This window comes from Polypterus senegalus, chromosome 4 (assembly GCF_016835505.1).
Source record: "Polypterus senegalus isolate Bchr_013 chromosome 4, ASM1683550v1, whole genome shotgun sequence".
Classification (NCBI taxonomy): domain Eukaryota; kingdom Metazoa; phylum Chordata; class Cladistia; order Polypteriformes; family Polypteridae; genus Polypterus; species Polypterus senegalus.
In genome coordinates, this window is record NC_053157.1 from 249,892,858 (window position 1) to 249,964,946 (window position 72,089).

The window sequence follows — 72,089 nt, forward strand, 5'->3', positions numbered from 1 at the left end:
GTGGCCTCCCTCCGCCGCCGGTCGGGGAAGGGTCCTGACTGTTGTTTGTGCGTATGCGCCGAACAGCAGTTTGGAGTATCCACCCTTTTTGGAGTCTCTGGAGGGTGCTAGAGGGCATACCTTCTGGGATTCCCTCGTTTTGCTGGGAGACTTCAATGCTCACGTGGGCAATGACAGTGAGACCTGGAAGGGTGTGATTGGGAGGAATGGCCCCTCTGATCTGAACCCGAGTGGTGTTTTGTTATTGGACTTCTGTGCTCATCATGGATTGTCCATAACGAAAACCATGTTTAAGCATAGGGGTGTTCATATGTGCACTTGGCACCAGGACACCCTAGGCCTAAGGTCGATGATCGACTTTGTGGTCGTGTTGTCAGACTTGCTGCCATATGTCTTGGACACTCGGGTGAAGAGAGGTGTTGTGAGGGTCTGCTGGGAACAGCCTGTGACGATGTGGGTTCTGGCTCCACACTCCCTTTGATGTTTGGAAGCACTTGAACCCAACACCGTCGATAATGAAACGGAGTGAGCTAGTCAATGGAGGCAAATAAACAATTGAGCAAGGGGTGGTGCAAAAAGTGAATAGTGCTTTTATTTAAAATCCAACAAAACAGGTGTTCAAATAAATAGTGCAGTTCTCAAAGTTCTTTAAATAAATAATCCATTAAAAGAACATGGAGGTAAAACCAATAAATAGAAAAAAACACAATCCTTAAAAACCAGAGGTTAAAATCTTCTCATGGAAGCAGTCTTAAAAACAACAAACAAGCTCGGTGCTTCTTTTCTGTTAGCGTCTCACCTGCTTATCCCGTTTGGGCTTAGCAGTAGGCAAGACGCTCTCTGCAGCTGCCCTCCTCTACACACTCAAGACTGGAGACCTCCCGATCCCTGGCTTCGGTTTGGCTCTCATCCCAGTCCCCGAGACTTGATTACCCCAATGGCCAGGATGCACACATTGGGGACTCCACCACCAAGCCTCCCGACTTCCACTGCATTTCCGCGGCCTTCTGCGGCTCCGGCTTCTCCGGGAGTATGGGGTACCGGACCCCCTGATAAGGGCTGTTCGGTCTCTGTTCAAACAGTGTCAGAGCCTGGTCCGCATTGCAGGCAGTAAGTCGAGCCTGTTTCCAGTGAGAGTTGGACTCCACCAGGGCTGCCCTTTGTCACCGATTCTGTTTATAACTTTTATGGACAGAATTTCTAGGTACAGTCAAGGTGTTGAGGGGGTCCGGTTTGGTGGACTCAGGATTGGGTCACTGCTTTTTGAAGATGATGTTGTCCTGTTTGCTTCATCAGGCCGTGATCTTCAGCTCTCTCTAGATCGGTTCGCAGCTGAGTGTGAAGCAGCTAGGATGAGAATCAGCACCTCCAAATCCGAGACCATGGTCCTCAGCCGGAAAAGGGTGGAGTGCACTCTCAGGGTTGGGGGAGAGATCCTGCCCCAAGTGGAGGAGTTCAAGTATCTCGGGGTCTTGTTCACAGTGAGGGAAGAATGGAGCGTGAGATCGACAGGCGGATCGGTTCTGCGTCCGGAGTGTTGCGGGCTCTGCATCGGTCTGTCGTGGTGAAAAAGGAGCTGAGCCGTAAGGAAAAGCTCTCAATTTGCCAGTCGATCTACGCTCCTACCCTCACCTATGGTCATGAGCTATGGGTAGTGACCAAAAGAACGAGATCGCGAATAGAAGCGGCTGAAATTAGTTTCCTCCACAGGGTGTCTGGACTTTCCCTTAAAGATGGGGTGAGAAGCTCAGAGTAGAGCTGCTGCTCCTCCGCATCGAGAGGATGAGGTGGCTCGGGCATCTGATCAGGATGCCTCCTGGACGCCTCCCTGGTGAGGTGTTCCGGGCACGTCCAACCAGGAGGAGGCCCCGGGGAAGACCCAGGACACGCTGGAGGGACTATGTCTCCCGGCTGGACTGGGAACGCCTTGGGATTCTCCCGGAACAGCTGGAAGAAGTGGCCGGGGAGAGGGAAGTCTGGGCCTCTCTGCTCAAGCTGCTGCCCCCGCGACCCGATCTCTGATAAGCGGAAGAGAATGGATGGATGGATGGATGGATGGATGGATGGATGGTATGGGATTTAACTCCAGGGCAAAAGCCGAGGGCAGGAGAAATAATAGCTGCAGGACCAGGAGACACTAGAATGGTTCTTTTAACAGGCTCTCAGTCGCCCCTTTGCTTTCCCTTACACAGCTTATCCTTACGTGTGGAATAATCGGGACAGATGGTTTATGGACCAGCTGGAGTCGATGCACCCCCTATAACAAAGTCTTTTGGGCTGCTGATACGCCAGGAACGGAAAAGTATGTGACCTTGAACTTCACCCTCACCAAGAACTGTACCTGGCAGTTACGAGACAAGACATCTATGGCTCCACTTCCCATGAAACTGGAATATCTTGACTTGTTACCTATACCTGAGATGACTTATGAGGATACTGAAATAACTGTGACTGTGCATAATAACGAATCTGTCTGGTTGGCTATGATGAATTGTAAACCTGATTCTAATGGAGTATCATGTTGGACAATTGAAGGGGGGCAACTATTGACTGCAATATCAACACCCGAGATTGATGTAATATTATATGTGTTTAACACTAGAATTACCAGAGCCTACGAAAAAACTCGTAATTCCGTCCCACCTTAAACTGCTTCTTAAATCCCTTCACACCTCTCCGCCAGCTCCCTTTGTCTTCTAAATGTGCTGATAAAGAGAAGCTTGGAGCAGCCGGCTATTCCATCCCCCCACCAATTTAGAACGTGCACGAACTTCTCTCAGCTCATGCCTTGACTGAGTATCTGGGAGTGAAGTGGAGTTTTAGAGTGGAAATAACAGATCGTTGTTTGGAACACACGCATTTCATGTCTGTTCCGTTTCTACAGTAATCTGTGACATGCGACATTGACAGCAATTTATTGTAACTGCCTCCGTAGTTCAATAGAATCACTTCCCGCCTTGAAATCAAGAGGTCACGAGTTTGATCCTGCGCCCCTCCGTTTTGAGAAGTAAACTGCTCTTAGTCTTACTGTTTTAGAATAAAAGCATACATTTGATTTCAGTCTGTAACAGCCGGTGCAATTTATGATCCTTGTAAAAGTTAGCTTTTTTTTTTCATTCACTTTTCATTCTCTCAGTCGCGTTCAGAATCAATCCATACAACCCCATCTGACAAGGCTGTTTTCACTTAAAGACGCGCTATAGCTCTGCAGTGTACCACGATGCATACTAACACCCACGGGGTTTCTGACACACAAACGCTGGCGAAGCTGCCTTCTTCGTATCTCACCGCCACTTGCTTTTCTTTTTATTCAGTTTTATTAAGTGTTCCTGTCAGTCCCTGCATGTTGCTGTATGCTGTTTCTTTTGTACTCCAGGACATGCAGAGGAGAGAATGGTAAAGAGCAGTAACTTCGGCGCTATATGCAATCATCACACACTCCCCATCTGCCCGTGTCGTTCAAACACAGGAACATATATTGGTGTAAAAGTATAACAAAAGTGCACTTTTATTCAAGTGCACTTTTTCCATCGCCTTTTCCTGTAAGAAGCAATGTACACACTTCTCTCTATGCTGTGGTTTCTATTACACAATAAAAGCGCAATTGTGTTATTCTTGTGAAAATGTTTCTTTGCTATTTGGACTTCAGGCTTCATACATTATATAGTTTATGCCTACATTTTGTCATCTACTACTAGAATATAAAAAACGTTTCTGTTTTAACAATGTGTTGACACAGATTACTGTAGAAACGGAACAGACATGAAATGCGTGTGTTCCAAACAACGATCTATTATTTTCACTCTAAAACTCCACTTCACTCCCAGATACTCAATCAAGGCATGAGCTGAGAGAAGTTCGTGCACGTTCTAAATTGGTGGGGGGATGGAATAGCCGGCTGCTCCAAGCTTCTCTTTATCAGCACATTTAGAGGACAAAGGACGCTGGCGGAGAGGTGTGAAGGGATTTAAGGTGGGACGGAATTACGAGTTTTTTCGTAGGCTCTGGTAATTCTAGTGTTAAAAAGGAAGCAACAACAAATGTAAAGGTACCAGTAATGTTATGGGAAATTCATAAGACTAGGAGAGGGAATGGTTATCCATTTGATGCAACATTACTGAGACAAATGAAGGGTTGTAAAAAGGCTAGGATAGCACATAAAATAATTACTGTAGCACTCAACATTAATGTTAGTGGGTTTGATATAAAACGTCACGAGTTTCCAAGAAGAGAACACATATTACCACGCAGTACAGGTGCGACATATAATTGTAAAAACATACAATCCTTATTGCCTCCTCATAAGGTAGAAATAAAACGAAGGCCAAAGCGAGACATGTGGGGAGCTATAGGAACTGGTTTAGGAGTAGGAGGTTTAGGTTTAGGGTCTCTTAATACTGCTGATATAGTAGCAATATATCACAAAATATCATCTATTGGTGTGAAACAAGCCAATAGTTTGCAAACTTTGGCTCATTGGGGGCCAGAGTTGGCAGACAGGCATATACAGGAGTTGCTATTATGGAAGACTCACCATGGGTGGTTAAATGAGTCCTTATGGACTGGTTTGCAAAGCCAATGGGCCATAGATGAAGAATCAGCTTGCTACTTAAAACAGATTATTGCTATACAGCAGTATTTAAATTTTAACACAGATTGGGGATTTAAAGACCCCCAACATTGGAGAACAGAATTAAAATTACCATTAAATTGGTGGTTGCAGCCAAAGTCCTTCATGTGTGTGGAATCAATATGCCAAGCTGTATTTCAGGTAGCAACCACTGCTGAAGAGGACAATGTTTGGTGTTTGTTTCATGTCTTGCCTGTTTTACTAGGAGGAACATGGTGGGCACCCATTGTAGACAGACAATGGATAGATCTGAATAATAATACTGTTGAACCTGCCTTTTGTTATAAGTGGCAAGAAGGGTTTGTATGTCAAAGGGTGGGTACATTGCCACACCCCTGTTTGCATCCTTTAGCTGGAGACTGTTATTGGCGCCAAATAGCAGTAAATTCCACTGAAGTGTTTCAAACTGATACCACTTCTGCATGTGCAGTGACAATAAATAACATCACTTGGAGTGATGGTACCCACTATAAGGGCCCAGGGGTATCCTGTCGCACCAATGTTAGTAATATAAGAGATGACTATTACGGAAGAACTTACACGTTAACTACATGGGAGAATATACATTGGGAAGCAGAAGCTAACCCATTTCTGCATTTACAATTTGCCTACGAAATAGAATTACCTAAATATAAAGTGATTTTAGAGCATGCAAAGCAATATGAACATCTTTTTAATGTAACGTTACAAAAAGCAAGGGACCTACTAGTAAGATTGAAAACTGATGAAACGAAAGTAATTACCTCTGCAGAAGAAATTTAAGAGATATCTACACATCGCTGGTGGGATTTTTTCGCTAAGTGGTCACCATCTAGTAATACTATTTTAAATGTACTTGTTCATCCAATTGTACTGTTAATTATTATTATTATTATTATCATTTTTACCATTACAAATATTTACTTACATTTGTGTATTAGACGAGTGAAGCAGGAGCTAGATCGGCTACACTACACCCCACGTCTTTACAAGCATTCTTGAGGAGCTGTTTACATTGTAAAGGGGTACTTTGTGAATAAGATCCTCAGGGATTGTTTTGTCACAGATACAGTGACAAAGTATGGTTTGTTATAATACGTTTGTTATAATATTAAGAGTTTTGTCACTGTATCTGTTTTAGATCTTTTTAAATGTCATTTTTCATTCTTTTTCTGTGTAATATGCCATGAAGAGCTGAGCCAGATTTAGCATAGAGTGTCAGCATTGCTGGGCCAAGCAAAGCATAAAGACAAACAGAGACAGCTGTAGGCTGTGTGGTCAGCACTAGAGAGGACTGAGTGTTATTTGAACCTACTGTTTGATGATCAGCATAAAATTGTCTGCCTTGTTTGGAATTGTAATGGGAGCCTGGGCGTGTAGAAACAATATAAAAGAGCTTGGAGCCTTGCCAACTTTGAGAAACTGTGTGGACGGAAGACATTGGTCCAAAATCCACCTCCGTTGTGACGATAATGTAGTTTCTACACGACCGGGTCCCCAAAAGAAATCCCCGGAGAAATGAACTCTGTGAGTTTCTCCCGTCTCTACTGCAACGTAAGCCGCCATTAAACCAAAGCTAAGTATTCTGTCTTTTCTGTGTGTTTGTCTCTGCCTATCGCTGAAAAGAGTCATATCGCCGTTATTATTTATAATTATTTAAATATAGGTTTATTAAAATGCCACAATATAAAAGAACATATTTCCAAGGAGCTAACACTCCCATCGGAAACAAATGCCTAATCTCACAGACTTATCACTGTTTCTAAGGTATTATTTTATATAACTTATCCCCACCTTCTCTTCTATATCTATAACCTCAGGCAATTAGTTTTACAGTAGTAAAAAGACAAGCAGCAGTTAAGTTACACATAAAATAATGTATTATTGATAATATTCATAAATAATAACAATATGCAAAGTACATTTGACTATTGGCAACCATACAACCTGATTAAATGGTGATGTGTAGTTCAGGTGGCACACAGACTTGTTAGTTACTTCAACGTTTCTCAACCTTTAAGTATTCGCCACCCAAGTTTTCATAACAGTTTTAATTGCGCCCCCCCCCCAACATTATTTTGAAAGGAGCCCACTAATACAAATTTGTTCTTTTTAAATGAATGATATATCATAGATGCATATATTATTATACCTACTTAACTTTTATCGACTTTTATCTAACTCTATATTTATTTTTCTAGTATCAGAATGTAGTTTAAGTTAATTTGTTTTGGTTTCAATAGATGTACTTTTTATATTTTTGATTGTTGTTTTCTTTTTTCTTATCTTTGTGCCCTCCTTTTGGTTACTTTGTGCCCCCCTAGGGGGGCCCACCCCACAGGTTGAGAACCACTGAGTTACTTAATGTCTCTAGTTAAGGCATCATTGGTGCTCAGCTTTCAGCCACATGTCTGTTCAATATGGCTACTGAGCTGTGCTCTTCATTGTGCTGTTCTTTGCAGTTCATGGTGTGATGGTCTTCATCAGTTGTTAGTAAGAGAGAGAGAGTGAGATAAAGCAAGCAAATTTATGGGTTTTCTGCCTAACCCCTAGAGCCAATAGGACATCATGGTACTTAAAGGCCTCTGAGACAAGTCAATTCCAAACAGCCATACCTCAGACCAATGGGGGAATAGAACATCTTAACACCTGCCCCCAAACCATATGTTAAACATCCTGGCTTCCTTGAGGGAGTTGAAAGACTTTAGCAGAGAAATACTCATTCTCCCCCAACTCTATCATAAAATTCCAAGAGACCCATTCCTAAATGTGGCGATAAACACTAGATTGCATTGCTTTGCCTAAATAACAAATAAAAACATAAAAAATATTTTTCAAGTTATATGTAAAATCTCACATGACAACATGCATCTTTATGCACTTTTATGTGTTCATCACAATCCTCATCTGGACAGAGTATAATAGACTGGTAATAAGCTGAGTTATATAGTGCCTACGATGTGTGAAGTATAAATCAATAAGAGTATCTCTATAACCTGAAGAACACACTTGTGACTCCATGTCAGGAATATTGTGTGAGGTGTTGGATTCCACACATTAGAGAAATAACCTGACCACTCAAGAGAAATTCGAGAGAAGAGAGATGAGACTGGACTGTGGGATTTGAAGGATTTGAATCTTATGAGTTTTGGAATAGAACATTAAAACATTACAACAATCGAGACAAGAACAGGCAATTCAGTCCAACAAAAGTTGGCAGTCCTGTCCACTTAATTCTGTTAAAAAATCATTAAGTCGAGTTTTGAAAGTACCTAATGTCTTACTGTCCACCACACTACTTGGTAGCTTATTCCAATTGTGTATCGTTCTTTGTGTTAAGAAAAACGTCGTAATGTTTGTGCAAAAATTCCCCTTAATAAGTTTCCAACTGTGTCCACGTGTTCTTGATGAACTAATTTTAAAATCACAGTCTCGATCCACTGGACTAATTCCCTTCATAATTTTAAACACTTCAATCTTGTCACCTCTTAATCTTCTATTTCCTTAAACTGTAAAGGTTCAGCTCTTTTAATCTTTCCTCATAACTCATCCACTGTAGCCCTGAATCAGCCTAGTCGCTCTTCTCTGGACCTTTTCTTGTGCTGCTTTGTCCTTTTTGTAGCCTGGAGACCAAAACTGCACACAGGACTCCAGATGAGGCCTCACCAGTGTGTTATAAAGGTTGAGCAGAATCTCCTGTGACTTGTACTCCACACATCAGGGAGCTATATAACCTAACATTCTGTTAGCCTTCTTAATGGCTTCTGAACACTGTTGGGAAGTTGATAGCTTAGAGTCCACTATGACTCCTAAATCTTTCTCATAAGGTGGACTCTCAATTTTCAGACCTCCATTGTGTATTTAAACCTCACATTTGTACTTCCTATTTGTAATTCTTTATATTTACTGACGTTAAATTTCATCTGCCACAAATCAGCCCAAGCCTTTCTGCTGTCCAAGTCCCTCTGTAATGAATCAACATATTCCAAAATTATCTGCCAGTCCTGGTATCATCTGCAAACTTAATCAGCTTGTTACTTAAATTCCTATCCAAATCATTTATATAAACTGCTCAAAAAATTAAAGGAACTCTTTTTAATCAGAGTATAAAATCAAGTCAATGAAACTTATGGGCTATTGCTCTGGTCAGTGAAGTAGCAGAGAGGCTTGTTCATCAGTTTCAGCTGCTTTGGTGTATTAGAGGGGCAACAATAAGAGATACAACCCCCAAAAAAGGAATAATGAATGGTTTAACAGGTGGAGGGAGGCCGCTGGCATTTGTCTCTCCTCATCTGTTTTGTCACTCATTTTGCATTTGTCTAAGGACAATGTCACTACTGCTAGCATGAGGCCATACCTGGACCTTACAGAGCTGGCACAGGTAGTCCAACTTCTCCAGGATGGCACATCAATACGTGGCATTGCCAGGTTTGCTGTGTCTACCAGCACAGTCTCAAGGGCATGGAGGAGATTCCAGGAGACAGGCAGTTTCTCTAGGAGAGTTGGACAGGGCCATAGAAGTTTCTTAACCCAATAGCAGGACCCACCAGTATCTACTGTTTTGGGAAAGGAGGAACAGGATGACCACTGCCAGAGCCTACAAAATGACCTCCAGCAGGCTGGCCACTGGTGTGAATGTCTCTGACCAAACAATCAGAAACAGACTTTATGAGGGTGGCCTGAGGGCCCAACGTCCTCTAGTGGGCACTGTGGAGCTCAAATGGCATTTGCCAAAGAATACCAGAATTGGCACACCCACCACTGGTGGGTGCCCTGTGCTTGTCACAGATGAGAGCAGGTACACCCTGAGCACATGTGACATGCTTGAAAGGGTCTGGAGAAGCCTGTGGAGAATGTTATGCTGCCTGTAACATCGTTCATCATGACCGGTTTGGTAGTGGATCAGTGATGGTCTGGGGAGGCATATCCATGGAGGGACAGATTTTATTTTTTTCTCCAGCCGTCTGGAGTTTTTTTTTCTTTTGTTTTTTCTGTCCACCCTGGCCATTGGACCTTACTTATTCTATGTCAATTAATGTTGACTTATTTTTATTTTTTATTATGTCCTCTATTTTTCTATTCTTCATTTTGTAAAGCACTTTGAGATACATTTTTTTTTTGTATGAAAATGTGCTATATAAATAAATGTTGTTGTTGTTGTTGTTGTTGTTGTTGCTTTCTGAAAGTCCAGATAAATAATATCATCTGCTCCACTTTGATTGTATGCTTCTGTTGCTTCCTCATAGAATTCCAGCATGTTAGTAAAACACGAGCTCCCTCTTCTGACAGTTCCTAATAACTCCTGTCCTTGCCATGTGTTGCTCAATCTTATCCTTAATAATTCCTTCCATTAATTTTCCTTTGATGCATGTTAAGCTTACTGGCCTATAGTTGCTCTGATCTGCCCTGTCACCCTTTTTATATAATGGGATGATATTTGCCATTTTCCAGTCCTTCAGAATCTCTCCAGTGCTCATTGACTTCCTAAAAATATGTGTCAAGGGTTTATATCTGTACTCACTAGCCTCCTTAAGAACACGAGGATAAATATTACCTGGGCCTGGTGATTTGCTTGATTTCATCTTATTTAATCTGAGCAGCATTTCTCTCTCTACAATTTCCAAATCTCTCAGTAACTCCTTAGTAGTCCCTGTTACTGCTCTGAGGTTATCCACTTGCTCACTTGTAAACACCTCAGAAAAATGTAAGTTTATGGCATCTGCTATTTCACTGTCTGTGTCTTTTAATTCCCCTTTACTATTCCTGATGAACTTCACCTCCTCCGACTGTTCTTTTACTACTAAAATACTGAAAAAGTCTCTTAGGGTCTTCTTTCGCCTTATCTGCTATATTTCTCTCCAACTGTCTTTTAGCCTCCCTGATATCCTTCTTAATGGTTGCTCTCATGTTCTCATACGTGCTACGATTCATTTTGCAGTCATTAGTCTTATACGTCTTATTCAGCTGTTTGTTCCCTTGCTGATTCTTTTTTAAATCTTTATTAATCCACTGTGGAGTTGTTTAAAACTTCCTATGAATTCCAAATTTAGGTATGTACCTGTCCTGCATTACATGTAAAACATTTGTAAACCTGTTCCACTGCTCCTTGACTGTCTCCAGACTTATCTCAGAGTATCCTCATTTGACTTTGCCACATCTGCACAAAATTTGCCCTTCCAAATTTAAACTTAACAGTTTTAGTTTTTGCACTCACTCTTCCAAAGCACTGAGAATTTATTAGATTATGTTCACATGACCCAAGTGGATCAAACACCTCTACACCCTCAATTCTATCCTGGGGCCTCATGTATAAACGGTGCATACACACAGAAATGTTACGTAAGAACGTTTCCACGTTCAAACCATGACGTATAAAATCTAAACTTGGGGTAAAGCCACACACATTTCAACGGTACTTCCTACCCTGTTGTATGCAAATTCTCCACTCGGTTTTGCAGACTTGCGGCAGCCAGCGTCAAAGCAAACTTACTGTTCCTGTGTGCTTTATCTTTCTTTTTCATATCCACATCCCTGACGCGGCTTTATGAATACACTGAAATTAACCAAAATTTGTTTATTAGTTTAACGCATCTGATTGTAATTAACCTGTAACAATATAATGGTCTACAGAATGGTCAAACTATTCCAAATACCATAACTGCTTTAGCGTTGTTACTCTCACTGCACCTTCTTTTTCTTCTTACAGCTGCTCCCGTTAGGGGTTGCCACAGTGGATCATCTTTTTCCATATTACTCTCACTGCACCCCTCAGAGTATTTATATCACTGTATCTGAGTTTGGAATCACAGCTCTACAGCAGCTGATCTGAAAGAGAATCATCTGTGTACAGCATCAAGCACACGCTGCCTCAGCCATGCTGTCTATTAAACTGCTCTCATATGCCAAACACTTCAAAACCTTTACTATACGGACCTCGCGGTTCAGAAAGAGTTTCATCCCAAGAGCTCTAAACGAAATCAATCACTCCATCAACTGCTCCTTGTAGAACTGTTTGGACTTATAAGTACAATTACCTCACTGTAAACTTGCACTACAGTTATAATATTGCACAACCTGAGTAACTTTATAAAGCGCAAATTTAAATATGATGATGATATCATTTTTAAGATGAAATACAGCAAAATATGTTTATTATATTATACAGATAAAACTTTAACTTCATTTAAATAATCTATATTGTTAATGATTAAAGGACATGGTGTCACTACGGTAGCAAGGATCTGCCACTCCGTTCACAGATTGTTCCTGCCTTGCACTGTATGCTTCACTGGGACTGGTGTGAAGGACAGAATAATCAAACATGTACTATGAAGATATTTCAAAGTTTCTTAAAAGTTTTGAAGAATCTGTGTTATAAGCTTACAGATGACTTAACGTATATTACAGAGCTGATTGTGTGGCGATTGGGTATTTGGAGAAAGAAAAGGAAAGACAGGAATTGGAGGTTAGTACGTTTGAAAGAGACAGTACTGCTGCAAGAAATTATTTTATAAATTATTTTATCGAAGCTCGCACACAATCACTGCGCCACTGTGTTCCATGTTTAATAACATGCTTTAACTCCTATCATCATGAAAATTATATCATGTATACATCTCAGTATTTATGTAGTTATTCAGAGAGCTGTAATATCCCAAATGTAATGGATTCTGTGTCCAGTTGGAGGAAGAGAGCCAGTTTAAGAAGCAAGTAGTGATTCACACACATAGATCACATACGAGTAGAAGATCCAATACAAAACAAAGCATTTAACGTGCTACTTTAATTACGATGTGATTTGAGAAACTGGTTAATTAAACAATTTTAAGATGAATTTTATGATGTTCTACTTTAATGATTAAATAAACTACGTGATTAAAGTGGAAATGTCGAGATTGAAGTTGACATTTCGTGCTTTTTCCCCACTGTGTGCCTTTTTTTCTCTGTACCCTAATAATCATTCATATGACACTCAGATGGTGGGCTACGACTCGGCTTTTCACGGTGACTTTGATATGTGACTTCTTTTTTATTTCAGGCACTGTGCAACTTTTTGAACTTGAGCTTTCGAGTTTCTCCAACACGCTATGTCACTCGATCAACTTCCTTTTCTTGTTTATACCAATTGTAAAAGGTGCTATATAGCGCCCGACCCGGCACAGACTTACGCAGAGGCACGTGTCAAACAAATAGGATTTTTTATTTCTCTCTTCAGCCTTGGGGCACGTCTTCCCCCTTTCCCACAGGCCCAACACAGTCCCAAAAGCACAAAACACAAACTATAAACAACCCTTTCTGGCACCACCACTCCTCCCAGGCAACCTCGTCCTCTTCCTTCCGATTCTGGCCACTCAGTGGTGGAGGCTGGCTCGTTTTATACCCCACCCGGAAGTGTTCCAGGTGCTTGACCACCTGGTCCTAATTACACCTCCGGGTGGGGCTGAAGATTTGTCCAACCAGGCTCTTGAGTCGTGGCAGCGCCCCCTAGCGGCCACCCCCTCTCCCAACCAGGCTGTAGAGGACTCCATGTCCCATGGAGCCACGTGGGAAAGTGGGAAATGAACATTGGCCAAGGGGGCTGCCACCTAGTGTCCCGGGGGAGGTAATGAGCTGTCCATGATGGCTCCCCCGGAACATATGCAGCAGGGGCGTCCCGACCGGGCATGGGACCCGGCTGTCCGTCACACAATGTATAAACCAACAAATAGTACGTTTTTCTTTGCCTCCATTTGGAATTCGCTGAAATTGTTCTATTTTCACCCGTAGTTTTGCCATTGCCTTTTCACAGAACGCTGAGCTTAAGGGCTATTTATATTGATTTGCATATTCAAATAGCTATAATTCTGGGAGGAGTTGGGGCGGGACAGCAGGCGTGTGCACGTGCGTTATTTTTCACGCTGACCAGGATTTATATAACGGAAGAACGTGGAAGTTTGCGTACGCACAAATTCCTGCATCTGGATCTTTCTGTACGTATGCTCATTCCCACTTTTGTGCTTACGTCATGTTATAGTGTGATTTCTACGCACGACATTATACATGAGGTCCCTGATTATTACTAAATACTAAATCCAGACAGGCTTCACTCCGTGTTAGTGCTTTAACATACTGAGTTAAAAAACAGTCACTGATTACTTAGTTTGTGATACACTATAATTTCCCCCTGTTAACTTGCCTTTTTAATATCACTAAAAAGATATGTATTGAAATTACTGTCTGCTTAGGCTGGTCTCTAACATAATCCTAATATAAGGCCTCTTTCCCTAATGGTTTCCAGGTGAAGCCACATGTCCTCAGTAATTTCCTCTTTCTGGAGTCTGCTTTGAAGGTCAACATTTAGGGCGTCTCATTCCTTCCTTGTATTTTAGAATTAGCAGAGTCACCATCCAGCTATGTAACAGGTGGATATCTCTAGCTTTGGGGTTGATGACACTGAGCAGTGTGCACATCTTACCTTAAACTTCAGACTGTCAACCCCCTGTCGCTAAATATGTTCTGCGGTAACTTTATTTATTATAATTAGGACATACAAAGAAGCATTGCCATATAAACCTAAATGATAATCTAACATATATCTGCGTGTGCTCATATAAAAGCCTGCAAATGCACCCAGCGGTGCTGTTCATTCTTGGCGCTCGGCTGCTCACTCGTCTGTCAGGGCTAAGCTGCTGCTAACTTCACGGACATCGATGTGCAGTGAAAGGTCCGTAACCTTCAATAATCAGCTCTTAACCCCAATATACAGTAGCTCAGACTAGGTAGATATCAGAATGCATTTTATTTTTAACGTTAATGCCCAGAGAATTACTGAGCCCTAATAAATGTAAATGCCATTAACTGCTTATATGTTTGATGTGCCAGCCTAAGAGCCTGCCCAGTACTCACACTGGCAAAGGCTCTGCTTGCAGTTTGTTTGTCTTCTGTCAGTGAGCGGCTCAGCACCGGCGTTCACAAAACAAGATCTGCCTGTGAAAAGGCTGGCAGGCCAGGGCCCTTCTGCTGAAATAAAGTTACTTTAGGCCTACATTTTTCATAGCTAATAGCACTAAAACTAATAATAAAGCATATTTATCCCTAATTAAAATTCTCAACATTATCCATCTTAATAAAAGGAAAAGTGTCTTTGTGTCTGTGTATCTGTGTGTCAATTTGTTTCCTATGTTTCTCTCATTACAACAGATGGCACAACACAAATATTTGTAGTAATAAAATTAATTGCATGTGTCACTCCAGCAAATGGTACATCACAATTATTAACACTGCTTTTACGAATCCAGCACCAAACGGTGTGTAACAGAGACATCATGTTAAATTTTTCATTCCAACAGATGGCAAACATCAAACATTAACGTGGCTTTTACAAATCTTATACTAAATTGTACATAACAGAGACATATACATTGTGTTTGTCATTCTAACATTCTACACATTCTGTTCCTACAAATGTTTGTAATGTGCCATTTGTTGAAATGGCAAATATGATGCATTGTATTAATACATGAAGTACATTCCAATAGGTGCTGCCAATGATAACGCTGAGGTTCACTTTGATCACTTTTATTTCATCCCAGCTTATTAAATGACACATTCCTTTGACATTTCTATACTTTGTCTTTATACCTTGAGTGACTGAAGTGAATGTTAGGGCAACGGATGTTGGAAGTTGCTGGTTTCTTGCCCAGGGTGTTACCAACGCTGAGAAGTTGCACTTCAATAATAATAATAATAATTCTTTACGTTTTTATTGTGCTTTTCTCACTACTCAAAGCTCTTCTGCACAGTGAGTGGGGAGCCACTTCAACCACCACTAATGTGCAGCATCCACCTGATGATCTGACGGCAGCCATTTTTGTGCCAGTATGCTCACCACACATGAGCTATTAGAAGGTGAAGTGAAGAGAGAAACAGTCAGCTAATGAGAGAGAGGGGACGATTAGGGGGACACAATAACAAGGCATTGGAGCGCAATTTAGCCAAGACATCTTCATGGAGGATACACAGGGATCTTTAATAACCACAGAGAGTCGGGTTTCAGTTTTATGCCTCATCTGATGGACAACACCTCTTCTAGCAGGCACCCAAGCTTTTCCTAGATGGTCTCCAATCCAAGTACTGGCCAGGCCTGAATATGCTTAGGTTGAGGTAGATTACCTGATCTGAAGTGCATGTGGTGTATCCGCTGGCTACAGAAGAGCAAGGGTGGCAGAAATAAGACCCCTTGGTTTAGAACTGGCATAAAACCAAATTACACTTTAGCAGACCCCCTGTGACAGGTCATCTCTTCTGTCACTTTGTGGTCTTCACTCTCTGAGCGCCTGTCTCACATTAACTGTTCACCCTCAGTGTCTCCTCAGATGTTCTCTCTGTGAGCTCTCAGCTTTCTCTTTAAATCTCCTCCTCCTCCTCACTGAGCACAGACAAACTTTCACTTTCATTTCTTCACAAGTCACTTCCTTGTTTTTCTGACTGATTCTCTCTGCCTACCACTCCTCAGACTGACAATGTCTGAAGCCCAGCTGTGTGTATCACAGGATGAGTTCACCTGCTCGGTGTGTCTGGACACCCTGACTGACCCCGTCACCATCCCCTGTGGACATAATTTCTGTCTGAAGTGCCTCACGGACTACTGGGATCACAGCCAAGAGTTCTTTTGTTCTCAGTGCAGAGAGAACTTCAGCACAAGGCCTGCTCTGCGAAGAAATAATCTGCTGAATGAAGTCATCAAGAAATTAAAGAAGACAACAATCAGTTCTCCTCTGTTTCAGAGTTATGCCAGCCCTGGAGACGTGGAGTGTGACTTCTGTACTGGGAAGAGGTTCAGAGCGGTGAAGTCCTGTCTGACCTGCATGGCCTCCTACTGTCAGACTCACCTGCAGCTTCACTATGAAGTAGCAGCCCTGAAGCACCACAAGCTGGTTGATCCTGACAGAAATCTGAAGGAGAAACTCTGTGGGAAACATCAGAAAAGTCTGGAGATGTTTTGCAGAACTGATGAGACGTGTATCTGCACTATGTGTGGAGTGACTGAACATAACAGTCATAAAATGGTCGAGCTGGAGACGGAAAGAGAAGAAAAAGAGGTGAGTGGAATGTAGTGTTTAATGGAAGCTCAATAAAAAAAAGAGTTAAGTGATATGTAAATGTAGTTTGGCAGATAAATCTATTCCTTCATGTTGAGGAGTCTCAATTTGCTTGTGTAGGACAGCAGGGAGCTGGAGGCTATCTTGGTGAGACTGGGTGGAAGACATGAAACAGTCCAGGATGAGATACACAGTGTGATCCATAGACAGTCGAGTGAGCTGAGTGCTCTCATTAAACTGAGCGGAGGTTCTTTGTGTTCTGATCACCTGTGTCTGGAGTACCTCAGGCCTCTCTAAGATGCACATTGCAGTCACATGTCACTAGAATTGACCCCTTTTAGATTTTCTTTACACCTTTCAGTCCACACGATGCAATTTTTCTGATCCCAGTAGATGGACAACCGCTACCCCTGAATTCTGTTGTGATTATTACACAATAAAGTCTCTGAACAGGCTGCTTCTTCTCTCTCTGCGTTAATAAACAGTCAGTAATTACACTGATGACCTATCTGTGTGTCGTGTTTAATAAGGTTTATAAGTTAATATTTCGATAAGTAAACTCCACCATTACTGTCCTGTCCCCTGTAAACTTACATTATTCATATTATTAAAAACTTGTAGATGTTGTATTGTGGGCATTGCTGCAGGCTCAGATCACTGGAGACACGTTGACAGTTAAAATATAGTCACACACTACAAATTACACCAGTTACACACATAAAAACAAAGATTAGTTTAAAAACACAATTAACAAATCAACTTCAACTGAGTAACACTAAAGGATCAAACAAGACACATACATTAATATCATTATTGAGACGTGGCCAGCTAACAAAAGAGGAAAGGAAATCAGAAACTCCAATCATCAGCATCCCTGGAAAAAATAAACCTGTGGGGAGTTGATGGTCATTTATATGACGTAAAGTCCGAGAACGGTGACACGTCTGAAGACCTCAGCCAACCGACCCTCCACCTCCTGGTGGTCTTTCTACTGTACACGTTTGTGCTGGGCAGTGTAACACAAGTGTAAGTTTAATGTTACTGTGCTCTGTGCAAGAAATTATTTTATGGATTCATTCACATGTGCAAGCCGAGTTTGGTACACAGGGGCTAGGCGCTGCATATGTAAACCACTAGTTTAGCAGTTTGGAGAATGAAAGGAACAACTGTGAAGGTAGGCATTGTGCTATTCCTGTATTTTTGGAGGTGGGGTTGAGTCCTTTCCTTTCCTTGTTTGGAGATCAGAGAGGACCTGCACGTGGAACAGACAGTATATAAGGCTTGGACTACTGCCAAAACACTTTGAAGCAGATGGATGGATGATGTCATCCGTCTGGAAAATCCTTTCAGCTCAGCAACAGAAAATGGCAGACTGTATACATCAAGTGCCCACCTTGTGTATTGTCTGCTATGGCTTCAATGCCACGTAAATCATCATTAAAGAAAGCTAAGTTTTTCATTCTTATGTGATTGTTACCGCCGTATCACTATGAGAGAGATATCGCATTTTAATTTTATATCTCTATATTTTTCGGTTACATAAAATGCTGCAATTTAAAAGAATTTATTCCAACAGGAGAGCATTTTGCTTCAAAAGGAAACTGGCAGGCTAATCAGTCCTTTAACTCTTCAATTCCAAGGCTCCTGATCCCTCAGGTGTCTCAGTCATGGGCTACTAAACAGCTTGGCAGTGGAGAAGTGGAACAGCAGAATACTGAAATGAGAAAAGAAAGAGAATAGAGAAGGTTTAGTAAGAGTTCATGATGATTCTATAACCTAACACTTTTATACAAATAAATAACTGAGATGTAATAAGCACAGCTGTGCCAGGCTACAGTGGTGAGTCCACAGCCTGAGAGTGAAGGGGCATCTCTTATATAAGCAGGCCGATTAATCCACAGATTTGAAACCCTGCGATGTAAAGCTCAAACACCCTCTGTTGTTTTACTAGTCCTTGGACTCTTCAGTAGACTGAAATCATGAGATCTTAATGTGCACTCGGTGTGAATGTGCAGATAAGTTCAGATACGTACAGTAAGTCACATCATATTTATATGTTTATCCTTATAACTGACATTCATTTGTTTTCTTTTTAAATACCTCGCACATTTACATTTCCTATTTGAAATGTATTAGCAATTTAATTTTGATTTATCTCCTGTAGATTAGACATTTTAAAGTTACCTTTTACACTTTTATTATTCTCATGGCCTGTTCTACTATGTGGACTTTTAAGCCTGATCCTTTGTAAACTCATGCTCATGTTATTTATGTTCACTTTCACTCTTGTGTAACTTACTATTATGATTCTAATCTTTTCATTTATTAGTCTTATGTTTCTGTTTTCCAGTCCTCTAGTTTGATTCTATTCTCAGGTTTTCCTCCTGTGCTGCTCTAGTGTCAGTTAAAATTACGAGGTGAGCCCTCCTGTCACCGTTCATTTCTCATCACTCATTAAGTTTTTCTCTTTTATTTGCTTTTCTGTTATGTGTTTGTAACACGAATGTAAGTTTAATGTCACTGTGCTCTGTACAAGGAATTATTTTATAAATTCACTCACATGTGCAGGCTAAAGTTAGCACACAGGGGCAGAATTTAGAAACTTCTGTATTTGGAGAATGAAGGGGACAACTGCGAAAATAGGAATTGTACTATTCCTGTATGTTAGAGATGAAATTGAATCCTTTCCTTTCTTTGTTTGTAAACCAAGGAAGGGCCTACACGTGGAGAAGACAGTATAAATACTTGGACAGCAGCCAAGCTCACGGATGAATGAGTCCCGAAAAACCTTCCAGTGCAGCAACGAAAAAATAACAGACTGTATAGACCAAGATCCCACCTTGGTATTTTCTTGTTATTATGTCTTCCCATCTGTAATGCCACGTAATTTGTCAGTAAAGAAATCTAAGTTATTTTCTCTTATGTGATTTTTACCACTGTATCACTGTGGGAGGGATATCACCTTTTAACAACATATCTCTATATCTTTCATTTACTTAAAACGACGCAATTATAAAAGAACTTATTCCAATTAGGGAGCTATATCACCCCCTAAAGGAAACAGTGTTGTTATGTTGGTTGTGATGTTTACTTCTCATTTACAGGAGTTTAGTTCTCATCACCTCTTATTACTTTTATTTATTCTATTGATTTTTTTAGAAAATTGGGCTCATTTCCCTGAAGAAAGATTTCTTATGCCCTTGATACATGTTTGCCATGTTTTTTGAAGTGTTTGATATTTGAGGTCTGTTGACGTAATAAAAATGTTTCTTCCCCACTGATGTAGACATGAAGTGAGTGGACTGCTCAATCTGACTCACCAGACACCTGCAGGTCTCCATTTGTCAAAACTTAATCAATGTTCTTCAGCACAGACTCACATCTTATTATTTCTGATTTATTTTTCTCTTCTGTAGCTTTATTCCAGCTTCTTGTCTAACTGATTATATGCCCAGACACTCACTCCTTGTTAAAAGTCCACAATTGACCTCCTTGTTTGCCTTCCAATAACATCAGTGGATCCCATGCCAGGCGTGTAGTTGCCACCTGCTGTAAAAATCCACCCGATGCCCCTTAGCCCTGTGCCCCTCCATCTTAAACCCAATGTGAGCCTCATGTTAAACTCTCTGATCTCTCCAGTCCTCCCAGTAGTGTCTTGTGTCACAGACAGCACTTTGATAAGACCACCGGGTCTTGTCTAATCTAGCTCCTCCATTTCCACTTTTTTCTTACACAATTGCCAGCCTGCTCTTACTTTTGTCGCTTACTGTGATGTTGACAATGACAACTGGATCTGCAACTCTCTGTAAAATAGCCAAGCCACATGCCCTCCAAGCCATAAAGCAGCCCACTGTGTGCGACTCGTTTGCTCTTCTTCATGTTTGAACTCTGAGTTAGTTAACTTTCACTTGTGTTATTATTTCTTTCTCTGATCTTCAGTTCTAATGTTTTCGTTAAGTATTTCTATTAGTGACTCCTTTGATTTCTTGTCAGATTTCTCTGAGCTCATTAAACTCCTCTTCAGATTTCACTTTTTACTGAACTCCTCAGACTCACTCGTGTCTTCTTGGCCTCAGTTATCTCACTTGACTCCATAAAATGACCAAACACTTGACAAAGTTCTCACAAGTCTCAACTCCACAATGGCCTTGTTGGTCCTACAATTGGAGTCCTTTGCCATCCGAGGTCTCCTGGGTTTGCAGGTTTCTTATGTGTGAAGCTCTGATGTCCTGGTTGTCGATGTGATGTCCTCTCAATCTCAAGGACTGACTTGTATACCAGTGAGCCTTCAGACTGTCTCCTTTATTTGTAGCTCTCTTCAAGCCCAAACTCCATCTTGAATTGAAGTGTTAAATTAAACCTTTATTTGAATGTTTGTGTCATATTCATATTTGTTTAATTAAATCTCTGAGTGTCACCTACTGTGTCAAAATGAAGACAAGTGTGACAGAAACAGTAAGTTGTGTCATGGAATGTGAAACAAATGTGTTGTACAAATTTAATCACTCAAAATGACACCAAAAGCTGAGAAAGTGGAAGAGAATTCTGATGAGACCACCATGTGTCCTCTTGTGTGTCCAAACAGAAACAGCTGGGGGCGACACGGAGTGAAATTAGGAAAAGACTTGAAGAGAAAGAGAAGAAACTGAAGGAGACGACGAGGACAGTGGAGGAGATGAAGGTGAGTGGAATTAAGATGACACTTCATATCAAAGAGAGGAAAAAAACTTAAAGGGGTGTGAGAGTTTGTGGTGATGATGTATGAGGACAGGGAGATGGAGAAGGAGAGAAGATGGTTTATTGTGTCCTTCATGGTGTTTCACTTCTGACAGCATTTCATGTTTTAGTCATTAGGAATTCAGACCACAAGACCCTCATGTCCTCAGGTTTCTCATTCCTCCACTTAAAGGTGACTTCACTCCCCCTAACAATAACTCATAATGAAGGTTGGCACTGATGTTCTGAGTTGGATCAGTCGACACAACATTCCCTAATGGACTTTCTCTGTTCATTCTGATATGTCGCAGCTTTACTGGGTTCCATAAGTGAAGGTGTTAGTCTTCTGGACTGTGTGCTAATAACGCACACCTCCACCTGTTTACATGCTGATCTGCTGAAATGGGCCGATTGCTGCCACTCACCTTCTTAAAGTAATATAAGGACAGGCCAATATCAGACCCTGAGGAGGCCTGCTGTACATTCATCTATTGATATCATCAGCTCTAAACAGTCAAATGAATATATACAGTATGTGTCAAAAAGACAATTATATGGAAATTTCAGAAAAGAAGGAAAAAATAAATTAAAAAAGAAAGACACAAAGATGAAAATGACAATGACATTCAACACACAATAAATGCCATACATGTGAATACAAATATAGAGAGTGAAATACACACCTCAGCCCTTCTGAAGTTCACACGATACTCCAGAGTTCAAGTTGTCTGATTATAATGTGAAAATGAATTGTAGAGGATGGCCAATGATAGAATCTGAAAATTAAAAAGTAAAATGTTTTCCCAGTCAGTCCTGAGACTTTATAATAAAAGGACTGCAGTGAGCTCACCGAGTCTGTTAGTTGGGATTAAATTAAAGATTCACGTCTCTGAACTTCACCTATTTAGACAGGTCTTCAAAGGCAGAGTTCCTTTTTACAGATGCTGTCTGTTTAGCAAGTCTTTCAGTTGTTGTTCTTTTAGTCCTTTCATATAATGGTGTGATTTATGCAAATTCCTATTACAACCAGTTGTCCAGCCTTCAGGTGTTCTGCTGCTGTCAATCACTTGTCTGTTCCTCAAACAGGATGTATGGACTATCTTCATGAGCACACAAGCAGACCAGACAGACAAGCTGCAAACACACAACATTTACTATGCAGCAGAGCTACAATTTAACCATTCATATTTTAGGACACACATCCACACATTTTAAAGAACATTTGACTGGCACACTCTCTAGAGTTAATTACTATTTTATGCCCAGTTCTTCCAGGATCCATTATCAAGAATGTTCTCATCGGCAGAACAATAACTCTTCACACACACTTCTGTGCCTGGACAGACTAAACTTTTACAATCTGATTTATTTATCAAGGCAACTCAGACCACTTCTTCAGGCAAGATGTAAGGGCCTGAGTTGCCTCGAAAGCTTGCATATTGTAATCTTTTTAGTTAGCCAATAAAAGGTGTCATTTTGCTTGGCTTTTCTCTACATTTGCAATGGCTAACACAGAACAACAACCTAGTACTACATTGTTTTATTATAGAATTCCAGCACATTATTGAAACATGAAGTCCTCCATCTAAACCCTCACTGACTGCTCATTGGCACTCCTCACCTAGATCTGTGCTGCTCAATCTTTTCTTTATTATTGGTTTCATTAATTTATTTGTGACACATATTAAGTTTACATTAGTGCCCCTCCAGTTAAAATATAACCCATCCCAACTTCTTCCTACACAAACATTTCAGATGTGTTAAGTCATCTAATCTTCCTAATCTCACATGAACTGGTGTGGTACAGGTAGAAGTCCTGAGATGACCACTTTGTCAGTTCTGCTCCTCAGCTTTACACTCAACTCTTAAATCTGTCCTGCCGAACTGGCAGTCTGTCCCACTTATTTTGATTATTCTGTGACACCTGGACAAGATTGATGATGACACCTGGGTCATCCACTGCTCTGGTAGCCATCCATAGAAGTTTTCTACCTGTGTACTCAAAAGACAACACAGCATATGAGGCTCTCTGTATCTGGAGCACAACTTCATCTCAATTTCCATAATAACTGAATCCCTGACTACTTTTAGAGCTCCTCATCCCTGCCTACTGTCTCAGAGATATCAAAGTCACTGTGCAGCTCTGCAAGGTTCTGAAAACAGCTGAACATCTCCAGCTTTGGGGTTGATGATCCTGGACACTGTACACCTCATACCCTTCACTTACATCCTTATGCCACAAATCTGCCGAAGCCTGTATTCTGTCCAGGTTCCTCTGTAATGATTTAATGGATTCCAGACTATCTGCTAATCCACATCTTTTGATATCATCTGCAAACTTAACCAGCTTGTTACTTATATTCCTATCTAAATCATTTAATATATATATAAAAAAAATAGCAGCAGCCTGTGCACTGCCCCCTGCTGGTCACCACTCTTAACATCGGCCAGTACTGATGAGGTTCCTCACACCATCACCCTCTGCTTCCTGTGTTTGAGCCAATTCTGCACACATCTAAAACCATCACCCTGAACTCCCAATTCTTTCAGTTTGATGCCCAACCTCTCATGTGGCACCTCATCAAATGCTTTCTGAAAGTCCAGATAAATAATCTCATCTGCTCCACTTTGATTGTATCCTTTTGTTGCCTCCTCATAGAATTCCAGCATGTTAGTAAAACACGACCTCCCTCTTCTGACCCCATGCTGACTGTTCAATAAAACTCCTGTCCTTGCCATGTGTTGCTCAATCTTATCCTTAATAATTCTTTCCATTAATTTTCCTGTGTTTCACATTCAGCTTACTGGCCAATTGTTGCTTCGATTTGCCTGCTCACCCTTTTTAAATAATGAGATAATAGTTGCAATTTTCCAGTCCTTCCAGTATGTTCACTATCTGTATTATTTAATTCCTCTTTACTGTTCCTGATGCACCTCCTCCTTGACTGTTCTTTTACAACTAAAATATTGAATGAATTTCTTAGGCTCATCTTTCTCCTTATCTGTTATATTCCTCTATAACTGCCTTTTAGCCTCCCTGACATCCTTCTTACTGGTTGCTTCTCATGTTCTCATTCACCATTCGATTCACAATGGAGTTTTTAGTTTTTAGTTTTATATGACTTATTGTGTTTTTTTTCCAATGCAACTTCTTTTTTATCTCTTTATTAGTCCACTGTGGAGTTTTTTTTAATTTCTTATGAATTCCAAATTTAGGTCTGTATCTGTCCTGCATTACATGTAAAACATTTTTAAACCTGTTCCACTGCTCCTCGACTGTCTCCACACTTAAGAACTTATCCCAGTTTATTCCCTATTCTCTTCTTCTTCTTCAGCCTCCCACCCTATTCCCATCCAGACCCTGCCCCCATACACACACACACACACACCATTCTCATCTCTAGATTAACATTGTCTTACTCCACTCTCAAAGCCAGGATGAACCAGGAGAGGCTCTTTTTAAAGACCACCCTGTGTAACACTACCACAGTCCTCATAGGTCAATAGTGCTGTCCCATATCAGCTTGTGCCAATGGCTCCCATAGATCCTACAGAGCTTATTAAGACTGCATATTCCATACAGACCTACAAGTGCCTTAAGAAGATGTTGCTATCCAGAGTACCAGTGGAATACTAAGCAGGGAATACTCCTACCACCCTTCTCCTATTTCAAACTCTCCTCTCAACATCAAAATACTAACTAAAGTGTCTTGTAACTTTTATTTTTAAATTAGGTGACTCAATTCAATATTTTTCTCCTGTCCAACAGGTTTCTGTAGTAAGAGTGATAGAGGAATATGAGAAGAGCTTCACTGCTCTGATACGGTGCATTGAGGAAGCCCACAAGAAACTGAAACAGAGGATCAGAGAACAAGAAAAGAGAGAAACGAAGAAGGCTGAAGGAGTCATGGAGCAACTGGAGAAAGAGATTGAGGAGCTGAAGAGGAGAGAAGCTGAGCTGAAGGAACTTTCAGAAACCAAGGATCATCTCCACTTTCTGCAGGTGAGAGTGACACTTCACAGGGAGTCTGATCAGACTGGTGTGTGTGGGACCTGAGAAACTTCAAAATCAAGACAGCTAAGGAGATTTTACAAATTACAAAAACAGGCCATTCAGTCCAATTTCATATTTGACTAATATTTTCTCAATTTTTGCAAAAATCTGACAGCTCAGCCTTCATCTACATGCAGTTGTTTATTTGAAGAAACAAATTTATATGACATTTATTCTTAGTAAAGAGTCATTTTAAATGACACTACCTGTGAAAAGAAGACACCAACTTCATTCATATCTTTAAAAACATCTGTCATGTCACCTCCTCATGTCTCTGTCCTTTATCTGATGACATTCAAATCCTTCAGCATTTCCTCACAGCTCAAACCCCACAGTCCAGTCTGGTCTCTCTTCTTCTCGACTTTCTGTTGTACTGTTTTGTCATTTCTCTAACACACAATATTCCTGATGTGGTCCCACAAGTGTGTTCTACAGGACAGACTACAGAACTGTGATGAGCGCACAAAAGGCTCCCAAGTCTTTCTGACAAGTCACACACTTTCTAGTGGCAGACCTTCGATTGTAAAATTATACTGAATACTGTAGTGTGTAAGTCTTTGGATTTGCTTTAATTGCCAATTTTTTTTGTTTTGGACAAATATGCTTCTATCTATCTTTCTATTGTCACACACGTGTGCATGGGAGGCAGCTAAAGGGCTTGAGTGACGGCAGTTCTGAGGCATGCCGGGATGTGGAAGAGTGCACTCTTTTTCTCCCTTTTCTGTAGACCATTCCCGGGAGATTCCACCTGGCTCTCTTGACGTCACTTCTGGGACTGAGCCAATGGAAGTAGACCTTACCAGCTCTGGCCCCTGTGATGTCACTTCCGGGCTCGATCCAATGAGTGAAGAACACGTGCCTGATCCTTATGACCTCACTTACTGTCTTCCCCTTTAAAAGCCTACCCTTTTCCCTTTTCCCTCAGTCTTGTTTTGGACTTCTATCTATCTATCTATCTATCTATCTATCTATCTATCTATCTATCTATCTATCTATCTATCTATCTATCTATCTATCTATCTATCTATCTATCTATCTATCTATCTATCTATCTATCTATCTCTGCCCCTGCCTGTCTGATGTCCCCTCAGGCCACTTATCTACAGTCTGATGACTACTGTGTGAAAATCTTATTGAAAGTCAAGGCCAATGACATCTAATGGTCCATTATAATGAAACATTCTCCTATAAATAAATAATAAATGAATGAAAGGTAATCTCCATTTAAACCCAAGATGACTGTCCACCACACTGATGTTTAGATAAGTGGAGGTCCTTCTCATTAATGTTACTTTTTATTTATCCTTGTTCCCCCTTCTCTCCTGATGCAGACCTTCTCATCTCACTGTGTCCTTCCTGCTGATGGGCACTCGCTCAGCCTCACTGTCACTACTTATTTCTCATCTAAGGACCTGCTAAATGAGATGAAGAAGAATCTGGAGAAGATCAGCCAGCAGGTCATCATGACAAGTACTCCATCAGGTGTGTCATCTAGTCATTTGTTGTTCGTTGTTAGAGTCCATTAGAAGGACAAGAGTGAGAATCACAGGGACAGTGAGATGTCTGAAGAAGGCCTGCTCTTTTACATTTATCTTTAAGTGTTTACTGTTAAGAACTTTTTCTATTGCCTCTTACAGTGACTAGCTGAGTGATATCACAGTCTCATATTAAACAGAGCTCTTGAATGTTTAAATATTCGATTTCTTCTTAGCATAGTGAATCACCAGTTTTTTAAACAGTATTAATGGTACAATGGTACGTCTATCTGTTTTAATCATGTTGTACATTTATGAACCTCTGTTCACTGTACATGTTAGTGCTTAAATTCTTATCTCTCTATTCTTGTTTCTTCTGTTCTGTGGTCATTGCTTCTCTCTGGTGGACACTGGATAGCATTATGCCCTGGCACAGACATCAGACGGTTATTTGCTTTTTATATATAGAGATACTTTTTCTGATTACTCTCTTAAAAGTTGCTTCTTCATTTCACATTAGGATTCTTTGCATTTGCTCTCATAATGACAAACATAAAATAAAGAACAGAAGTTGTGTTAAACTGGCCGGGTCTGCTCGGTCTACAAATAAAGTGAACTTGAAAGCAGTGAAGACATAAATGAAATTGAATTTGGATCAAATTCAGTACTTTGTTATATTGTGAAATCTAAATGAGCTTCTTTTACATTCTGTCAGATGGGCGTCTCATTAAAAGTTCACATTAATCCATTTTCCACCATGTTTCCACAAACTCATGTGTTTTCTAAGTGTGGTGTCGTATACTCAGACTCATCATACCCAATGACACTAAAGAGAGTTTCACACAGCGAGAGTATTTCTTTATATATTTTAGTGATAAAGATATGCAAATTAGAGGAGTACATTAGAACCCTGACCACTTCAGGACCACCTGAACACTCCACTGAGTGCACATAACCAGTTCACAGGTGAAACACATTAACAGACTTTACAAATTATAAACTATATAATGTCTACATATCATGATACTGTGTGTTTAAACAAATCTGTAAGCTAAAGCAGTTCAGCACTGATGAACATAAATGGAACCTAACAATGTCTGTCCATGACCAGAACTGCTGAGCTGTGGCCAACTGACAACACAGGAGAGGAAAACAGAAAGTGAGGTGATGAGGGTTAACAGGTCAGACGTGTGTGCGCCCAACTGCACCGACACTGTTTACTACCTGGAAGAAAGTCTGAGATCCAATGGTGGATTGGACTGGGCAGGCTGAACTCGGTCAGTTTCTTATTCTCAAAGCTCTGAGATGTTGTTATCTAAAGCAGAGGTCAAGTCCACAATCGAGACTCTCACATTTGCCCTGGCTGATCAAGGTGTTTGGTAAGTAAAACTCAGACTCAGAGTCACTGAATCATCAACACACCATGGGCTCTGTGTGCAGACTTGATCCACATGTTATGTTGTTTTATGTTAACTACATTACATTTGTAATTAGTGTTTAAGAATTTAACATTATAAAATTACATCTTAACTAGAGCTGTCAGAATTAATGTGTTAACACTTGAGCTTCATTTAAAAGTCTTGATCTGTTAATATAACACAAAGTTATCATGAGATTCCACAATGTACCATCTCGTTCCTTCTCTGGTCACCCCTTTGTCATCTGAACTGCACTGATCTGCTCTGCTACTCTCATCTCATCTCATCTGACGCAGCCTGCTGCAATCTCCTGAACTGAACTTTACCTTATATGCTATATACAAATGTTTTATTCTATATATATCAAAGTCAGGAGAATTGCACTTCTCAGTTCATGCAGGATTAAATCATTAATGTAACAATGGAAGAGACATCTGTGATTCTCCTCAGCAGAAACTTTTATTTTAAAACTAACATTTCAGACATCTCTCTTTGTAAAAACAAAGTAGTACGCACACACGGCAATGAAGAGCTGGCCATTGTCAGGGTTGCCAGGGGCAACAACCCGGCCGGGACGCCGTGAGGGACCAGAAGAGGGTCAAAGCCCACCCTGGATCATGTAGGGGCCGCCTTCCTGGTCGCTTTGGGGGCCATGGGTTGAGGGCATGGAAGCCCTACCCTGTAGGGGCCCGTGGTCACCACCAGGAGGCGCCCCAATGCCTTGGGGACCTGTTGCCCCAGCACTTCTGCCACACCAGAAAGTGCTGGGGGGAAGACTTTGGGAGACACCCGGGGAGCCGCCGGGAGGAATGCCGGGAACACCTGGTGCTCAACCGGGAACCATATAAAAGGGGCCATCTTCATTCATTCATCGCTAGAGTCGGGTGAAAGTAGGACGAGGCAGAAGAGGAGTGTGGAGGCGGCCTGAAGAAAGGCATTGAGTGGCCAGGACTGTATATTGGGGTTTGTGGTGTGCACAGGACTGTGTCTGAGTGACATAATCATATAGTGTAAATAATAAAAGTGTGGTGGTATTTAACAACATGTCCGCCTGTTTGTGTCCGGGTCAGCTCCACACCATGTTAACATCTGCAGAGTTCAATAAACTGACCTGGCTGGAGAAACTACTGGAACTGTGTGGGTGAGTTATGAGCTTCCAAACATCTGCTTATGGACTGTTGTGATGTTGTTTTATTGAAGTGATGATAAAGTGTCTTGTTATTAAGCTAACTATGAACACTGACAGGGTAGCTCTTTGTATGTGAATTATTTGCAAGGAGATCAGATCCTGAGATTTTTAACCCCTGAATTTTAATTGCTGCTTTAAGGCTTATTTTATGTAAGTGATCACATCTTCAAACCATACATTATAAAGGCTGAGAATTCTGTAGGAGCAACTGGTACAATGTTAAGATTAAATAATGATGACAGTGGCCTTGAGCAACATTACAGACATGTCCAAAATACTGTCTGTTGTTTATCATAAGTTTGAAAATGAATGGAATTTCTGAAATCCTCTAAAAATTATTTCCAGTATATCACAATACTGACATTATTATATTTTTAACTGATCTGATGATGTAGTTAAGAGGATATAATAATAAACCAGAATCACTTTAGATTAATTGTCCATAATTATGTTGTACATACCATTGCATTTACCTGTATAATTACAGAGTAATGGCTGTTATTACTTTGTACTTACCTTGTAATACAGAGTAACACTATAACTAAGTACTGAATTGTTATTGTTATTCCATAGTCTTTCTTAGGAGGTATGCATAAAAATAGTGGAACAACAATTACAGTTAAGTGCTTAACCACAAGATTAAACAGTAAGTACAAGGTAATAACACCCAGTTACTCTGTAATTATACAGGTAATTACATGGTAAAATGCAATGCAATTATGGAAACATAATCTAAAGTAATACCAATAAATCTTATGAAATATGCAATGTAATGTGTGATTAATCATGATTAAACAAAATATAAAATATTAATCTTCAGACAGACCTAATCTTAACATTTTCAATTCTTCTCTTTTCTTTGTATTTTCAGGTCATGAAGCTCCAATCTTCACCCTACTGCCGCCTGAACATCAGAGCAGAGAGGAGTTTTTACAATGTGAGTCTGTCAATTCATGGAGTTTATCATCATTTCACTTTTAATATCTCAGGCCAGGCTTATGATGTGAAAGCATTATGTGAGTGTGGTGTGACTGATGAGCTGAAAGTGACGGGGGTCCTGTGACTGGTGCATTATGGGATATTGAGATTCAGGACAGGAAAGCACCAAAGCAGTCTGTTAGTCTTGAATCTCTAAAGTGTCAAGTGAACTCTTAGAAAATAAAAAGAAATCCTGCTAACTATGCCATATCCACCTCTAATAACAATCTGACCTCCACTGTCCTTTTTCTGTTGTCTTATTTTTTCTTTGCTCTTCTTTCTGTTTTCTCTTTCTTTATTCCAGTGTCTGCTTTCTGATGCTTTTATACTTCAGTCATTGCCTTATAATTTTGATATAATAATCCATTTATATAGAACATGGCATTCAATGATAACAGCTCAGTGTGTTTCACATAAAAATACAATGTTCACCACCAATAACACATACATGTACATTATATGGTGTGGAAAACGTACCCCCAGAAACAGACAGACTGACACCAGGATGTCCAAAACACACTTCTTTATTTTCTAACTGTTTCTACACCACAATGTCCTCACACCAACTCTCTCCACTGTCATCTTCTTCTTCTTTCTCTTTCTTTCACTCTCTCTTGACCTCCTTCCTCCTCCTCACAAGCTTCGTCTCCTTCCTCTCAACTCTGGCTCGTCTACTGGAAGGAGGCGGCCCCTTTTATTATGACCCGGATGAGCCCCAGGTGCTCTCCCTGACAACAACAACAACAACAACATTTATTTCTATAGCACATTTTCATACAAACAGTAGCTCAAAGTGCTTTACATAATAAAGAATAGAAAAATAAGAGGCACATAAAAAAAAAATAAATCAACATTAATTAACATAAAATAAGAGTAAGGTTCAATGGCCAGGGGACAGAAAAAAAAAACTCCAGACGGCTGGAGAAAAATAAAATCTGTAGGGATTCCAGACCATGAGACCGCCCAGTCCCTCTGGGCATTCTACCTAACATAAATGAAACAGTCCTCTTTGGATTTAGGGTTCTCACGGAAGGGCTTGATGATGATGATGGTCACGTAGACTTCTGCCTTTTAATCCGTCCATCATTGTTGGAGCATCATGAAGCTTTGAGTAGGTGGTGGTGGCGCAGGCCACCACCACAAAGAAACCGGAAAAAGAAACAGAAAAGAGAGTAGGGGTCAGTACCGATTTTAGAGCCACCATGAATAGTTATTTTGATGAATTGAACATATAGAGTATCAGGATTAAGTTAAAGTGAAGTTATAAAAGGCCATGTTAAAGTAATGTGTTTTCAGCAGTGTTTTAAAGTGCTCTACTGTATCAGCCTGGTGAATTCCTATTGGCAGGCTATTCCAGATTTTAGGTGCATAGCAGCAGAAGGCCGCCTCACCACTTCTTTTAAGTTTTGTTCTTGGAATTCTAAGGAGACACTCATTTGAGGATCTGAGGTTACGATTTGGAATATAAGGTGTCAGACATTCCGATATATAAGATGGGCGAGATTATTTAAGGCTTTATAAACCATAAGCAGAATTTTAAAGTCAATTCTGAATGACACAGGTAACCAGTGTAGTGACGCTAAAACTGGAGTGATGTGCTCAGATTTTCTTTTCCTAGTTAGGATTCTAGCAGCTGCATTCTGCACTAGTTGCAAACGATTTATATCTTTTTGGGTAGTCCTGAGAGGAGTGCATTACAGTAATCTAGTCGACTGAAAACAAACGCGTGAACTAATTTCTCAGCATCTTTCAGTGATATAAGAGGTCTAACTTTACTTATGTTTCTTAAGTGAAAAATGCTGTCCTAATGATCTGATTAATATGTGATTTAAAATTCAGATTACAGTCAACAATCACCCCTAAGCTTTTTACCTCCGTCTTGACTTTTAATCCTAATGTATCCAGTTTATTTCTAATAGCCTCATTGTATCCATTATTGCTGATCACTAAGATTTCAGTTTTCTCTTTATTTAACTTGAGAAAATTACTATTCATCCATTCTGAGATACAAGTCAGACATTGTGTTAGTGAATCAATAGAATCAGGGTCATCAGGTGCTATTGATAAGTACAGCTGTGTGTCATCAGCATAGCTGTGGTAGCTCACGTTGTGCCCTGAGATAATCTGACCTAACGGAAGCATGTAGATTGAGAATAACAGCGGACCCAGGATAGAGCCTTGTGGAACACCATATCGGATATCATGTGTCTTCGAGTTGTAATTCCCACAACTAACAAAAATTTTCTCCCTGTCAGGTAGGATTCAAACCAATTTAAGACACTGCCAGAGAGGCCCACCCATTGACTAAGGCGATTTCTAAGAATATTGTGATCAATGGTGTCAAATGCAGCACTCAGATCTAAGAGGATGAGAACAGATAAATGGCCTCTGTCTGCATTTACCCGCAAGTCATTTACTACTTTAACGAGTGCAGTTTCTGTGCTGTGATTTGTTCTAAAACCGACTGAAATTTATCAAGAATAGCATGTTTATTTAGGTGGTCATTTAACTGCATAATGACTGCCTTCTCTAGAACTTTACTTAAGAAAGGCAGGTTAGAGATGGGTCTAAAATTTTCAAGAGCCGAGGGTCAAGATTATGTTTCTTAAGTAGGGGTTTAACTACAGCAGTCTTAAGACAGTCTGGGAAGACCCCGTATCTAATGACGACAATTTACTATGTCCAGAACATTATCAATTAGCTGGCACTATAAACGGACTGACGCATTATTTCTGATAGTCTTAGGCTTTGAGTTGTCTCAAATCAAAAGAATCCAGGAACCTTGACATTTGAATTCCTCAAAAAACGTTATATTTAGGAGGTCTATACACGGATAGTACTAGAACTTGAGAATCTCCATGAATAACAACGGCGAGATACTCAAAGGACTTGAATCGGGTAAAACTGCAATAAGCCATGTTTCATTTAGTGCAATAAGATCTATTTTTATCACTAATAAGATCGTTGATAAAAACGTTTTGTTAGTTAAAGACGATTTTTGGGTCTGTTTTATAGTTTTAATACATTGTTCCTCTAAAATAGTGATTTTAATTAGATTATTGGAGGAGATTGCTTATTACAGGACTCTATTAAACATTCATCATGTCCTGGCACAACAGTATTATTTTTTAATATCAGTTGAAGTGCTGACAGAAAGTTTAAGGTCCATTAGACTTGTTGTAGTCAAGGACGCAGGTGGAGGGTTTTAATATCAAGAAGTTTAAGGTCCATTAGACTGTAGTCAGACTCACTGAATGCTGCTGAAGATGGAGCATGGATCACCAATTGAACAGAAGGACAGCTTCAGTGGTGGAGAAAGAACCAAGTAAAACATCAGGACAGATTCAGGCTGACCTCCAAGATCAAAGTACAACAGCTTCAAGTAGCCCCATCAATCACTTACTGAATGAAAGTGGGCTCCGTGGTAAAAGACCCCACTTCTGAAAGACAGACTAAAAAATAAATACATAACTGACTGGAGTTTCCTAAAACACATGTTGACAAGCCACAGTGCTGGAGAAGTTCCTTTGGACTGATGAAACTAAACGAGAGCTTTACAGTAAGTTGCAGCAGCTCTGTGTCCACAGAAAACAAAACGAGTGTTCAAAGAAAAAACACGAAACATAGAGAAGGCTCATTAATGTTAGGGGGCTACTGTGCTGAATCTGTGCAGGGCACAATAAAATGAAAAGATCATTGAGACATTCTGGAGCAAATGTTACAAAGCTCTGTTTGAAGTGCAGATCATGGATCCTCCAAAACATACAAGTTAGACCATCCAAATATGGTGGAAATCACATTGGAATGTTCTGAAGTGGTCCACTCTGTACCCTAAAATGAACCCAAGTCACATCCATGGGAAGAGCTGGAAGTTACAGTTGGGAGAAGAAGTCCATCAAAGCTTAAGAAGAGTTGGCCGAGAGGGCAGTGAGAGGAGCAGAAGTCTCATCCAGAGCTGCAGATTGGAGATTCTGATCATTACAAGTCAAAAGGCGGTGGAATCTGCTTCTACATTAGTAACATTTGGTGTGGTGACATCTCCATATTATTGAAGCACTGATCCAGCAATCTAGAACTGTTTACTATTAACTGTAAATCATTATATTCACCATGACAGTTTTATTCAATAATTCTTATTGGAGTTTACATTCCACCTGATGTGAACATGAAAGATGCGCAGCTGTAGTTGTCAGATTACATCACTGGTTTGGAGAGCAGTCATGGAAACTCCCCGATTACAGTGATGGGTGACTTTAATAACACAAACCTCACCATCGACCTTTCCAGATACAAACAGTTTGTTAAATGGCCCACCAGGGACAGGAAGACTTTGGATGACTGCTACTGCGCCATAAAAGGCACATACCTCTGCTGGGTAATTCTGACCACATTATGCTACAGTTACTGCCCACTTATAAACAATGGTTCAAACCAGTTAAACCAGTAAAGAAATAAATTTGTTCATGGACTGATGAGTCAGGTGAAACAATACAAGACATTCGAGACAGATTGGGACATTTTAAAACATTCATGAGCTGACTGACACTGTGGCATCTTATATCAGATTCTGTGAAAAGGTTTGCATTCCCAGCAAATCTATTGTGATTTATAACAATGGAAAGCTGCGGCTCATCAAAGATCTAAGAAATCTCCGTCAGGTGAAAGAAAAAGCCCCTAAAACTGGTGATAAGGACACCTAGAGACTGGCTAGGAATCGGCTAAACAACGCAGTCAGATACGCTGAATGGAAACACAGAAATAAACTGGAGCTTCAGTATGGAGCAGACAGTCGCTCCTCTGTGTGGAGAAGCCTTCAGTCAGTTACTAATTCCTAAAGGTCATCTCCTAATGCTCACTCAGACTCCTCATACCTCCATGACAAACTTCACAAGTTCTGTGGCAGATTTGACCAACAAGCTGCCGAGTCCTTTCATCCTCTCGTCTCCTTCAGCTCTGAGGTGGTTTTATCAGCAGCCACTTCTTCACAAAGCCTCTCCCCTCTTCTCCCTTTTCTATGAAGGAATACGACGACGTCAGGAAGTTGTTTACAGCACAGAAGTGTCAAAAGTCTTCTGTTGCTGTTCCTAAAAGTGATAAAATAAGCTGCCTCACTGATCACAGGCCTATTGCTCTTACGTCAGTTTCTTCTACGCCATCTGAAGTCTGTCACTGCTACTGATCTCGACCCTCTTCAGTTGACATATCGAGCACAAAGATCTGTGGACGACGACATCAACATGGGCCTTCACTTTGTGCTCGAGCACCAGGACTGTAAAGAAACTTCTGCCAGAATCCTGATTGTAGACGTCAGCTCAGCTTTTAACACCATTAGGGCTGCGCTGTTGATAACTAAACTTCTACACTCTGAACTGAATCCTTCAATCTGTTAACGGATTTACAGTTTTCTGATAAACCTGAAACAATACGTTTGTTTGTACTCCCACCTCTCAGTCTGTCTCTGAATCAGCATAGGTGCCCCTCGAGGCTGTGGACGGCCCCCCTACTTTACTCCTTGTACCCCAATGACTGCAGGCCCACTGATCTTGAATTAAATCATTAAGTTCACTGATGACACCACCATTATTGGTCTAATTACTAACGGCAAAGAGACATCTTCTAGAAAAGAGGAGTCTCGTCTTGTGTCTCAGTGAGCTTCAACACCCTGCTGCTCAATACCCCCAAGACAGTGGAAATGGCCATTGACTTTCACAAACAGCAGTCACAACCTCTAACACTAGAAATGAATGATTCAGCAGTCAATATGGTGGACTCCTTCAAAGTTCAGAGCACAACAATCAGAAACACTCTCAGCTGGGACATGAACACCACCACATCACTAAGTTCAGCGGCGTTTCTGTGTGTGTACAGTGTGAGGACATGTGTGAGACATGGGAATACACACTACACACTCACACTCTCACTAGCACATCACTATCGCCACATCTCCTTTATAATTGGATTATTCAACAACTTGGTTTGAAGTTTGTCTTTTTAACTTCAGCTATTTCTGTTATTTGTCTGTGATGTTGTGTTCCATTATAAGAAATTCCAAATCTACCAAGTCAGAGTCCTGCACATGAAGTACTGGAGAATAAAATGGCTTACAATTTATTGTGATTCCAGAATTTTATTTTAAATCCACACAGATTCTGTCCAGTCAGATGACCTCTTTACTATTAGTGTCTCGTCACCGCAGCTCCTGATTGGCTCTTGTTAATTGTATGTGTTATGCTCCGCCCAGAGTCCCGTTACATACTCCCAGATTTCCTCACTCGTTTTCTTTTCTTTCCTTTCAGACTTCTGCCCTCTCACATTGGACATCAACACGGCACACAGACAACTCCATCTGTCTGATGGCAACAAGAAGGTAACATGTGAGTGGACAAAAGCCGAATATCTTGATCATCCTGACAGATTTGATTGCTGTACCCAAGTTCTGTGCAGAGAGGCTCTGACTGGAACTCGCTGTTACTGGAAAGTGGAGTGCAGTGGATACTTCATGAGGATTGGAGTCGCATATAAAGGACTGGGCAGGAAAGGATGGGGTGTGGAGAGCAGCCTTGGATACAACAACAAGTCCTGGTGTTTGCTGTGTTTTAATTCCCAGTACTCTGTGCGTCACAATAACCAGGAGACTGAAATCAGCGCCCCCTACAGCCCCAGAATAGGTGTGTATCTGGACTGGCCTGCTGGCTCTCTGTCATTTTATAGCGTCTCACACACAATGACCCTCCTGCACAGGTTCAACACCTCCTTCACTGAGCCCCTCTATCCAGGGTTTTGGGTTAATGATTACTGTAGTGTCACAATCAGACATCTGACACCAGGTGACCACTGACCAGTACCCTCCACAGGTCATTGATGTCCCCACAAGTGCAGGTCCTTTTTGTGTTTGTAGACTGGGGTCAAAAGAATTTAACAGGATTCAGCACCTCTGTGACTGAAATTGTGGATGAGAATGCGGGTCGAGTGCAGCTGTCAGGGTCTCCATTATTATTGGGTTTAAGTAGCCAATCAGGTGTGTGTGTCATAATGAGGGGTGGAGACACCTCAGTCTTACAAATACCAGTCTGACCAGCAGGGGTCACTGTTGATTCACAGCCACATGTCCTTCAGGCTGACACCCCAACAACTAGTGAGGCCCCCAAGTGTCACTGAATGTCACCTGTTAAGTAGGACAGGCGTGTGGTCCTGCTGGATCAGCACAACTGAAAGGTGCTATACAGACTCAGTATGGAGAGCTCTTGAATAGTGACTATATGTAGGAGCAGAGAGTGACAGATGGGACTGGAGTGTTGTCCACTCACCAGACATGTTGTGACCCCCCATTGGTCACTCAAATGGTCCTTCACTTCAGAATGAATTCACTGTGAATGTCTGAAGACGAGGACTCACCGGTCAGTCAGATGTCGGCCATACTGACAGAGTTTGGTGTTTTAGTTGATGTCACATTAAACTTTAAACTGCATCTCCTCCTTGTCCCCACATTTGTCAATCTTGGTACCCTGAAAGCTCCAACATCTTCACAAAATGAATTCTTGGTCAGTTGGCACACACTTGACATGGGTGCACATGTGTGGCTTTGCAGTGGACTGGCACCCCGTCCAGGGTTGGCCCACCTTGTCCACAAACCTGAACTTAAAAAGCAGATAAGAAAGACAAGGAATGGAGAGAAGGGGTCACTGATTGGTCAGTCGGCAAACTACTGCCTCTTGTGGCCACTCTAAATATTAAACAGCAATTTATACAAAAAGGAAATCTAAAAGATAAAAGCAGAAAGCATTCAGTGAAATCCTGAGCAGTGAAACATGAAAGGAGAGAATGAGAAACAATCAGAGAGTCCAACGAATGGAGACTTTAACAGGAGGACTGAGGGGTGGGACTGAAGTGCAGTGGCGCCCTCTAGTGGACACCCGCCATATTACACACATGGGAAAGGTCAGCAGTGAAGGGGGAGAACAGAATACAGTGCAGTGTAAAAGAAATAAGAATAAAGTAAAAACACAAGAATAAAACACCTGAAATAAAGAACTTTAAATATTATATCTAAAACTAATTAAGATTTAAGTGAATTAAGAGCAAAATAAGGGAGACACGATCACACAGTCACATGACCTTCAGAGTTGACAGGTGAGCTGATTCTTCTGTAGCCAAACTGCCCCCTCTAGTGGCCACTCTCAGTATTAAATGAATGGCAAGGCTGATGGGAGGAAAGATTTGGGTTTGATCAAATGGAGATTTAGTGCAGATTTCTTAATATTGTCATTACCTTTAAGGACAGTGCGTTAAGTTGTTAAGTTATGGAAGATTCTCTATGGAAAAAGAACATTTATTTTGGTTATGCTTTTTTATAATGGTTTATATATTACCAAAATACAAATCAAATAATCATTTGCTTCCAATGGTATTTTGTGAAAAAATAAGGAATACTGACATTTGCTGAGTAACAAATGAAGAATGACATTAAATGTCGAATTTGACACTCACTCATTCTTAAATGCACTTTGACTTTGATTTCATTGCAGACAGTATGAAGCCAAGATATTTCATGTTCTGTCTGCTCAACTTCATTTCATTTGTTATTATACATCCATTCCTGCATTTCAGGCCTGCAACAGATTCCAAAAAGAGTTGGGATGGGGGGGCAAATTAGGGCGAGTAATGAGGTCAAATAATTAAATAATAATGGGATTTCAAACATGGGATTGTAATCGCGATTTGTACCCACGAAAGGCTGAGTCTCTAAAGAGCAAAGATGGGCAGAGAATCCCCAGTTTGTCAACACACGAGTGAGAAAATGATTGAGATGTTTAAAAACATTGTTCATCAAAGAAAGAGTGGAAGGGATTTGCAAATCTCTCCATCTGTGTTGTCAAGTCAAGTCAAGTTGGGGAGCAGTCAATGGTAGAGTGCGTTGCCACACCCACTGCACAACGAAACAGCTCGGGATCCCAGTTGGCAACCCCCCAGGCAGACACACAGTCAAGACCCACCCTCCGAAAATGACCCTCTATCTGCCACAGCCAGGTGTTACGTGGGCGACCCCTTGGCCTGGTCCAGCCACTCGGGTCCCCAACAATGAGGATTTTATGAGCTGGATCACCCTTGGGGAAACGCGCCACATGGCCATAGTGCCATAACTGATGCACCCTCACAATGCAGGTTGTGTGCCTCATTCAGGACTCCATGAGCAACCGCTCATTTGACACAAAGTCAAACCAATGGTACCCAAGGATTTTCTGGAGAGACACATTGCCAAAGAAGTCCAGTCTTCATCTCAAGTTACTGTATAGCGTCCATGTCTCTCAACCATATAGCACAACAGGAAGCACCATGACCCTAAAGACTTGGACCTTTGTCCTTTTGCAGAGATATCAGGAGCAACACACACCCCTTTCCCAGTGACCTCATGACCCCCCATTCTCTCCCAGTCCGTCTACTGACTTCATAGGACGACAACAACAACAACAACAACATTTCTTTATATAGCACATTATCATACAAAAAGTAGCTCAAAGTGCTTTACATAATGAAGAAAAGAAAAATAAAAGACAAAATAAGAAATTAAAATAAGACAACATTAGTTAACAAAGAAAAGGAGTAAGGTCCGATGGCCAGGGTGGACAGAAAAAACAGAAACAAAAACTACAGACGGCTGGAGAAAAAAAATAAAATCTGCAGGGGTTCCAGGTCACGGGACCGCCCAGTCCCTTCTGGTCATTCTACCTAACATAAATGAAATAGTCCTCTTTGTAGTTAGGGTTCTCATGGAACGAAGACGAATCACCAGAGACCTGAATGTCACTGCCAAGGTAAGTAAACCTCTTAACAAGGTTGACACTCTCTCTGCAACAGACACATTGCTGGCTGTGACCAAGAGGTCATTTAAAGCCTGGATCTTGTTTTTTATTATGACACTCGCAGGCCCAGACACTCAGACTCCTCACTCAGTCTCAAGAGCCCCAAACAGAGCCTCCATTGACTCCATGAATATCACAGCATCATCAGCAAAGTCAAGATCCGTGAATCTTTCTTAACCAACAGATGCCCCACAGCCACTGGACCCGACGACCTTGCCCAACACCCTGTCCATAGAAGCATTGAACAGAGTAGGAGCAGAACACACCCATGACAAACCCCAGAATCAACTGGGCAAAACACAGAGGTCCTGCCTCTATTCTGCACAGCACTCACAGTACCAGAGTACATGCCATCCATGATATCCAGAAACCTTGAGGGGATCCCGTGAACCCTCAGGATGTCCCACAGGGCATATGGTGTGTAATATTATTAAATGGTTCAGCAATTGGCGGAATTTCAGCGCGTAAAGCAAAAGGGCAGACCACCCGCGATCTGCGACCCCTCAGACCACAGGCACTGAATCAAGGAGCATCACTCATCAGTAGCTGACAGAACCTCATGGGATGATGGGGGATTACTCTGGCAAACCTTCATCAAGCACTACAGTACGGAGTTCATCCACAAATACCACTTCAGTCTTCACTGTACAATAAAGAAGCCTCATGTTCACCGTGTCCAGAAGTGGAGTTGACTTCTCTGGGCTTGGAGGGGTCTGAGATGGACCATCGCACAGTGGAAGTGTGTATTGTGGTCAGACGAATGAGGACTCCAGATCTTTATTGGAAGAAATGAACGGCGTGTGCTCGGGACCGTCCAGACTGTTATCAGCAACAAGTCCAAAAGCCTGCAGGGCCTGTCATGGTATGGCGTTGTGTCAGTGCCCATTTGTACTTCTGTGATGGGAGCATTAATGCAGAAAAGTACATTGACATTTTATAGCAACATGGCTGAGGAAGAAGTAGGCACGGTGACTGGACTGGCCTACATGCAGTCCTCACCTGTCCCCAGTAGAGAATGTGTGGAGAATTCTGAAACGAGAATTGTGGCAACGACGACCCCGTACTGTGGCACACCTTAAGATGTGTTTGGAGGAAGAATGGGACAAAACAGCACCGGAAACGTCTTATCACTTCATATCCTCAGTTCCAAAACATCTTTGATGTGTCGTGAGAAGGAATGGCGACTTTACAAAGTGGTGAATGCTTTATCGACCCCACTTGGTTGGAATGTGTTACAGGACTGAAATACAGGAATGGATGAACATTAAGAAAGGAAATGAAGTATGCAGAGAAAACATAAACTGTCTTGGGTCTGCAGTGAAATACAAATCAAAGGACATATATAGTATATATATATATATATATATATATATATATATATATATATATATATATATACATATATATATATATATTTTTCATTTTCCATAACTTCCCTCCCTTTTTTCTAATTTGAGGTTGTACGAATTTAATCTAAGACCTGTGAATACTTCATATTCTCTAATTAATTAAGAGCACCATGTCAATACACCACACTGCACACTGGTGAATGACCACCAGACTGATGCTTTGTGAATGTCAATAAGACCAGAAGAAGCCTTTGTGAAGATCTCGGTGCATAACAGGATCCAAGTAAGAGAGACATTTCTGCAGTGCGTAACACCTTCTCTCCCTTTTTCTGAATTTCCAGAAGGTTCCCCAGCTGTGGAGAACATCCTGTGTGCATTAGGATTAAAAGTCAAGACTGAGGTAAAGAACTTAGGGGTAACTGTTGACTGTAACCTGAATTTTAAATTGCATATTCATCAGACCAGTAGGACAGCATTTTTTCACTTAAGAAACATAGCAAAAGTTAGACCTCTTATATCATTGAAAGATGCTGAGAAATTAGTTCACGCGTTTGTTTTCAGTCGACTAGATTACTGTAACGCACTCCTCTCAGGACCACCAAAAAAAAACATAAATCACTTGCAACGAGTGCAGAATGGAGCTGCTAGAATCCTAACTAGAAAAAGAAAATCTGAACACATTTCTCCAGTTTTAATGTCACTACACTGGTTGCCTGTGTCATTCAGAATTGACTTTAAAATACTGCTTATGGTTTATAAAGCCTTAAATAATCTTGCTCCATCTTATATATCAGAATGTCTGACACCTTATATTCCAAATCGTAACTTTAGATCCTCAAATGAGTGTCTCCTTAGAATTCCAAGAACAAAACTTAAAAGAAGTGGTGAGGCGGCCTTCTGCTGCTATATGCAGGAAAATTCTGCAGAGCTGAAATCAGAGTTATCAGAGTCTGAAGAGAAAATCACTGAGGGAAATGGGGAGAGAAGAAGAGTCACCTGGGAGTCTTGAAATAAGTGAGTAATGTGATTAAATATAAAAGAAAGAGAGTGTTTATAAATTCTAACAGTGGGTGCTTTGATGTTTCTAGAAGATTGAAATGAGAGTTGAAAACACAGTTAATTGAACTTGAATAAAGACCACCTGCTCAGGCTTCACTGACTGACTCACTCACTCACTGAGACACTCATCACCAATTCTCCAACTTCCCATGTGAGTAGAAGGCTGAAATTTGGCAACCTTATTCCTTACAGCTTACTTACAAAAGTTAAGCAAGTTTCATTTCGAAATTCTATATGTAACGGTAATAACGGTCGACAACGTCCGCCACTTTGAACCTTCTTATTTATGGCCCCATCTTCACAAAATTTGGTAGGCGGCTTACCTGCGCTAACTGAAACCGATGTACGTACTTATTTCGGTGGTATGATGCCACTGTCGGCCGCCATATTGAACTTTCCAAAGTCATTAATTCTCCAACTTCCCGTGTAGGTAGAAGGCTGAAATTTGACAGGCTCATTCCTTACAGCTTGGTTACGGAAGTTAAGCAGGTTTCATTTCAAAATTCTACGCGTAACTGTCATAACGGTCGACAATGTCCACCATGTTGAATTTTCTTATTTATGGCCCCATCTTCTTAAAATTTTGTAGGCTGCTTCCCTGTGCTAACCGAAACCAATGTACATACTTTTTTCAGTGGTATGACGCCACTGTCGGCACACCATATTGAACTTTCCAAAGGTCTTTGTTACTTATGGGCCCATCTTCAAGAAATTTGGTACGCAGGTTCCCTACACTAACTGAATCCTACTTACGCACATATATACGTCCATAGCCTGCAGCTCGGTTACCGCGTGAGGAAGCGTTGGGTCCCCCATACCAACACCTTCCACGTTGTACGCTGCCTACCTATATAAGGCCGTCCGTCACTCCGGTCTCTACATTCCTTTTCTTGTTTTGCCACGGGATTCACGTCTCCCTGCTGATAACTACAGCCTTTTTATTTAATCCACGGCTTCTCCTCTGTTTTATTGTTCGTTTATTACGATTATAGTTATTGTGTAGGTATTTTAGACTTACTTTACATTGTTCAGGTACCCATTTCCTTTATCATTCCAACCGTACCCCCATTAACATGTCTATCGAGATGATCACTATCGATCAAAGAACTGTCACTTACCGAGTGGTTTCCATGCCCAGAGATACCACCTACCTTTTCCATTCTCTTTATTACAAATTGCATGGCCATATCAGGCTCACTCTTGATATCCAGAGGAACATTGTGTCTTATGTATTGAATGACTGGGACAGGTTCAAGGTGTGGACTGATGACGGTACAGGAGATAATTAGGCTACACAGGAGCACTAGAAGAGTGAAATGCTTAAGCCCTTCACCTATGGATCTGCATGTGAGTTGATGGCTGCCGGTGAATTGTTCGGTTGTTGCTTTCAAGTGTACCGAAATGGCCAAATATTTTACACCTTTTGACAACCGCCAATGCCTCTTAAACATCTTAGATTGACAGGTGACGATTTCAGTAGTGGACACTTTGATGTTTATGAATGTTTAAACTCTCAAAAGCTGGATGTGAAGTTATTGATGAAACCGGTTGTATGCTTACAACGCTTGACAGATGCTGAATATCTCTTCAACACAAGTCCTACAAATACTGTTGTATTTGAAACAAACCATGAAACTCAAACCGATTATGACAGCAGCAATCCAAGCTGTGAGATTTGAGACAAGATTACTGTTCACATGGCCAACTGTACGTTACATGCTCAAGAGTAAGCTCAGCGCACAGCTTGGTCATATTACAACCGGAGGGCCGAACTCACAATGTGGTATACAAAGAGATCCTTAACAAATAATTATTGGTATATTTTCCCTCAGTTTAAAAAGGTTTAATTTTCTTCTTAAGAAAAATTATAAAGCAGTACTTTGCCACAGCGAAGCACGGGTATTTTGCTAGTAAATGATAAATTAGAAAAACTTACGGAAAAATCTAAAGTGTTGAGCGCATGACTTGAACATCCTGAAGCTGTGACTGAAGTTGTGACGTATGTTAGGCCAACAGCACATTACATTCAATGAAAATATCAAAAGTCATATTTTGTTAAAGACATGTAAATTTCTTAAATTGTGTGGCTTTCTTAAATGGTAATCTCGTGCACTTTGACGTTACCAGTGACAAGAGCTACCTGTGCGAGCCATGATGACATTCAGGGGGTCTCAGGGTCTTCTTTCAGCATCTTGTGTTCTGTTCTCAGCCTGAACTTGCTGGGTAAGTATGGCCTGGACAAGTTGGCTGTGGTGTGAAATCTTCACTTGGAGATGATCTTGGTCCCTTCCGTCTCCCACAGTCACATCGTGTCAATTTGGAGTCACCACTCCACTTCACCTGCATGTTTTTGGAGATGAGGGGAAGAACCAGAATGACCAGAAACACCATTCAGAGCCCCAATGTAGAACAAATGTGGGCAGGATTTGACCCCAGGACACCTGAGCAATAAAACAGCTGTGCTAAACACTGTACAACCCTAAAACAGCCCGATATTTTTGTATGTTTATTTTTTAGTCCAGATTAGGTTCTAGAGGATGTAAATATCATCACATAGATTACAATTTAGAAGAGAAAATATAAATTCAGACACATTATTGTGTATGAAGGCTCTGATCAGAGTCTTTAGAGTCGATATTGATCATCCATTCCATTAGGATCTGCTGATATCAATAATAATAATACCATTTTTTTCTTCATAATAATAAATCGATATTTAGCCATGCATAAACTTCACATTCCATAATAAAGTGCTACTGCATACAGCATACACAAAGAACATTTACCCATAATGCATACATAATGGAACAAAAACAAGCTGAACAAAACAAGAGGTACGTCTTAATCATACTCCAAAATTCTAATAAAATGTTCAATTAGATATTTGTAACCGTCTACTACGACAGGAAGAAAACGAGACAGTCTTGGTGAACGCTTCAGGTTCTTATCTAAGAATATAAGCACCTCTGCATCTTCTGAGGACAGTCTGGTCCTCCTGTCATCCACAACGTGTGCTGCCGTACTGAACAGACCCTCGCTGTCTTCACTCGTATAAGGAGGGCACAGGTAGGATGATGACTTTTATTGGTCTTCCAGAAACCCAGTGGCCAAGCATCTCTCGTGGTATGAGGTTCACAGAGATAAAGATTCACCTTTGATGCTGCTGACTCAAATATTGTTTTTGTCTTTATTGACAGTTTGTTCATGAATTCTGTAGTTCTGTTGGCGGGGAGTGTCTTTGGATCTCTCGACTGTCTGTTGCTCTGAGTGCTTCTGTGTGGTTGAGACACTGGCATTAAGCAGTTCATGTGTTTCAGATTTGCAAATATCTGTGAAACACGTGTGCTTGTAACACTGTTTAATTTTGGGAGAAAATCCGTTATGATAATAATATCTGTTACAGAATTCATAACTGTATAGTGACTATTCACACTCAATGCTTATTATGCATAATTAGTAGTATTATTTTATTTCAGTGTAAAAACTAGGCTCATACCATTCTACCCAACCAGCCAATAAGAGGGTTGATTACAATTTCTAACTAATCAACGTCCACTTGATAACGATTTATATTTTTGTACCAGCTCAGTAAAACTCTGCATCCCTTTCCTCCCATCTACCTACACATTTACTGAAAGGCTAATAAAAGGGGTTTTAGTAAAAATAGCTACTGTCTGGTTAATTAATTATACAAATAAATCAGTCAACAAGCTCTTACTGGCAGATGGAATCGTGGATCTAAATGATCTAAAAGGTGGCATCTTCCAGAACTGAACATGGCTGGTTGTCCAGGCTTACAAATTCCACTATTTTTGCTATCACAGTAAGTCTGTGGTGTTCTTGCTGTCAGTATTATAAGGTTGAGTTTCTAAGTGCTGCCATCATTGGAGGCTGAGTGAGGGTAGATCACTGAGCTAGACTAAGCTTACTGGTCGCCTCAACCTTTGAACAGCCCGTTCTTCACACCAGTCCCTTTTGTGTTGATTTCTCAGATGCTGAATAAGGTTTGTATTGTTGAAAGTTTTAGCAGAGAATCCTTCATGACTGCCTTCTCCCAGTATGTGGACTATAACACCTGGGTAAATAGGACTATCGACCTACTGTATGCAAACGTTAAAGACACATACAGCGCCACCCGCTGCCTGCGCTTGGGAACGCAGATCATAACCTGGTTCTGCTTCAGCCTCACTACAAACCAAGAGTGAAGGCGCTACCTACAACCACACGATCATTCAGGAAGTGGTCTCCTGAGGCAGAGCAGGCTCTGAGAGACTGCTTAGGAACTACAGACTGGGATATATTGCTTGGGTCACATAGTGAGAACATTGAAGAGGCTGTTGAATGCACTACTGACTACATCAACTTCTGTATGGACATTGTAGTTCCAGTAAGAACAGTACGCTGCTATGCTAACAACAAGCCATGGATAACAAGTGACATCAAAGGCCTTTTGAACCAGAAGAAAAGGACTTTTAAAGGCGGTGATCAGCATGAACTCAAGCACTTGCAGAAGGAACTCAGAATCCAGCTCAGGGCGGCGAAGGAGCAGTACAAGAGAAAGCTGGAGCACAAGTTGCAGAAAAACAGCATGAAGGAAGTGTGGGATGGGATGAAGATCATCACTGGCTGCATCGGGGTGCCACCATTGAGAGAGACATGGAGAGAGCAAACCTGATGAACAACTTCTTTAACAGTTTTGACCATCCTAACCCACTCTCACCTCCGAGTACTGCATCCTTCAACCATCCTTCTGCTGATACCAGCATAGGTGAGACATCCCCACCCACAATTACAGAAGTGCAGGTGAGCAAAGAGCTGAGGAGACTTCGTGCCAGCAAAGCAGCAGGTCCTGCTTCAAGCATGACTGCTGAAGGCCTGTGCGCTGGAACTGGGGATTCCTCTACAGCACATCTTCAACCTGAGCCTGGAACAGGAGAGAGCCCGAGGCTTTGGAAAACATCTTGTATCACCCCAGTCCCAAAGGAATCACGTTCTAGTGAGCTGAATGACTTCATGCCTGTTGCTCTGACATCACATGTGATGAAGACCATGGAGCGGCTGATGCTTCACCACCAGAGGCCACAGGTCCACAACGCCCTCGACCCTCTGCAGTTCGCATACCAAGAGAAGGTGGGAGCGGAGGATGCCATCATCTATACGCGACTCTGAACCCTCTCCCACTTGGACAGAGGCAGTGGTGCTGTAAGAATTATGTTTTAGAACTTCTCTAGCACCTTCAACACCATCCAACCTCTGCTCCTTAGGGACAAGCTGACAGAGATGGGAGTAGATTCACACCTGGTGGCATGGATTGTGGACTATCTTTCTGATAGACCTCAGTATGTGCATCTTTGGAACTCCAGGTCTGACATTGTGGTCAGCAACACAGGAGCACCACAAGGGACTGGACTTTCTCCTGTCCTGTTCAGCCTATATACATCGGACTTCCAATATTACTCGGATTCCTGCCACGTGCAAAAGTTCGCTGATGACACTGATATCCTGGGCTGCATCAGGAGTGGGAAGGAGGAGGAGTATAAGAACCTAATCAAAGACTTTGTTAAATGGTGCGACTCAAACCACTTACACCTTAACAACATCAAGACCAAGGAACTGGTGGTGGATTTTAGGAGGCCCAGGCCCCTCATGGACCCTGTGACCATCAGAGGAAACTGTGTGCAGAGGGTGCAGACCTATAAATACCTGGGTGTGCAGCTGGATGATAAATTGGACTGGACTGCCAATACTGATGCTCTGTGTAAAAAAGGTCAGAGCAGACTATACTTTCTGAGAAGGTTGGCATCCTTCAACATCTGCAATAAGATGCTGCAGATGTTCTACCAGACGGTTGTGGTGAGTGCCCTCTTCTCCTCATTGGTTTGAATCCTACCTGGCAGGTAGAAAATTCTTTGTGAGTTGTGGTAATCACATCTCAAAGACACATGATATCCAATATGGTGTTCCACAAGGCTCTATCCTGGTCCGCTGCTCTTCTCAATGTACATGCTTCCGTTAGGTCAGATTATCTCAGGTTACAACATGAGTTACCACAGCTATGCTGATGACACACAGCTGTACTTATCAATAGCACCTGATGACTCCGACTCTCTTGATTCACTAACACAATGTCTTACTGGTATTTCTGAATGGATAAATAGTAATTTTCTCAAACTAAATAAAGAGAAAACTGAAATCTTAGTAATTGGCAATAATGGATTCAATGAGGTTATCAGAAATAAACTTGATGCACTAGGATTAAAAGTTAAGACGGAAGTAAAAAAATTTAGGGGTAACCATGGACTGTAATCTGAATTTTAAATCGCATATTAATCAGATCACTAGGACAGCATTTTTTCACTTAAGAAACATAAGTAAAGTTAGACCTCTTATATCATTGAAAGATGCTGAGAAATTAATTCACACTTTTGTTTTCAGTCGACTAGATTACTGTAATGCACTCCTCTCAGGACTACCCAAAAAAGACATAAATCACTTGCAACGAGTGCAGAATGCAGCTGCTAGAATCCTAACTAGGAAAAGAAAATCCGAACACATTTCTCCAGTTTTGATTTCACTACACTGGTTGCCTGTGTCATTCAGGATTGACTTTAAAATTCTGCTTTTGGTTTATAAAGCCTTAAATAATCTCGCTCCATCTTATATATCGGAATGCCTGACACATTATATTCCAAATCGTAACCTTAGATCCTCAAATGAGTGTCTCCTTATAATTCCAAAAGCTAAACTTAAAAGAAGTGGTGAGGCGGGCGGCCTTCTGCTGCTATGCACCTAAAATCTGGAATAGCCTGCCAATAGGAATTCACCAGGCTGATACAGTAGAGCACTTTAAAACACTGCTGAAAACACATTACTTTAACATGGCCTTCTCCTAACTTCACTTTAACTTAATCCTGATACTCTGTATGTTCAATTCATCACAATGACTATTCATAGTGGCTCTAAAATCCATACTGACCCCTACTCTCTCTTCTGTTTCTTTTTCCGGTTTCTTTGTGATGGTGGCCTGCGCCACCACCACCTACTCAAAGCATCATGATGCTCCAACATTGATGGACTGAAAGCCAGAAGTCTACGTGACCATCATCATCAGGTCCTTCTGTGAGAACCCTAAATACAAAGAGGACTGTTTGACTTATGTTAGGTAGAATGTCCAGAGGGGACTGGGCGGTCTCGTGGTCTGGAACCCCTACAGATTTTATTTTTTTCTCCAGCTTTTGGAGTTTTTTTGTTTTTTCTGTCCACCCTGGCCATCGAACCTTACTTATTTTATGTTAATTAATGTTGACTTATGTTTATTTTTTATTGTGTCTTCTATTTTTCTATTCATTTTGTAAAGCACTTTGAGCTACATTTTTTTGTATGAATATGTGCTATATAAATAAATGTTGATTGATTGATTGATTCTACGCGGTGGTGTGCTGGGGAGGCAGCATAAAGAAGAAGGACGTCTCACACCTGGACAAACTTGTTAGGAAGGCAGGCTCTATTGTAGGAATGAAGCTGAAAAATTTAATATCTGTGGCAGATTGACGGGCACTAAGCAAACTCCTGTCAATCATGGAGAATCCACTGCATCCACTGAACAGGATCATCTCCAGGCAGAGGAGTAGCTTCAGTGACAGACTGCTGTCACCATCCTGCTCCACTGACAGACTGAGGAGATCGTTCCTCCTCCACACTATGCGACTCTTCAATTCCACCCGGTGGAGTAAACGCTAACATTATTCAAAATTATTGTCTTTTTTTTACATGCATTTTTTATTAATCTTTAATAATGTTGTTTTTTTTTTGTTTTTTTTTTGGTATCAGTATACTGCTGCTGGATTATGTGAATTTCCCCATGGGATTAATAATGTATGTATTTATCTATTTCTTTTTGCACAAATATTATAAGCCGTAAATTTGCAATCTCTTGTAGGATGGCAATAAAACTGTTAGACTGGCCAGGATGTGTTTCTGTATTTTGGCATTGTTGGAATGTTGTCTTGCATGCTCTTTATTATTCAAAATCAGATGTTCAGATCAGCTAATTTGCCATTTGATAAAAAAATTGTCTGATTTTGATTTGTGATTGATCAGATCAGGCCTGTCTTTCACTTATGAGAGAAAGGTGGAGAAACTGAACAGACAGCAGCAGAACATTTAAGGACCACACACAGAGTGACCAGACCATAAATCGCACCTCAGTGTGAGGAAGGAACTCCAACCAGTGTGCCAGCACTTTACTTGTACTGTTTCATTTATTTTAAAAGGCGGGTAGTGGTTTGGAGTTTAGTCATCAAACCCCGAAGGTGAAGGTTCAAATTCAGCTATTGACACCATGTGACCATGAGCAGGTCACGTGACCTGCCTGTGCTCCTGTTGAAAAACAAGAGAAATGTAAAGAGTTCTTTCTCAAATGTTGTAAGTTGCCTTGGTGTCAGGAAAAAAAATAATAATAATATTTAAAATGTTTTTGTTATTTCAGAATTGCAGAAGAATGGCAGCCTTTCTCTTCAATACAAAGAGAAAGGTATGAAGATTCACAAAGGAAAAAAATCATATTGTTGTCATGAATGTGGCAAGCATTTCTCAAAGATCCAGAATTTTAACAAACACAAAAAAAATCACTCTGGAGAGCAGAAACCCCATTGCTGTAATGAATGTGGCAAACAATTCTCAATGAGATGCCACCTTGAGTACCACAGAAGAATCCACACAGGAGAAAAACCTCATTGCTGTCCAGAATGTGGTAAGTCGTAATCAAGCAGAAGCCATCTTCAGAGGTACAGAAGAATCCACACAGGAGAAAAACCTCAATGCTGTCCAGAATGTGGTAAGTCATTCTCACATATAAGCAGTCTTAAGAGGCACCGAAGAATCCACACAGGAGAAAAACCTTATTGTTGTCCAGAATGTGACAAAAAATATTCTGACAAACTCAGTTGTCAAAGGCACGCAGAAATTCATACTGGAGAGAATCCATATTGATGTTCTTAATGTGGTAAAAGGTTTTTCAACATTAGCTGTTTTCAAGTACACACACACAAACTCACACGGAAGAGAAAATGCAGTATGCATGTTCTAAATTTGGCAAATGTTGTGCAAGCCAGAAATGTCTTATATAAAGGCCAAAATCCACACTAGAGAAAAATCTTTTTGCTGATCTGAATTGGTAAACGATTCTTAGATTTATAATCATTTCAGTGCCACATCAGAACTCCTACTGCAGAGAAGCCTTATTGTTGTCCTGAATGTGATGAGCAGTTCTCACAACAAAGCACCCTACTGATTCAAATGAGACTTCACACCGGAGAGAAACCACACCATTGCTTGGAATGTGGCAAACAATTCTCACACCTTAATTATCTGTATAACCATAGGAGAAGTCATACTCGAGAGAAGTCTTACAGTTGTAATGAATATGGAATGTGATTCTCATATAACAGTTGTCTTCATAAACATAACATAATTCATTCTGGTAAGAAAGAAAGCTGTTCTGAATGAGGCAAGCTTTTCTCAGACAGCACAACTGTTAAAGATCACATGAGAATTCACTCCGGAGGAAAAACACTAATACTGACCAGAATGTGGCAAACGATTCTCACGTCCAAGCGCACTTAGGTGGCACAGAAGGATCCAGACTGTTCTGAATTTGGTAAAGGATACACTTCCAGAAAAAAGTTTCAGAGACACACACAAGTCATATTGGAGTAAAGCCTGTCCCAGAAACGACAAATGATGTTTCTATTGGTTCCTCAACATAAAATATGAATAATTAACTTCTGAATGAGGTAAAGGACCCCAGGTTAACGTAGTTAATAAGTACATAAGAATAGTGGAGAAAACACTGAAAGTGGCAAACAGATCCTAGAAGTAAGGTAACCTCAGAGCCACATATGAATTCTATGGAAGAATAATTTTACGGTAACATAGCATTCATTTTAAAGATATAGCATTAAGAGTTAATAAATGTGGGAAAAAAAATAATGGTCAAGTGAACAACAAAATGTAAACTAAAAATATAAGATTTGGTTTAAAAATACTGAGATGATCAAGTAAATAAAGAACGGACCAGAAGAAAGGTTGAAGTGATGTACAAAATGTACTGAAAGATGCCTAAGACATCAGCAGATGTACTTTAAGCAAAGAGAATGGACAATTGTGATTTGCACTGAAATGTCGAGGGTGATGGTGCAACTCAAAGGTATAAGAAGAACCAGAATATAATATAACTGACTTTTATTTTATATAAATCACTAGCAGACCTGGTGCACTTTGCTGCAGTCGCTGTAGTTGGAATAATTATGTACCTACATTGGACTTATAGAGCTTCTTTATATACAACATTTTTGGTTTGTCCTCCTGGAGCCAAAATATATAAATTTTCCCTATGACTAATTCATGAACATGCTACATAAAGCTAGCCATGTGAAAAGCAAGAAGTGCGTAAATCAATACCTGCAAGAAAGAAAGTTTGACCTTGAGCTTTGTTTATTGTTAATGCAAAGCAAAGTTTTATAGGGAATTGCAGTCTTTTAAATTGAAACGGATAGTCATTACTAGAGATCATTGGAATTCGAGGAATAAACACTTTTTCACCTTTTGCACAGCCAGTTAGTATTGAGGCCTCAATAATGTTTGATTGCAATGCTATTACTCTCAAGCGTGTACCGTTACATAGTTTCGGAGAATTTAAATTCCGCAATAAAATTACTGGTACACCAACTTTAAGGAACAATTTATTAGGAGCCATTGCAGGAGGATTAAGGGAATTCAAAAACTCAATAGGATAATGAACTGTTTCTTCACCATCTAAAACAGAATCGATAGAAAATCAAGATTTTTTATCACCGGGCAATTTTTGCAGCACATAGTTATTTATCTCATCAGCGCTATTGTTTGTAGGCGACAGGAGAGCTCTTTCACATAACCATGCATCACTTTTTTCCTGTAAATTTATAACATCGGGGTAAAGTCTTTCAGTCAGTTCTTCAACGGTGTTGACTAAGTTCGCAAGATCATTTGGAATGTCAATGTTTCCATTTGAAGTCTCTTTTATTTCTCTGTTGCCTATTGCTAGAAGCAATTTTGAAAAAGCATCTGCTGAAGTGTCACAGTGTAATAGAACTCTCATATTAATGGTAAGAGTCAACGTGTGAATACAACTCCAAAGAAATGATGACTTTAGTGATGCTCTGACTTCATCGGCCCGTGTACCTCTTGGAATAACTGGAAGAGTTTGTCTGAAATCTCCTGAAAAGAGAACAGTGACTCCATCCATTACATTTTCATTATTCCTTATGTCCTGAAGCGTTCTGTTCAAATCTTCTATTCCTGCTTTGTGGGACATAGTACACTCATCCCAAATGATAATCACACAGTCTTGTAAAACTTGAGCTAGAAGAGTCCCTTTCTTCACATTACAGACAGGAGCTTCATTGTAAGTTAGGTTTAAAGGCAACTTGAAAGCTGAATGAGCAGTTTTCCCCCCCTCCAATAATGTGGCAGCTATGCCTGAGGACGCTACAGCTATTGCAACTTTACCGTCCGACCTGATTTTAGCCAATATTAAATTAATTAAGAATGTTTTACCTGTGCCTCCTGGTGAATCAAGAAAAAATATTTTTCCGTGACTCTTATGTACACTTTCCAATATTTCATCATAAACTCTTTTCTGATCGCTCACTAAAAGGTTTTCATTTTCTTGTACATAAAATAGAAGCCTGTGAATATCATATGTTGTTTGTGTAGAATACTCGGTACGAAAGGAAGTGCTAGTATGAAGGTGTGGTGCGGGAAGACCATAATCCTGAAGAGTTTTTCCAGACACAGACTGTAATTTGTGTTGTAACATTATTAATACTTCATTATACATAATGTCATTGTATGTGATGTTAAGATCAGGAAACAGTCTTTGTTCTCGACGATAAATGTCTTCTGTTAAACTGTTGCGATATTTGACCCATATACTGAACGGATCTGATAGATTACAAAAACCCAACATTACTACAAACAAATCCCTTAACATATTTGGTGAACCTGACAGAGAAGCTTGTTCAAGAGTGGTGTCCCAATGCGAGTCATCTTCTAAGAGGCCTAAAGCGCGACATGCTGCTTGGAAAGTAGGATATTCTTGTCCAGCAACATGTCGTATGTGCCTGAACGACGTGGGCCCTCTAACATTGTGTAGCAGGAGACGTAAATAGTAACACTCTGTATTATTAGGATGAACATTATACACACGACCACAGCAGCTAATATCTGGCTTGACTGGCCTTGTTTTCTTCTTTGAAATGTTTTCCTGTTCCATGTATAGTAACTTGGTATTTCGTTGTATAATAAAGTTTTAGCAAAATCATCTTTCAAACATAATTCGAAAAATGCTGTAAGTGTGGTAATAGGTGGTTCAATAATACGTTGTAAAACATTGGTAGTCATAAAGTAAACACGCTGACAATTTTCTAGGTGAACTGCCAAATGTGTCACAGGAGGATATCTCTCATGAATTGGGAAAGATAAAATCCTCCACACAGCTATAGAAGAACTTATGTAACGCCCTGATTGATACTGGTACAGTTCGTCATTTTCTTTGTTAACAATAGCAAATGTTGCTTGATCTTTACATATTTACAAATGTATTTAATTGACTTAACAGAATTGCAAAACTCAACGTTAATGTGAGCGTTAAAAGTCTTGCATAAAAGAGGACAATATGGTACTACCCAACAATTGTCAACAGTGATTTCTATTCCACCTATCTTAATTTCAACAACTGATCCTCCCTCTTCAGGTGATCGTCTCTTGTATGTAGGATACCCATCTTGTCCGGTTATTGTGCGACTGACAAAAGACCTAGGATATCTCTTAGTGCACTTGTCATTTTTCATGCAAGGAGATTTAGGATTTAGTGAGCCGCATGGTCCATGAACCATATTAGATTTGATGATAGAAAATAGTAATGGATCTTGATGTTTGTCAGGGAATTCTGGGGATTAAGTCTATCTGATTAGGAGTAAGTTTTTGTTCCAACCACAGGAGAATGTGTACATGAGGCAAGCCTCGTTTCTGCCACTCAATGGAATACATATAGCAGGTACATGTGCCAAAGATTTTTCGTTTTGTTAACAAATTAATTAGTCTTTTAACTTTTAAATGAAAAATTCTACTAATAATGTCATGTCTATCATGAGCCTGTTGGCCCTGTAATAACGTGTCAGTTATTTCTGGCCATTTTGGATTAGCTGTGAAAGTAATAAACAAATCTGGTCTGCCAATTTCCTGACATACATCATGGCATCCTGAGTTTTTCGTGCATATAACGTGGACTTCCTGTAAAAGATGAAGGTAAAATAACTAATTGACCCACATATTCAATGTTTCCATCACTGTGTATTGCATCTTTCAGATGAATGTAATCGTCTACCCTAAGTTTCTTTTGGTTATTGAATAAATGAAAGACGTTCTGATTCAATTTTTGCATACATATCAACTAAATATTGGTTGTATATTTGACGAAAATAATGCAAGTAATTTGTTTCATTTTCTCTAACCATGATACGATACCTATAGAAAGTCATTGCTGAAACTGTTTTTGTTGAGTTACATTGTAATACATTAATATGGTAACCATCTTCTCCATACGGAAACATTAGAGGATATTGAAGAGGATCGTAAGATCTGTGAAGTTCAGATATTCGTTGAAGTTGATCACTTTTCAAATGCAAAATAATGTCTCTCTTTGTAAAATCCTGGCCCACTATTAATACAGCAACTTCATTATTAACAGCTGCATTGTACCGTCCCTTGTGATGCTGTATAGGTATGTTCTCTGCACGAATAATAACTCTGAAATCATTATTTTCTCTATGAACATGCTGATCTAGCGCTGTTTTGAAACTGTTAATGTAATTGTTTTCCACATGTAACATCTTTTGTAAATCTTGAACAATACCTAAGTTAAGACCTGGATAAATATTACATCTTAAAGTTGCTTCTATATTGTCGCTGTCATTGCCCATGAAGTACAACTGTAGAAATTGTGGATGTTCATTACCTTCAGGAAGAAGTGAACCAATTAAGTGGTAAACTTGACCCTGAATTTTAAAAGTAGGCATAAAAGTACCTTCACATACAATACTTTTTGCACCAAAGGAAGTCATTTGAAAGGCATTATTGTAAGTTCTAATACAGGAAAGAAACATTTTTGATCTTGAATCTGTGCCCATTAAAAGCCCTTTCAATGGTTCTGGAGGATGTCTCAATGGTTCCAGTTTGACTTTACCATTATTGCAGCAGATGCCTGAGCTCTCTCCTTTCCATGTAACGGCTTTACAGTGAGAACATATTACAGACATAGTACCAATCAGCACATCTGGGTCGGTGTCGTATAATGTAGATGGGTTATATTGAAAAGCTGAATTTTCCTTACAATTCCAGGGGAATAGGCGCATTGATGCTTCTTTGTGAGTTTCGTTCAACCGCCTGGCTTTGGCAGCCAATCGTTTTTTTCCAACCTAGAAGTCCTTTGTTCTTGAGATTCATTTAATCGCCTGGTTTCGGCAGCCAATCGTGCCTTTTGCAATCTAGACGTCCTTTCCTCTTGAGATTCGTTTAACCGCCTGATTTGGGTAGCTGTTCTTGCTTTTTCCAATTTAGAAATCCTGTCTTCTTTAGATTCGTTTAATCGCCTGGTTTTGGCAGCCAAGCGCTTTTTTTCCAACCTAGAAGACCTCCCTTGAGATCCGTTTAATCGCCTCGTTGATTGCATGTCTTCCAAGGTAGTTTCAATACCCATTTCCTGCACCGATTTTATGAGTGAGTGTGTATGTACCACGTGTACTAAACAGTAAATCAGTAAAGGAGAAAGCACTAAACACTAAGAACGGCAAGACCGCGTCAGCTGTGGAGCTCTGCGGAGCTCAGCTCGGAGCGAATTGAAGTGAATGAAATGAGGTGAATGGGAGGGGAGAGGATCACGTGACTCCCCCACCCACCTTAACTCTCCACCCCTCCACAAACGCACAAACACAGTCTCTCGGATCCCAACTCTCCTTTATATGTGTAAGCAGGAGTTCATATCAGGAAATTTCAATAAAGTTAATTGATAGATTGTTTAAGGGAGGAGAAATTTGGTGGGTGGAGTAGAGAGAGAGATAAAGATAGAAAAAAAACACAGAAGTGGTTTTTGTGTAGCTCAGTGCGGTATGTCCACAGTTGTGTTCTTAAAGAAATAAATATAACTGGCAAATAGTCCACAAAACTGGGGTGACCATCTCTTTGTGCCTTTCCACGCATCGAAGACTCAGTCGGCTACGCTACCGAGGTCGCCCGCAAGACAAGAAGAACCGACGCCGAATTCTGGTAAGGAGAGTAGCGGATTCTTAACACCCGCTCTTACATATGTATAGATTTGGGCGTAAACCAACTGTTATGTATGTGTAAGAATTTAAGACTAAATATAAGGTGTATTTAATGTTACAAATAATTGGATTGAATGTGTGATGTTGCATTCACCTTGGTATTAATGTGCACGTTACTGCTAGAACTTGTTACACAAATAAAATGATGAAAGTTTTAAAATTGCTACATTTGTGTCTGTCTTTATTAATATACTAGTTTACTGTTGGTTTAAGTGTAAAAACACAACAGAATTGGCGACAAGAAAAAAAAAAACCTGCCATATGCTGAATGTTCAAAATAAACAGAGCTTCTCCGCTTTACATTGAGTGAATTGTCCATGTTTTCTATACGCCCCGTGGTGTAATGAAGTGCGCACTCTGGGCCTGCAAGAAGAGACACGGATAAAACAGAGAAGTTAGTAAAGAAAATCTTAAGAATTTGAAACAAAATGTATGGATGTGTAGGACAAATGGCTTCTTTTGACAGCACTGAGGAGGAATGGCTGCTTACATTGAGAGACTTGAGCAGTACTGCCTCGCAAACGATATCGGGAATTCGAGGAAGGTCGTTGTGCTTTTAAGTGTAATGGGTCTGAAAAGTTATAATCTGTTGCTCAGTCTAGTGGCACCATTGAAACCTGCAGAAAAATCATTTAAAGATATTGTGGATGTATTGCAAGCACATTTGAACCTGAAGATGATGGTTATTGCCGAGCGGTTTCGCTTTTTTAAAAACGGGACCAGCAGAAACACGAGTCAATTACAGACAATCCAGCCACAGGGGATGCACAAAACAGTGTATTTCTTCGCGCCGGTCCCAAGCACGGTTAAATGGGGAGGGTTACGTCAGGAAGGGCATCCAGTGTAAAACTTTGCCAAATAAATATGTGGAAAACAATACAAATTTCCATACCGGATTGGTTGAGCCCCGGGTTAACAATGATCGCCAATAGGGTACTGGCAGAAATTGTCCTACTGTTGGCCGAAGAAGAAGGAGAAGGTGGCAGACGTGTCCGGAGGCAGAAGAAGAGGAGGGAGGTAAAGAGAGTGGAACTGAGGGTAGGAACTTTGAATGTTGGCAGTATGACTGGTAAGAGGGGATAGTTAGCAGATACTGTATGATGGAGAGAATGAAGGTTGATATACTGTGCACTCAAGAGACTAAATGGAAGGGGAGTAAGGCCAGGTGCATCAGAAGTTGCTTTAAATTGTTCTATCACGGTGTTGAGAGGAGAAATGGAGTAGGGGTTATTCTGAAGGAACAGTAGGTCAAGAGTGTTTTGGAGGTAAAACAGTGTCAGACAGAGTAATGATTATGAAGCTGGAAATTGGAGGTGTGATAATGAATGCTTTTAATGCTTATGCCCCACAAGTTGGGTGTGCAATGGATGAGAAAGAAGATTTTTGGAGTGAGTTGGATGAAGTGATGAACAGTGTACACAAGGGACAGAAAGTTTTGATTGGAGCGGATTTCAATTGGCATGTTGGTGAAGGGAACAGAAGAGACAAGGAAGTGATGGGTAGGTATGGTGTCAAGGAGAAGAATGAAGGTCAGAGGGTTGTGGATTTTGCCAAAAGGATGGACATGGCTGTGGTGAATACATATTTTTAAAAAAAGGGAGGAACATAGGATTACGTACAAGAGTGGAGGAAGATGCACACAGGTAGATTACATCCTATGCAAAAGAGCCAATCTGAAGGAGATTGAAGACTGCAAAGTGGTGGCAGGGGAAAGTGTAGTTAAGCAGCATAGGATGGTGGTCTGTAGGATGAAGTTGGAGATCAAGAAGAGGAAGAGTGTGAGGGCAGAGCTAAAGATCAAATGGTGGAAGTTGAAAAAGGAACACTGCAAGGCTGAGTTTAGGGAGGAGGTGAGATGGACACTGGGTGGTAGACAGACAGCTGGGAAACTACAGAAGATGTAGTAAGGGTGACAGCAAGAAGGGTGCTTGGTGTGACATCTGGACAGACGAAGGAGGAAAAGGAAACCTGATGATGGAATGGGGAAGTACAGGAGAGTATAAAGAAGAAGAGGATGGCAAAGAAGAAGTGGGATAGTCAGAGAGATGCAGAAAGTAGACAAGAGTACAAGGAGATAAGGCGCAAGGTGAAGAGAGAGGTGGCGAAGGCGTATGATGAGTTGTATGAGAGGTTGGACACTAAGGAGGGAGAAAAGGACCAGTGGGCTAGACAGAGGGGTCGAGCTGGGAAAGATGTGCAGCAGGTTATGGTGATAAAAGATAAAGATGGAAACGTACTCACAAGTGAGGAGAGTGTGTTGAGCAAATGATGGAAAGAGTACTTTGAAAGGCTTATGAATGACGAGAATGAGAGAGAGAAGAGGTTGGATGATGTGGAGATAGTGAATCAGGAAGTGCAATGGATTATCAAGGAGGAAGTAAGGGCAGCTATGAAGAGGATGAGGAATGGAAAAGCCATTGGTCCAGATGACATACGTGTGGAGGCGTTTAGGAGAGATGGCAGTGGAGTTTTTAACCAGATTGTTTAATGAAATCTTGGAAAGTGAGAGGATGCCTGAGGAGTGGAGAAGAAGTGTACTGGTGCCAATATTTAAGAGTAAGGGGATGTGCAGGACTGTAGTAACTACAGGGGGATAAAATTGATGAGCCATAGCATGAAGTTATGGGAAAGAGTAGTTTAAGCTAGGTTAAGAAGTGAAGTGATGATTAGTGAGCAGTAGTATGGTTTCCTGCCAAGCAACAGCACCACAGTGTGCAATGTTTGCTCTGAGGATGTTGATGGAGAAGTTTAGAGAAGGCCAGAAGGAGATGCATTGTTTCTTTGTGGACCTGGAGAAAGTATATGAGAGGGTGCCTTGAGAGGAGCTGTGGTATCGTATGTGTCAGTCGGGAGTGGCAGAAAAGTACGTAAGAGCTGTACAGGATATGAATGAGGGAAGTGTGACCATGGTGAGGTCTGTGGTAGGAGCGACGGATGCATTCAAGGTGGATGAGGGATTACATCAGGGATCGGCTCTGAGCCCTTTCTTATTTGCAATGGCGATGGACAGGTTGACAGACGAGATTAGACAGGAGCCCCCATGGGCTATGATGTTTGTTGATGACATTGTGATTTGTAGTGATAGTCGGGAGCAGGCTGAGGAGACCCTGGAGAGGTGGAGATATGAGAGGAGAGGAATGAAGGTCAGGAGGACCACCACAACAGAATACATGTGTGTAAATGAGTGGGAGGTCAGTGGAATGGTGAGAATGCAGGGAGTAGAGTTGGCAAAGGTGGATGAGTTTAAATACTTGGGATCAACAGTACAGAGTAATAGGGATTGTGGAAGAGAAGTGAAGAAGAGAGTGCAGGCCAGGTGGAATGGGTGGAGAAGAGTGTCAGGAGTAATTTATGACAGACGGAAATCAGCAAGATTGAAAGGGAATAAAACAACTCAAGCCTAGAATATTTGAGGTTGGACAAAAAGTGCTTGCTATAGACCAGCGTTTCTCAACCTTTAAGTATTTGCGGCCCGAGATTTTATAACAGTTTTAATCACGCCTCTCTAACGTTTTTTGAAAGGAGCCCATTAATACCAATTTGTTCTTTTTTAATTAATGATATTTCATAGATCCATATTTTATTATACCTACTTAACTTTTATCGACATTTATCTAAGTATATTAACTAACTGCATGATGGCCTGCAGGTACAACAGCTGCACCAAGGCTGCTACAGAAGCCCAGCAGCGGGTCATAAAAACTGCAGAGGCCATTATTGGGACTGAACTGCCATCACTCGAACTCTCGTATAAGACTCGCTGTGTGAGAAGGGCCAAAAACATTCTCAAGGACAAAACTCATCCTGGAAATTCTTTGGTTGATCTCCCATCATCAAGAAGACGCTTTTGGTCAATCCGTGGATGCACAAAAAGACTAAAAAATAGCTTTTTCCCATCTGCCATAAACTTTCTGAACTCTGAATCTCCTCAGTCTGAGATCATTTTTAATTGAACATGTGCAATAAGCTCTATTGGTATTCAATGTGCAATATACTTATGAAATACAATATAGAATGTGTAATGTACTATTCATTAACAGGTGCAATAACAATTTATGCTGCTGTACTTTGAGCAATAATAATTTGCTCTGGTTACTTGATCACTTAACACTTTATATATGACATATTTAGAATTATTTGACTTTTCTTTGAATGCACCTTGGGGCTGTCACAAAAAGTAATTTTATTGTGTTACACAAGGACAATAAAGTGCTTGAACTTGAACTATCAGAATGTAGTTTAAGTTCATTTGTTTTGGTTTCAATCGATGTATTTTTCATATTTTTCATATTCTTGTTTTCTTTTTTCATATCTTTGCGCCCCCCCTTTTTATTACTTCATGCCCCCTAGAGGGGCCCGCCACACAGTTTGAGAACCACTGCTATAGACTACTGACACTCAAATCAGAAATGACAACCTGGTAAGATTGTGTCACAGACTGGTCCATTGACATACACAGTGCTGGTGGGGCATGATACAGTCTGGCACAGACATATTGACCAGCTTCTAGATGCACGAGCTCAGGAAGACACGTCACAAGACAAGGCTAAGGAGCTCATCATTCCTTAGGACTCAAATGAGTTTACCTTCTTGACACCTGATTCATCCCTTGCTGCTGGTGAATCTCAGCCTCAAGAATCTGCTGACTCAACCTCATCTCAAATGTCTGCTCCACCTACCCAAGAAAGACACTATCCTTAGAGGATTCGTAAACCTCCTGAAAGGTTGAACTTCTAGTCGATATTAATGTACAAAGTACTTAAGAGTACTGCTAGCTTTGGTAAACTGGTTTTTGCCGTATATAAATGTTTCTATAGATACATTTAAGGTTTTAGTTACATTATGTTTACCATGGGTTTTGTTTATAAGGAATACGTTAAGTCAAAGTTTATGTAAGTTTTGTTGACGGTAGGGGTAGCTTCTGAATACCAGTTCATTATTCACTTCAACTAGCAGTGCATGTTTGTCAAATACAGTCCGGGACAGTAGATTTTGTTTTGCTCACATTCTACTTTAAAAATGCAACGTCAGGGGAGTTGGTCTCGTCCGATGCGAGAGATGGACGTCTGAAGTGGAGCTCCGCTAGCAGTGGTGCTATTTTTCATATTATTTGCTTATTATTCTGAGATATCCTGTATTTATTCAACCCGAGAGGGACCGCTACAGTATATGTAAACACATATAAACATGGCCAACAAGAAGGGGGTCCGAAAGAATCAAGACTAAAGCTACATCCAAGCTGCGATCAGCAAGCCCTAGTTCGAGATACGGCCTCTCAGAGACAGACCTGGATCAGATGGGCGAAAGTACAGACTCCTCGGGACCACGGTCCGCTACATCGTCGCCTGCTGAGAGCGAAAAGGGGAGCGAAGGTGCGATCGTGAGTGCAGATGTGGATAGCTCGCCGATTGGAGAGGATTACCTGAAACTGGAAAAGGCCGGGAGGTCCGCGGCTTCAGTTACGCAATCACGCGCGACTGGAGCAGCGGGGACACCGGCTTCAGCAGAGTCTGCTGCTTCATCTACGGTACAAGAAGGCACATTTGAGCTATCTGAACTGAAAGTGTTGCTCGCTGAGCTCAGGCAAGATATAAAGAAAAGCGAGAAGGCTAATGAGAAAGCAACGGCAAAGGCACATGAGAGACTGAAACAGGAATGAAACAGGAGATGAAACAGGCCAATGAATGTCTGCGACAGGAAATCCAACAGGCAAATGAAAGGCTCGCCAAGAGGTACAACTTGAACTTCGACAGGTGCTGGGTAAAATTGAAGAGCGCATTGAGAAAAACTCGCTAAACTGAGCACGCTTGCTGATCGATTGGAGCATCTTAGTGAGACATTCACGAATCGGATCGAAATAGCCGAACATCTAGCTGCCAGTGCCGAGGAAAGAGCAGTAAATGTCAGTCGAATGTAAAAAACTCGGAGAAAAACTTGGAGACAGACTGGCTGCTTTAGAAGATGGGAATAGAAGGTATAATGTCAGAATTGAAGGCTTGCCGGAGAATCGAGAAAGTTTAAACCCGGTGAAATTCGCAACTGAACTTTTTTCTAAAATAATCGGGGGCGACTTTAAAGCAGAATCTGAGATAGCAGCGCTTACGCGACGCGGATCAAACACCGTCAGACCCCGACCAAGATCTTTTATAGTCCGTTTTGAACGATTATCATTTAAGTTAGAGGTGATGGAACTCCTCAGGAAAAAAAGGAAGATATTATATATGAAGATTGCCACATTCGCGTCTTCCCTGACTTCTCTCCAGCAACAGCTATCAAACGCCGCCTTCTATAATATTAAACAGCGCTACGGCAAGCCAATGTCAAATACGGCCTCCTGTATCCGCAAAACTGAAAGTGGAATGGCAGGGTCATTTCTATGTTTTCGCTAGCAAGGAGGAGGCAGAAAATGAGTTAAGAAAGCTGATCCCGGACTATTCTGATACATAATTGTGAGTCATGGCGGTAAATGATAAAGCTAGGATTAATAATCTACTGTCTGATCTATTTGTTTTAAAATACGGGTTTTTATCAGCATATATTCTCATATTCTATATTATTATTATTACTTACTTATTACTTATCATTACTTAGTATTACTAGGGCTAAATGTTTATGTTTTATTGTGCTTAATTACGTTTTCCTCCTCTTTTTTTTTCTTTTCTAATTATTTCATGTGTACCCTAAATGAGACTGTTCAATATCATACCCTTGGTTTGCTGTTATTGCTATTACTGCATTAAGACTTGTTATGCTTGTTTTGGACACATCTTTAACACCATCACCTGGGTTTATTATCTGGGGATATCATCTTAATGCACTAAAATTGATGAAGATTATATGTATGTATGTATGTATATATATATATATGTATATATGTATATGTATATATATATATATATTAAGTGCAAAATTCTTTTTTCCTCTTTTAAAGACTATATTGGTAACAGATATCTCTATCTTTTAACCTTAAAGCCACTGCATGGGGGCTTGATGTGCTTTGGACGTGCTCTGTCTCTGGGTATGTCAGAGGACTGGGACTGCATGAAGTGGGTTTTAGCCTCACCTGGGGAGGCAAAAAGGGAGGGTGGGGGTTAAGGGGAAGAGAAAGAGAGCAGGCTTGATCTATATCTAATCTATCATCTCAATCTTTATAATTATAACTATCAACGTAATAATAAGCTGCATGGCAACAACTCTTGGGGAATAGGAAATTAAGACCTAAACTATTTCACTTCCAGTTAAGACTATAATATGACACCAAAAACTCAGAATCAGTGTCTCCATGATGGGACAGTTAACTTCGTAAGCTGGAATGTTAAAGGCCTGAATCACGAATTAAAGAGAAAGAAAGTACTTTCTCACCTAACAGGTCTAAATGCTAAAATAGTATTTTTACAGGAAACCCACTTACTAAGTAAGGATCAGTTCCGCTGCAAAAGACTGGACTGGCCAAATGTTCCATTCTAGTTTTACAAAGAAAACTAGAGGGGTGGGAATTCTCATACATAGAACAGTACCATTTGTAGCATCAGATGTAGTATTGGATCCTGAAGGGAGATATGTGATGGTCATGGGAGACTTATCTAACTGTAAAATGATTTTGATAAATGTTTATGCACCTAATGTTGATGATAAGGAATTTATACAAAATTTATTTGCATCCATTCCCAATCTGAACACTCATAAACTTATAATGGCTGGGGACTTTAATTGTGTTCTAAATCCACTTTTAGATAAGACTTCCTCCACAGGGGAACGCAACTAACACCGCAAAGATAATTACAAAGTTTATAACTGATCACAACTTATCAGATCCCTGGAGGTTTTAAACCCAAATTCAAGAACATATTCTTTCTACTCACCAGTACATCATTGCTACTCAAGGATTGATTACTTCTTTATAGATAATAACTTCTTGCCTAAGATTAAATCTTGTAAATACGATGCTATTGTTATTTCAGACCATGCTCCGATGATCTTGGAGCTGAAATTACTAAGCCCCATACACTCACCCCAGATGGCGCCTCAATCCGCTTCTATTAGCTGACGAGAATTGTACTGAATTTATATCCAAACAAATTGAATTCTTTCTAGAGACAAATACATCCCCTGAGATCTCTGCAGGAACACTCTGGGAAACTCTTAAGGCCTTCTTAAGAGGACAGATTATCTCATATCTTTCCCACAGAAATAAATCCGAAGCAAGAAAGTAGCAGAGATAAAAAGCGAAATTACTAAAATAGATGAAGAACATGCCAGACTACCAAGCGAGACTCTACATAAGAGGAGGCAGGCTCTACATTCAGAATTAAACCTCTTGACAACTAAAGAAACCGAACAACTAATTTACAAATCCAGACATCATTATTATGAACATGGAGAGAAAGCTAATAAGCTTTTAGCGCAACAAATTCACAAGCAAGAAGTGCAACGCAATCTCGTAATTACTAACACGAATGGAGATAAAATCATCGAACACAAAAATATAATGTGCACTTTTAGAGACTACTATAAATCCCTATATACTACTGAGTTTAAAGAAGACAATATACAATCTAATGCATTTCTGGATAAATTACAGATACCACAAATTGACGCTATTAGTGTGGAGGAGCTCGATAAACCTCTGTCATTATCAGAATTACTGGATGCTATAAAGTCACTCCAAGGTGGAAAAGCAGCAGGCCCTGATGGCTACCCTGCAGAGTTTTACAAGAAATTCTCCGCTCAGCTAGCTCCCTCCTATTAGCAACATTTACAGAAGCCAGAGATAACCAATCTCTTCCACAAACCTTTCGCCAAGCACTAATCACTGTCTTTCCAAAACAAAATAAGGACTTATTACAATGTGCATCATACAGACCAATTTCACTTCTGAATAACGACGTTAAAATACTCTCTAAAATCATAGCTAGAAGGATGGAGAAAGTACTCCCTACAATAATATCACAAGACCAAACTGGATTTATTAGGGGCCGACACTTATCTTCAAATCTTCGACGCCTGTTTAATGTAATATACTCACCAACTAAATCAAACACCCCAGAAATATTATTATCATTGGATGCAGAAAAGCATTCGACATGATTGAATGGAAATACCTTTTACTATTTTGGAGAAGTTTGGGTTTGGCCCAACATTTGTGCATGGATTAAATTACTGTATACTAACCCAGAAGCTTCAGTTTGCATCAATAACATTTGCTCAGACTACTTTAAACTAGAACGTGGCACAAGACAAGGATGCCCTTTGTCACCACTGCTGTTTGCAATTGCCATTGAACCACTGGCAATACATTGTCGAAATACTGATCAGATAAAGGGGATTAGCAGAGAAGGACTGGAACAGAAAATCTCATTATATGCAGATGACATGGTACTGTATATATCGGATCCAGAAAATTCTGTGCCTGCAGTCTTAGCAGCACTCACAGAATTTCAAAAGCTCTCTGGTCTCAGAATTAATCTGAATAAAAGTGTACTCTTTCCGTGAATTCGCAAGCATATAATATTAGATTAGACACCCTTCCTTTTATCATTGCAGAACAGTTTAAATACCTCGTAAACATCACAAGTAAACATAAAGCTCTTTATCAACAAAATTTCGTCGCCTGTATGGAAAAAATTAAACAAGACTTGCATAGATGGTCAACCCTTCATCTCACACTAGCTGGAAGAATTAACACTGTTAAGATGAATATTCTTCCTAAGCTCCTTTTTATTTCAAAACATACCAATATACATTAATAAATCGTTCTTTAAGCAATTAGATTCAACAATAACCTCATTTATTTGGAATTCTAAACATCCACGCATCAAAAGAGCGACCCTACAAAGACAAAAGGCAGAAGGCGGCATGGCTCTACCTAACTTCCAGTTTTATTACTGGGCGCAAATATACAGTCGATAAGAACCTGGACACAAATAGAAGAACATACACAGGCATGGACCGCAATAGAAGTAAAATCCTGCAGTACTTCTTTGTATTCCTTGCTTTGTGCTCCAATAAACACACGCTATCGGCAATACACTAATAACCCAATTGTGCTCCACTCACTTAGAATCTGGAACCAATGTAGAAAGCATTTTAAGACGGAGAAGCTTCTTTCTGTGGCACCCTGCAAAAGAACCACCTCTTTCAACCCTCACAAACATATGCAGTTTTAATATCTGGAAAAATTTGGAATTAACTTGCTTAGAGATCTTTATATAGACAACGCCTTTGCATCCTATGAACAATTACGTTCCAAATTTAACATTCCAGCTACAAATTTCTTTCACTATCTTCAAATCAGGAACTTTGTTAAACAGAACCTTCCAGATTTTCCTCATCTTGCACCCTCATCCACGCTGGAAAAATTATTGCTCAATTTCAAGGAGTTAGACTCCATCTCTACAATATATAAAATCCTTTTACAATCCCTTCCTTTCAAAGATCCAAGAGGACACTGGGAAAATGACCTCTCAATTAATATATCAGAAAAGGAGTGGAAAGTAGCAATGCAGAGAATTCACTCAAGCTCCATATGCAAAGCATACAATTATACAACTCAAAATTATATATCGAGCACATCTGTCTCACTAAAACTCTCCAAAATGTTTCCAGGGCATGATCCAACCTGCGAACGCTGCAACCAAGCCCCAGCCTCACTAGGTCACATGTTCTGGGCCTGCTCCAAATTAACATTATTCTGGACAAAAATTTTAATTACCTCTCAGACAGTCTTGGACTCACAATCCCTCCTAACCCATTAACAGCTGTGTTTGGGGTTCTTCCAGAGGGTCTTAAAGTGGAGAAAGACAAACAAACTGTGATTGCATTCACTACACTGTTGGCACGCAGACTTATTCTGATAAACTGGAAGAACCCAAACTCTCCTCTTTAAGTCAGTGGGAAACTGATGTGTTATATTATTTAAAATTGGAAAAATCAAATACTCAGTTAGAGGATCTGTGCAGACTTTTTCAAAACATGGCAGGATCTAATCAGTAATATTTTGAAATGATTTTATAAAGCACAGAGAATTTGTTGATTTAGGTATTTTTAAAAGCCTTAAATTTTACACCGTTTGGCTTGCTCTCTCTCTCAAGGGTGGGGATCGATCTGTTCTTAGCATAATTCTTTTTTTTTGTAAAAACTTGATTGCTATGTATTGATTGTAATAAAATTAATAAATAAATAAAATTAAAAAATGCAACGTCACATCAGAATTCTGATTTGTCCAAAACGTTTCAGTACACAGTAATAAATGGTGCACTTTTATATAGTATGCTTTAGCTGTCTTTATGTTCATATTTTGTATCCATGCCAAGTGTTTTGTAGATATTATAAATAAAAAAAATATACTGTTACACATCCAAGCTGGGTGGAAGGTTATCATTTATGAATAATAAGAGTCTTTACAAACCAACACATTCATCAGCTGTGTGTCAAGGGTGAGTCCAAAAGTGGGACTTTAAGAAGATCAAAATACAAATAAAATGAAACATTCAGGGTTCAAAAAGAAATGTTTAAGACCTGAAGAGGGAGTCACTACAGCATGCTAGGGTTAGCACTGGGGACAACAGTTGTGAAGATTATCAATTAATGTATAGAAGGAATATTATCTATCTATTATAAAAAAAATACTTGCAACGAGACGTGATCTTCTGAAGAAAGACAGAGAGACACTTCAGAGAAGCAGAGACACTTTCACTTCTCTCGACTCGGTCATGTCACGTCATACTGACATCTATTGGAAGCATGTTCCCGTGAGATGGTGACCTAGGCAAGGAAGGTAATAATCAGCCCAAACAGGTGGAAATGGACCCTTGCAGGTCCAAACAGTGTCTGAAATAAAAGCCGAAGAGTAAAAGACACAGTAGAACTTCATAAAGACGTTCAAAAACGTTGGCACCATACACATGCAGAGCAGGTTACAGATTATGAAAGCAGTGGAATTCAAAAGGCAAAAAAAAAAAACCTTGGCATGATACACACGCAGAGCAAGTTCAAAAATATGTCAGTAATAAAATTTGAAAGTGTCAAGAAAAAGAGAGTACAAATCGCATTTGCGCAAACAAAGGGAAATTATTACTCAGTGAAATAATGTAACGGCAAAAAGAGATTGAATATATGGACATAGGTGATATGTCAGACGTATGTAGATATTCTAAGGCTTTAAACTTTAATCCAAAGATTAGATCGTCTAATTCATGTTGCCATCAGGGAAAGTACTGATGCTTCCCAATGAAGAGGCTTTTCCGTGAGAATTAAAAGCTTTGTTGTTTGGTGAAAGTGAATCCACAAACACTACAAGCAAAATATACGCGTCGACAATAATCTTTTTGTGTTAGCATCATTCAATGCACAAAACGTTGATTTACACAATAATGTACCACACGCTATGAGATTCTGTGTTCCTGCAACAATTAAAGCTACGACAATTTTAATTTAAATAAAAACACAATTTAGTCAGGTGTATATTTATGATAACAGTGAACCGATACAACATAGAATCGAAAGAGTTAAACGATCCGACTTAATTGAAATTATACAGCCAATAATGAATACAAATCCAAAAATATTGCACTTTACACGAAATGTATCAGCAAAACATGGACAAAAGAAATTGTCTTGGATTTCTATATGAATCCGAAAGATCACACTCGCATTTATAATAAACCCACATGTGCCAGATTGTCAGCGATAATAATTTCGAAAGATGGAGATATCCAAGAGAGAGTAGATATTCGTTTGTATCCAAAGGCAAAGCATGATTCGTCATTATTGTCAAATACATTGCCACATGCCAACCCTTTACTCTTTTCTTTGCTTTTCCCAGATGGACAAACAAGATGGTCGTACAATATGAAACACACGCATTCAGAAAACGCAGAACATCCACACAATATTTTGGGTCAAAGTAATGATATATTCCCATGTATGTAACCCACTTCTATCATCTCAACGTTTATCGCAACATTACATGGCGAGCGAAGCAAGCAGGGACACAGCACCCTAGTTTAAAATAATAATAAAAATTTTATGAGAAATGGGAGACCATAATGAATGCAGAACACAATGAAAATGAAATTAGCTGATTTTATTGTCTGACATATACGAGAAAAGGGGAAGAAAAAGCAGAAACACAGAGGGATCTCTGCTGTCCCAGCTGGTAGTTTGATAAATTAACTTAAAAATATAACGAATGTTCCTTTTCTACATGTCAGTATATCCTGGGGTGCTGTTTGAAGGACGCTCTATACTTTAGTATTAGTAGTTTGAGTTCAGCACCTTCTTCATATCGATACCCAAGACAAAGTTTCTTCACGTTGAGACTACAAGCTGGAGGCCACAGGAGCTCAATAAACTCCAACAGCAGGATGGACGATTAGAAAGCTCTGCTTTGAGAGAGTGTCAGCTACACAAAGCTTCGGCTTCATTTACTTAACAGAAAACTCCAAAAAGCAGAAGTGGCCCCTTCTGTACCCCCACCACTGAAGGTCAAAATTGACCTCCTCACTACTCGATGTTGGTTCACTCTGCTTGGACTTTCGGTATTTTGTTAGTTTATGTTTCATTTTTTGGCCACACTCTTTTTACATTTCATTTCATTGATGTTCTCAAATGTGTGCGTATAACGACTCTTACAAGGACTTATCTAAAAAGGGCACATTGGCCATGAAATGTCAGAAAAATATCAAAAGTGGAAACCACAAAATGAAGAGGTGACATTGATGAAATACGCTCAGTGGCAGAGGTGACGTGGACAAAATCAGAAAGGACAGTAATAGAAAAGGCAGGTACAGTAATAGAAAAGGCAGGTACCAACTGTGAGTGTGGGAAGAAATGTCAGTCACTCCTGAATGGACTGTTGAGGACAGCCGTAGCATGCAGAC

General features: G+C 40.4%; 1 protein-coding gene across 1 annotated transcript; it reads left to right on the forward strand.

The window, feature by feature from the left end:
* The first annotated feature begins 16,064 nt into the window (after positions 1–16,064).
* On the forward strand, positions 16,065–37,653 carry LOC120528439 (tripartite motif-containing protein 16-like). The gene is made up of 6 exons (XM_039752593.1): positions 16,065–16,689; positions 21,275–21,370; positions 25,175–25,408; positions 26,791–26,941; positions 30,413–30,478; positions 36,816–37,653. The coding sequence occupies exons 1-6, from the start codon at positions 16,111–16,113 to the stop codon at positions 37,355–37,357; spliced, it is 1,668 nt and encodes a 555-aa protein (XP_039608527.1). The 5' UTR covers positions 16,065–16,110; the 3' UTR covers positions 37,358–37,653.
* Positions 37,654–72,089: the final 34,436 nt, after the last annotated feature.

What these genes read in the sequence shown, in the direction of transcription:
- LOC120528439 (XM_039752593.1), top strand. Translation starts at nt 16,111, where the DNA reads ATGTCTGAAGCCCAGCTGTGTGTATCACAGGATGAGTTCACCTGCTCG. An exon ending in CGGAAAGAGAAGAAAAAGAG is followed by an intron (nt 16,690 to 21,274) that starts GTGAGTGGAATG and finishes GTGTCCAAACAG; the next exon opens with AAACAGCTGGGGGCGACACG. An exon ending in GGACAGTGGAGGAGATGAAG is followed by an intron (nt 21,371 to 25,174) that starts GTGAGTGGAATT and finishes CCTGTCCAACAG; the next exon opens with GTTTCTGTAGTAAGAGTGAT.